Raw genomic sequence first — 69644 nt, 5'->3', positions numbered from 1 at the left:
AAGGTCACAACAGCACCAGTCTGGAGACTCTGCAGATCAATGGTACTCGAGGGAGGGGCATAAAAATCGGACAGCACGATGTTGGTGCAAGACTTGACAGCGGAAGAGAGAGAGGCGTATTCGGACACAACACAAGTAGTGCCGGATCCAGTCGAGTCCGCAGCAACGGTTGTCACGGCCTGAGTAGTCGTCGGCGCCACAGTGGTGGCCGGCACATCAACCAAAGAAGTAGTGGATAAGGCCAGGCGGGTGGTCTCGACGAGAGTAGTCGGGCTAGTAGACAAGTCGATTGAAGCAGCAGTGCTGGTAGTAACTGCGCTGGTTGCAACAGCTGTGGTCTGTGCCAATCCGGACTGGTATTTGTTAGGGGTTATAGCTGTAAGTTCAACCATAGTAAAACTTACTCCTGATACGTTAGCAGTCCAGACAGTATCGAGGCAGCTGCAGGCACTCGATAAATGCTTGGTGTTGAATTCACAAGCAGAAGCAAAGCTTGGAAGGCGGGTTGTAGCGGTCACTATGCTAACAGTGAAGGTCGCGCAGAACTCTGCGGCAGCAGAGCGGGATGCAATATAAGCTGAAGGACAGGCATAGCTTTGTGGGCTATTACATCCCAGAGCAATTGGGACAAGAGAAAGGAAGAGCGCACGGCGCATTTTGAAAGGAATGAATGAATAAAGAATGAATAAGTGAATGGCAAAGAGAGAAAAGAACGATGGGAAAGAAAGAACAGAACTTCCCTAAGTCCTGATGGGACTGAAAAAGTCTTATACTCATCTTTGTCGGCTCGGCAGTTACGGCTTGAATCGACTTGACTGAAACCTGGTCGCTATTTTCAACACACCAAGCCCACATCAGGGAACTAGCCCGAATATTTCGGATGATTTGGCTTAATTTGACCTGGAAATCCAACAATAAAATCTACGGACCCCTGACGGAAAGTACAGTGACGCAGCAAATGTTTTAACACCCCTCTGAATTTTTAGATTCTGCCGGTCAAAAATTCAATTTTTTCAACACCCTTTAACTTGTTTCTTAATGAAATGCTTGTCCTTTGTGTATTGAATTGAATTATACCTTCTATGAAAACCACCTACTGAAACAAGAATGTTTAAAAAGTAAGATATCATAAACTTGCTCTTCGGTTTACAATAGGCGGTCTCAAAAGCGGTCTGTCCAAGGGTGTTAAAACATTTGCTGTGTCACTGTACATGATATCTCCGTCGAACAGACCTAATAGTGTCGATGACATGGCTTAACCCTACAAGAACCGCGGAAAGTGTTGGGCCCACTTAGTCCAGGGAGTACACATCTTCGGCAATACTCGGTCACAAATACGGAGTAGTGGTTTCATACTAAGGTTCTCACGAACCAGGTGGGGTCTAGTTGTGCACAGTGAAACACCAGACTTGCACTAGGAGCGGCCGAGACTGTCCATGGTGATTCCATGCGGAGTGCTTAGTATTCGTAAAGCTCGCTTAGCAAGTGAGCTGACGCCTCGTCAGCATCATTCGGGGGGTTTAATGATAAGGAGATATCAAAAAGTTCTCCTCGTACATGGGACTGTTTCAAAGGTTCGGACACTAGTCGGTCCACAGTATCTAAAGCTTTTGGAAACAGGGTCTCCAATAGCTCACAAGCAGCAATAGGATCAGGTCACTCCACGGTTCTGAGCTATGTGTCTGGTTTTGGTCTAATGCATTAGATAGCAGGAAAAAGATTGTAGCACCTGTATGTGGAGGAAACTAGATCGGGTCAAAGATATTGATTGATTGATTAACCTTTAGTTAAGCATTCTAGGAAACTACTAGACCACCCACTAGCCTTAAGATAAGACATATAATGGTACGTACGAAGTAAGCAGGATAAAGTTAAGTAGAAATTGCCTCATTACGTACTCAATGCCCTGCTCACTCTCACGACATGGAAAATCTAATATAAACAAAACGAACTTTAAAGGCCCAAGTTCTTAAAGCAGAGCTCCATTCAGTGATACGTAACAGATCTCATGGGTCCCTGGATGCTACAGTTAGGGCCATAACTAAACCTTGATTACAGTAAACTTCGAAATCTCCAAGAATCTGCCAGGTTGGATCCCTGTGAACGCTCCACCCCTGCCCCACCACCGCGCCACGTGGCAAACAAGTAAGAAGTGGGGATAATGAGGCGAATATCCCGAGGTTTGAATTTCTCTTCCGCTTCTGTTGTATGTTTTTCCTTGATCGAAGTGGTAGTAAAAAAAATATTTAATACTAAAAACGGGATAGGATAAGCAGGCGGTCACTTGAAGCACACTATGCGAATTCGGAACTGATATTGGCAGATTCTCAAGGTAATAAGGTACCACTTGATCCTGCCATTGGTATTTGCATTACCCGGGCTCCCATGGTCGGCGAGCTGTTTGTCGTCGAGCTTGAAGACAGTCGGAAAACTCAAGAAGTGTCATATTATATGTATGGTCAATCCCTGGGATGAGGATAAAACGCACAATCTATTCTAACCATTGCTACACTGGCACAAATGGAGACGGATGAGATATTTTGGCCCGCACGGGGCACCTGCGGTCTGAACACTGGCGATGTAGGCCTCGTTGACGGAGGGCTACAGCGCCGTGAGGGCTGCAGGCGGGCCCGTGGCACTCCGTATATTCTAGGAGGAAAAATAGCTATGCGGGAGCATACGTGGAATATACATGAGGGGGTTCCGCGGTGGGCGGGAAGAAACCGTCGCGGAGAGAGCCCGGCTCTCCCTCGAAACGGCGATGTTCTTTTCGAGGGAGGGGAAGGCCAGGCGATATTTGTGTGCGATGTCCAGCACGGGATATCGTGGGCCCGACGCAAGGGGCTCTCACGCAACAGTCCCAAATAGAACCTATCAACTAACCAGAAACACCAAAGCGCGTATTCAATCACCATGGCCCAATCTTCCGAACATAGGAGTTCCCTTATATGCTTTTCGTCGGATTGGGACAAGGTCTCGAATACTGTTATATCGATGGAAGTCTTCAAGAGAAGCGCCCAAATTGGAAAGTAAAGCATAGCTACAGTACAAGTTATTACTACTCTCCCAACTGAAACTATAGAACAAAGTGAAGAATCGAATCACAATCTATAAATCAGCATAAATCTATCAGAACACCCATACAGTCAATTGCATTGCTGTCCACGTCTCCGTCTAATGTGCCCTCAATACATATAATGTTCAAAAAGGAAATAAAACCAGACATTGAAAAGCATAACTAATAGAAAGCCAAAAATTCCATGCACCTGCAAAGTAGTGAAGGGTATGCTTGGTATATCCCGAGAGTTGCACTTGTTCTTCATATTTCCTCAATCCGCGGAACAATCAGAATCATATCGGGCAGCGTTGGATGCGAACGCGAATCAGGAAGTCATCGATGTCTTCGTGGCACCCACAGGAACCTATCCAGAGGTCATTTTTAATGTCTACCACAACGGAAATATAGTTACCCATTACAATCCGGTGGGGCAGGCGGACACCGGTGACGTAAACTCGGGCTCGGCAGGACAGTTCGCTATGATTCCGCTTCCAGATGGCGCCCAGACGATTACAATTTATTGGCGTGTGGAGCAAGATTCGTAACTAGTGACTCCGTGTTCGGCAAGTGCGGGTCAACATGCCAATATACACCGACGAGCAACAGTAAAGGCAGAAGGGGACCACTAAGACTCGTTTCTTAGAGATTTAGAAAGAAGGTGGGGGTGGAAGAGTTAAGGAAAGACGTTTCAGCTCTCTCGGCGCGTGTGGCCACCAAGATTCCTGTCACTGGAAAGTAATAGACTTGATCCACAGGAGATAATTAGCAATACTCAATGCTGGGTTAATACGCATCCTCTCTTACCCTCCTTGTGTGGGAGTTCGCTTCTCCATGATGATGGAAACCTTGGTCCAAGGAAGTCGTAGGTGTCACAGGACGACCCCCACCTTCTCTGGTAGGGGGTTATCCCACAGCCAAAATGCAATTAACAGCCATAATGCAAAATAAATTTCTTTAATTTCTGGCTCGTTTCTTAGACGTACAAGGTTCAGGATCCATAAAATAAATCCCATCAGTAGCTTCACTAGCCAATGATGTATCGTCATCCCCATTTTCAAGCGTTTCCTCCAATTCTTTAGCTGCTAAATCAGCCGCCATTTTCATTGCGTCCCTTCGCCAAGCACGAAGCTTCGACTCATCTTCTTTCTCACGCCTACGCTGTACTAGCCTATTGCCTAAATTGATAAAATGGGGCGCCTTGTAGCTTCCTTTACCCATCTTTTGCTTGCTGGCTTTTTCCCAGGCGTTTTATAGCTAAGGGCACGCATAAGGCTCATCTCCGCGAGTTCTGTTATATAGAGACGATTCTCCAGCATCCATTGCGCGCCGTATATGCTTCCGAATTTTCCGTAAATCAATAGGTGGTGGTCCTCCAACAAGAAACCAATAAGCAAATCCACACTACTCGCCTAAGAAACCCAGATCGATCTCTGGTTCGCGCGACCGGAACAACATCTCCACTGTCGGATCGGTGATCAACTCGAACCCGTTCTCATAGTTCTTAGGCCGGCCACCCGACTGCAGCTTCCAATCATACTTCATAATCAAATGGAGCAGCAGAATTTTGGATTCGTTGGCAGCGAAGAATCGACCAGGACAAGCGTGCTTGCCAAGACCAAAAGCAAAGTGCTCAGGCGTTGTCGTGACAAGCTGGTGCCGGTGTTCACTGCCTGGTTCCTGGCGCATGTTGTAGAAGCGGTACCCATCGTAGGTACTGGCATTATCATAGATGATGCCATCTTCCATCATTGTGTGCACACTCACGGCAATCGTTGCACCCTTTGGGATTATAGTACCGTCAGAAAAGGTAATCTGCTGGGTGGCGTAGCGGTTCAAGCCAGCTGTGTCCAGTGTTAGCTATCACTCTCTTGATTCAGTAACAGTAACCCTTGGACGATCACATACTCAGACCCAATGGGTGCATCCGCTGTGACTCCTTCATCACACTGTCCATCAATTTCAACTTCAACAAGCTCGTCTTATTCAAAACCCCATCCTCAGCAGCAACAGCACAAATCTCATCACGCAGCGGCTGGATATACTCCGGATACGCCGCCAGGTCGTACATAATATTGGTAAGCAGGTTCGACGTGGTATGAATAGCCGCCAGCGACAACCCAACCTGAGCACGGGAGATATTAAAATTGGTAAAATTGTTTGCTTCAGCAGTCTCCTTGAACCAGTCCAGAGCATCGCGGATGCGGGGCGGGTCATCTTCAGGAAGCTTGCCTGCACGAATCAAATCACGTCTTTCTAGTTCATTAGCGATGATCGATCGAGCGCTCTCCATGTGCTTGCGCAATTTTTGGGTTGTGGGCATGAACCAGTGGACTAGCGGACGTAGAACGGAGGGCCACCCTCGCAGCTCTCGCCTGGCTTCGAAGGCGTCGATGACATAGTTGACTGAGACATCCACCCACTCGTCGTTGTGGCTGATTTCCTCTCCGAGGAAGATCAAGGACGAGATCCGGGCTATCATGTACGGGGTCTTTTGGAAGAAGTTATAGGGTTTCCACTCTGTAAAGCGAACACGAGTTAATAGAGGCTCGTGCTGTAATGCTGTAAGGGATGGTAGCATACCATTCGATGGAGGAAATGCGTCTTTCACTGTCGCGCCAGTCTCCTTTGAGAGCGGGATTGAGAGGGACCCTATTCAGTATATGTTAGCTTTGACGGTCTCCTGGAAATCCCAAGTATTGCATACCGAGTGCTTGGGTCAACTGGGTGCGCGCGACGCCGGCGGTGATGTTGAAAGATCCCAAATTATGAAACGGCTCAAAGCCAGCAATACGGTTGCTGAAAAAGGTCTGGTGATGTCAGTGAACATGATCCGGGTCATTTCAAGTGTAACAACCTACCTTCTTGATGGCGTCTTCGAAACTCAAGTGTGGGTGGTTCTTGATCTCGTTCATATACTTAGGGTGTACGAGGATGACTGGTTGGTTCGCTCCCATAATTTGGAAGACATTGGCTCCCTATTATTGTGAGCCTGTTGAAGAGCAACTATCATCCCCCGGTATGTTTGTTTCTCACCTTCGCGAATCCCTCGGCGATCAAAGCACGCGCCGACTGTGTGAAGCGCGACCTGGCTTCTTTGTTGGTGATTTCCCACCGGTTTTTCCCAACCAGAGGCACACGACGAAAGGGGATCTCGTCCGCTAGATCACCCCATACACTTGTGATGAACACCACCACAAGGGCAATGCAGACGCCCTGTACCACATAGGGGCTGTTGAGTAATTCGTTGAGAACACCCATAGTTAGGCCGAGAAGTAACAAAAAAAAAAAAGGCTTGGGCTACTACAGCTGATCATACCCTGAAGGTCGACCTATTTATAATAGTCCCGGGCCATGGGCCAGTCAGAAGTATTCTATTGCATTTCTTACTTGCTCGACTGATGAAGAACCGGCACAAGGCTGCACTGCACACCAGCCATCGGACCATCGGATGCTAAAACAGCCGAATCAGAGCCACCCGTCTGGGGAGTGAACTCACCAATTCACTTAGCCGGGACGTCAAAGCTCCGACAAATTGTGTGCACTGACGACGTAAGAATACGAAAACGAGAAATTATAGCGATCGTTTCCTAAAGGGGCAATTCGAGGACAGACTGCTCTGGGGATTCACTCGCAGCTTGCAGCCACCGTCAAAGCTATTAGCGTGCCAATGGCAGTAGAAGCGACCAGGACAGTGCATACCCCAGTTGGCAGGCCATATCTGACGTAGAATTTTGGTTACGAGATTGTTGTACAAGAGCCTCGACTCCACAAATGGCCGCCACAAACTACTGTATAGTTTGAAGAGAATGAACCCGACAGAAATAAGGATATACTTGTGCTTATAACTTGCGAAGGTTAGATTTGCCACTTTTTTATCGGACGATTAGGGCAAAGATCCATGGATGGCATGCGCCAAGACCCCGCATTCAGCATGTTTCCTCACTTTCCCCGCGACACCTCATCTTCCCTTTCTGACTTCTTTTTATCTTCAAGATGGGTGGTGTCATCAAGTAGCGGGAAAACTGCCTTCCCTAATTTCGCAAAATACGCGAGTAAGAATTAGGCGGAGAATTTGTTGCTGAACTTGGAAACTCGCGGCCGGGTGACAGTGACGGCTCGTCATACATGCGTAGGGTCTCTTCATCCGAATACTGCCCCAAATTATCCAAAACTTGTTTAGGATCTAGTGGCCAGATAGCAGTAGATTTAAACGAGGTTTGGATAGTTTTGGACCTTAGGGCGCGGTGTCGGACGGCATCAATTTCGTGTAAAAAATCGCGTTTTCGTTGCTTCCACCCCACGCCACAACCTCAGTATTCGCCATTTTAAAATGATGCTTTAAGCTTAAAAGTCCCAGCATCAAGTAGTTGACATAGATGAGTCGTGTGAGTTACGAAATACTAAGGAATAATCATGTTTTCCTTACAAAAATCGAGAAATTCGATAGTTGTATTAGATGCATGATTATCCATTAGCAAAAGCCTCGGTCGCCCACGTCGTACGCGGTTTTTTGTAGCTTCATGAAACGTGCAGAGCCATCGGTAAGCAGTATCACTATCTGTGCAGCCACTAGACGTTAAATGGATGATTTTGTACGCCGAAGAAGAGATTGACATATTGCTATACCAGTCATGTGGACGCTGCCTTTGACTAGAAATCATGGAAACATCACCCAGCCTTCAGCGGCAATACACTCAATGCCAGTAATAGTTTTACCTCGATCTCCAGTAGCAATGCTAGCAGTTTGACGCGTAGAGACAAACGTATTGGTTGAGTCCTTCGCGATTTTGGAAGCCGGTTTCATCCCAATTATAGAACTCATGAGGTACAAAATCATGCTCACGGTAGAGATACTCAAGCCTATCGTACCAATGGCTAATAACTCCAGGAACCTCAGCTTGAATTCGTAAGATTCCTTTGGGTTTTGGGTAATAAGCTTGGTGTGTGGAGGTAGACGCCGTATAAGTTGATACCTATACATTGGGCCGACAACTCTCTCCGACCCTGCCATTTCAATAGGCGATTTGCGGCAATTTCAATGTCTTTTGCCTTTGGAGGTGTATAGCAAACATTTAGCAATTCGATCCAGCTAATTAATGCATTTTCCTGATTCGAATTCAATGCATTGTTGGTGGTAGGGCGATCGGAGAGAGATGTCTGTCCGTTTTTGCGACCGCGAAGCTTCGAATAAGACACGCGATAATGGTCCGCAGCCTTACGTAGGGATGTAAATTCTCGTGTAGTGTAAGCGTGTAATGCCTTAGCTAGCAGATGCTCTTCATCACGAGGTTTTTTAGGCATTTTTGGTGGGTATGAATACGCGTAAAGCTGAAAAAGTAGAGAATTTGCATTATGGCTGAGAATTGCATTATGGCTGAGGGACAGCCTCGGGTAGGCGGTCTTGTGACACGGCTACATAGGTATGGGCAGGAAGTTGAGTATCCGCAGCTTTCGGGAGGGCGAAGCATACTGGCTTTGGCTCCAAAGCCATTTAAGAGGGCAAGTATCCCCTTTAAAGTTTCAATGCTCCACCACGAGGCGAATAACGCCTTTATGCAATGCCGGGGAATTTGGCTATCCAAGTGCGATCAGCTGGCGCCAATGAGACGGGAAAATAGATTCCTGGCACACGCGGAGCGACATTGAACAAGAGACCTCCATAGATACTGTCGCGGCCTCCATCGACACCCATCTTCTCTTGTGTCTTTTCCTCTTCCTAGAGCTCCCGAGGCTCCCCGAGATCCATCATCCAGCCCCACGTGAAAGAGTAAAATCGGACAAATAAATGGCAAAATTGTCCCTGTCCATGCCACAAAATGCACATAGGGAGTCGAACGTCATCCTTTTCGGCCTTTTTTTCCACCATGCTGGTTTATACGGCACCTGGTCTGAGATATTCATTAACAGAGTATTTAAGTCCGTAGAAAATACAGACGAGGATACTGTATAGATCCCATTCTTCCGCTCCTCAGTAGTCGCAGTGTAAACGATTTGTTTTCAGAAGTAAGCCTCCTTGCTCCTTGAAATTACCTTAACACTGACGGTATAAGTTAGTGCAACTCCTTTATCTACTCCTGATCCCAGCTTTAGCGGCTGCAAAAACGCATGGCCACCCCAAGTGGCTCGATTATCCTGGCCAGTGCGACAATCCAAATGACACGACTGCGTGTACTGTACAGGATGTCGCCGAGAAGCTAAGGTCACAATGTTCTGCTATGGTAGGTCAACTATACCCTACCAGCACTGAGCAAACACCGTCTGGATTCTCGTCATCAAAGTCCTATTTGTCTGTCGATGTGTCTATGGTGACACGAAGGACTTCACATACGCCGATGGAACTTTCACTGCATCTGCTACTGTTGGGGATGATTGTAACAACTAGGCTTGTGTGATGAATTGTGAGATAATATTTTACCACTAAGGACAGGCTGATTCAGCGTCCGTCCTATCCGCCCCCATATGTTGTGGTATGGCAAATCGGGTCAATCCGGAACGCCCGTGTCGTAACATGCCAATGTTAACCGCTGAGGCTATGAGACGCTCTCAACAGCGGCCTTCTGGATAGTTCTCCATTTAATAATGTCAATTGGTTTCCACAGTACTAGTGCGCAAGGATATCCCAGCTAGGTCTCGCCAAAACCCGCCCCAAACCCCAATCCACGGGTTGGGTTGGGTCTTATCTGCTAACGGCTATTGAGTCGAAACCGTATCGTGATTGCCATGGAAGGAAAGTTTTGTGTTCAACAGACACTTCGACACTGCCCGCGCTATCAATTAGTGTGAAGATGCGGAGGCTCCAGATCATCCCACGGGGTTCGATGTAGCTCCCCTGGGAATACACTACGCTGCACATCGGCACATCAACATGTCAACACACCAACTCTCACCAACTCTCAACAACTCTCATCGACACTCACCAACACTCACCAACACTCACCAACACTCACCAACACTCACCAACACTCACCAGCATCACAACAAACATCCCGTCAAAACAAGCATCCTAACACAACAGTCTCGTCTCCGTTTGCTCTACGCCAGAATGGGAGTGCCAACTCCGTTACGGCGAAGGAACTATCGGACCGCAAACTATCAATGCAGAGCAATTGGGAATACGCCCTTCGGTAACAAGGACACTTCAGTTGTAATTTATAATTTTGGGCATTAAATTTGGGATGATCTGTCTAGGGCTCATTCTATCTATCCGATACTGATCCTTGGGAATACAAAGCAGACGGGGAAGATGTTGGGCAGGTCTTTGCTTCTTCGAATACTCTTGAATACTCGAATACTGGTCCCCAGCACCACGGAGAGGGAGCACATTTTTACAGTCACAGGGGTCATTGACTGTGAGAGAGCGCAAATCTTACATCGCTGGGCTCGTGGCAGCAACAGCCGTGGTCACGGAAGGTCTGGAGTACTTGGTTTCGCAGAGCCCATCCTGCGAGGCACACTTGTTGACGCAGAGCCCATCCTGCGAGGCACACTTGTTGACGCAGAGCCCATCCTGCGGAGACTCTTGTTGTCGCAGATGTCCCTGCGGAGACTCTTGGTGTCGCAGATGTCCCTGCGAGGCGCTTTGTTGACGCAGGACCTAGGCTGCGGAGAACTTGGTAATGCAGCGGTCTCCTGCAGAGAACTTGTTAACGCAGCGGTCTCCTGCGAGGATTATTGTTGACGCAGACCTATCCTGCGGGGTAGTCTTGTTGACGCAGCACCCCCCTGCGAGGATTATTGTTGACGCAGACCTATCCTGCGGGGTAGTCTTGTTGACGCAGCACCCCCTGCGAGGATTATTGTTCACGCAGACCTATCCTGCGAAGCACCTTTTTACGCTCGCGGGGCTCATGGCAGCGAGGGAGCACATTTTTACAGTCACAGGGCTCATTGGCTGTGAGGGAGCACATTTTTACAGTCACAGGGCTCATTGGCTGTGAGGGAGCACATTTTTACATACACAGGGCTCATTGGCTGTGAGGGAGCGCAAATCTTACATCGCTGGGCTCGTGGCAGCAACAGCCGTGGTCACGGAAGGTCTGGAGTTCTTGGTTTCGCAGAGCCCATCCTGCGAGGCACACTTGTTGACGCAGAGCCCATCCTGCGAAGCACACTTGTTGACGCAGAGCCCATCCTGCGAAGCACACTTGTTCACGCAGAGCCCATCCTGCGAAGCACACTTGTTCACGCAGAGCCCATCCTGCGAGGCACACTTGTTGACGCAGAGCCCATCCTGCGAGGCACACTTGTTGACGCAGAGCCCATCCTGCGAGGCACACTTGTTGACGCAGAGCCCATCCTGCGAGGCACACTTGTTGACGCAGAGCCCATCCTGCGGAGACTCTTGTTGTCGCAGATGTCCCTGCGGAGACTCTTGGTGTCGCAGATGTCCCTGCGGAGACTCTTGGTGTCGCAGATGTCCCTGCGAGGCGCTTTGTTGACGCAGGACCTAGGCTGCGGAGAACTTGGTAATGCAGCGGTCTCCTGCAGAGAACTTGTTAACGCAGCGGTCTCCTGCGAGGATTATTGTTGACGCAGACCTATCCTGCGGGGTAGTCTTGTTGACGCAGCACCCCCCTGCGAGGATTATTGTTGACGCAGACCTATCCTGCGGGGTAGTCTTGTTGACGCAGCACCCCCTGCGAGGATTATTGTTCATGCAGACCTATCCTGCGAGGTAGTCTTGTTTTCGCAGCACCTCCCTGCGAGGATTATTGTTGACGCAGACCTATCCTGCGGGGTAGTCTTGTTTTCGCAGCACCCCCCTGCGAGGATTGTTGTTCACGCAGACCTATCCTGCGGGGTAGTCTTGTTTTCGCAGCACCCCCTGCGAGGATTGTTGTTCACGCAGACCTATCCTGCGGGGTAGTCTTGTTTTCGCAGCACCCCCCTGCGAGGATTATTGTTCACGCAGACCTATCCTGCGGGGTAGTCTTGTTTTCGCAGCACCCCCCTGCGAGGATTATTGTTCACGCAGACCTATCCTGCGAGGTAGTCTTGTTTTCGCAGCACCCCCTGCGAGGATTGTTGTTGACGCAGACCTATCCTGCGGGGTAGTCTTGTTTTCGCAGCACCCCCCTGCGAGGATTGTTGTTGACGCAGACCTATCCTGCGGGGTAGTCTTGTTTTCGCAGCACCCCCTGCGAGGATTGTTGTTCACGCAGACCTATCCTGCGAAGCACCTTTTTACGCTCGCGGGGCTCATGGCAGCGAGGGAGCACAGTCTTACATCGCTGGGCTCGTGGCAGCGACAGCCGTGGTCACGGAAACTCTCGAGCCCGCAGGCAAGAGTCCCTGGGACACTACGATGCATCAAAGTGTGAGGATCAAAGTGTGAGGACCGAAGTCCTGAGTTTTTTGGGCTGGGAATCCGGCCCCTTTTATAATTTTTCGGTCAAGTCTCTACCATGGAACCATTGCGCCGAGGGTAGAGAGATCACTATCCTTTGGTTGGCGTTGAAGCAAGTCGAACGACGTTGAAACGGTGTCTGGACACCTTGTGGCCCGCAGATTCACGTTTCGACCTGGGATCATTTCTCTCAAATCTTGCGTTGAGTATGGTGAACCGCTTTCATCAACTGTTGAAAGAAAGCAACGCCGCAAAAATGTGATTCCTACATATTGTTGAGTTTGCAAATTAAATCGCTCAAGCGGTGGCACCCTACATCTGCCCGTTTAGCCACGGTCACCGTCTCTTTCATGAGGGTTGATGTGCTTCAACAGATGCCAAAATAATAGGTTGGAAAATTTCTGGTTGACAGAAACGCTGGACTGTACCTGCGGTTGGCCGGAGGATCCTTTGGTCTCGCTCGAATCAATTCTGCTCATCCTTGGCCCCGCCCCGCTGAATGTTGTTTCTTCCCTGTCTACTCGTAGCCAGCTAATGTTGCTTTTACTAGAATCTCTACTCCCTTACCGCACAGATATTGACATACTCTCAAGCTCAGGATGAGGATTGTCCTTCTTTGGGAGGGCATAAACAAAATCCCAGAGCTTATTGGAAAGTTTCCATAGGAAACCGAGCCTGGGACAACCATGTGAAATGTGCAACCAGGCCCACGAGCTAGGTTCGCGTGATCGCCACCCCCTCGCAAGATTGCAACGCTACTATCACATTGATGAGACTCTGGATACAAATAGCGCCCGACGGACCAATCAAACACAATGCGCGAATTTAGACAGACGCAGGTACGGTTCTGCGATGCAGATCCCAGCGACGACCCACGGGACACTAGTTCAAGGAGGTTCTATTTATGGCCCGGAGAAGAAGTGAAGGATTTGCAAAGGTCCAGACCGATCCACAAGCCCAAACTTGACGGCCGTCATTGTCCGATGGAAAAGGACTTTGTTGCGTAGAAGGTACGGTCCAGGCAGGTGAGGTATTTGGAATATGACGCGGAATTCTGGCAACAGAATGGTAGGCTAAATCCCGATCCGTGGTTATGCTTTCCTGGTTCCTGTCACAGGAGAGTAATTCTCCTGTCAAGTGGCAAGCTGTTTGTCTACCTGGTCTGTAGAACGTTCTAGAAGTTATATCTCCTGTCCTGCGTAAAGCTTCCCCGTAGAAATTGTACTCTCTTTGAATCCGACACAACCCCATCATCAGCCCCATTCAATCGCCAGTCCGATATCTCTAGCAGATAGCTTGTAGAAACTATGCCAATCATGGACAGAATGAGCTTATGTAAAAATATCTCCGGGTTTTGCACTAAAACCAGAAACCGATTGGCTTCCGAAAATGGGTTGAGGTTGTGGGCCGGCCCTGCTGCGGCCCCTAAACTTTATTTCAACCACCCTCCGCATCTTGATTATGACTGTAGCGAGAGAATCTTTCTAGTACAGTGTTGGTCTTTTCCAATTTCCTATATATGGGCAGACCGAGACTTTGTCGGTTCTGCCCTAGTTCTGTTTTATTTTGGGCTGTAGGAGGCTTGATCATGAGCAACTAGAAAGCAAGTGGAGCAGAAGCCTGGGCCTGAATCCTTCATGACGACCGCATTCTCTCACCGAACAGGCGATTCCATGGGTCGTCCAAACTAAGCGGTCGAATGATTTGCGGTGCCGCTAATGATCGACAGCTGCGCTCGTGATTCCACGGTCTCCGTCAAACTAATTTCCTCCTGACTTGGGTGTAGGTCAAAACAAATCGTACGCTTCACCCCAAAGATTACCCTGCTTTCGACCATCGATCCTACCAAATCCAAGCAGACGTATTACCCTGAGCCAACAAGAATGCCGTATTTCCATTTTCCCAGAGCCCCCTTGCTACCATGTCCTGTCTCCCTACGGGAACACTCATAGTATCGTAAATCCTTTTACGCTGTCCGCAGTACTTCCCGGGCCACATAACACTTCGATGAAATCCTCCTGGTTTTGCATGACAAGGATGAAAATGTGTAGGCGGGCCTGTTCCAAGGGCACCACAATCGTGCTCGAGTCCTTTGATGTTGGGACATCCTCTATACTATTGTCATTCCAAAGAAGGGCGATTGCTACTTCCTCTACGGATACATGGAATGATATACAACTACGCTTATATTCCTCATGCTGAGGCTTCATTGCTGGTCACAGCCTTTGATGTAGGAACATGCACCAGGACTTATTTATCAAGATAGTTGGCCACTGTTCTTTGGACATCGCTATGTAGCGATCCAGCTGATAAAATGCTGCTGAAGTGCACGCTCTGTTCGCCGGTATCTTAGCTTCCTAGCAGCACAGACACGATGCACATAGTCCCACCTCCAGGATGACGACCGTGTTCTTTTAGGCCGGTACGGAAGCGGTGCTGCCGTCAAGCGGTCTGTGACAAAGGGTCATCATGTATTTCAATACCCAATCTTTCATGGTCTAGAACATGGCAACCCTTGCTCTCGTTCTAGCTGCGACTGTCGAGAAAATATGAAGCATCGATTTTTGCTATCAAGCAAAGACCACGAGACTGGAAAGAGGGAACAGCAAGGCCGTAAATACAAGAAGCCGGGGAAGCCAGTACGCAAGGCACTGCAGTCCGGTTGGAACGCATACGTTGAGGTATAAGAGAGAGAAGAAGAGAAACAAACTACCAAGGCTCCTAGATGGGTAATTTCCCACGATATAAATACTTGCCCTTTTCGCCTGTATCTTCAGCGTTGCAAAGCACTGGTACCTTGAGCCACTGCGAGAACCACCAACAATCGCAATCTGTGCTCTCTGCTGATGAAGGTAATCAAAAATGATATGGAGCCGGAGGCATCATGTCGCCTGCCCCTGAATGTCCCACCGAACACCCTCCCGGCCCTATACCAGGCACGATTTATCGATACTGACCCCTTCAGGTGTGCTCTCATCTAAAATCAATAGATTGGAAAAGCGTGCTCAAATTATGGTCAACTTTTGAGTCCCGGCCCATTTTAAGGACGTTGAAGGAGGACTGGCATTTTCCAAGGCAGTCTTGAAGACTTCTGACTGGCACTCGGAAGTACTATGCATGCTCGTCAGAAACTCAACAAGGATATTAAATCAAGTCCAAAACCCTCCGTAGTAGACAGCCTCCTAGTTAAACACCATCTCCATCAATAAAAGAAGGACCGCGTCTACTGTCCATTTTAACATGATTGGCTTTGAGCTCACAACCTTGCCTGAGGTACGTGCATTTCCCAATCTACGATCGTCCTAAGGCTACTAGACCACTTATTGCCACACTCATATCTCTTTCAGAAAACCTACCTCAATCAGCTTATCTGTTGGCAGCCGGAGGTTAGCCATTTTGTTCCTCGTGTTATCCCGGATCCACAAAAAGACGTGTAGCAAGGATTTTCGGACGAGCGCTGTGTCGGGCTTGATTTTCATCTGCTCCTTCCCCACAATATAGAGCACTTTGTGTGAATATGCCGCTTCCAGATGAGCGATTTCAGTACCGACGAAGGCGTGAGCGTCTCTGCTGCCCTCCGCCATCGAGCTGCCACGGGCCACAGAATCCTTTTCCCCGCCCTCTTCGCCTAAGGGCACGCTGGGGCTACTCGACATTAGATATTTCCGGACCTGGTCGACGATCACGCTCGCCAAGTCGGGTGTGATGATCTCGTCATTATATCCGTATCGAACAACCAGCCGGTAACAATTTGGAATGGCCAAACGCGACACGGTAAATCGATTCTCAGTGGCGACTGAAGGTTGCTCGAGGGGGCGGAGATGGAAGAACACAATCACTTCGGGCAAAGAGTTGAGCTTAAGCACAAACTGGCTGAACACGATCGGAGTCGTTTCGCCCGCTTTGTCGAAGAAGATCCCAAGACCGCGGTTGACGCTAACTGGAAGGTCGTCGTATCGCTTGGACAGGGACATTTGGCCATCTGGGCTGGATACGATGAAATGTGATGTGGGGAAGCGGTCCTCAGCTTCGGCGAACCACTGCTGTTCTTTGCCGTATCGCCACAAAAGAAACAGCATTGCAAGGATTGCAGCGAGCGTGATCGTGAACCAGGCACCTTGAGGCACCTTGGTCAGTGCCGACGAGAGATAAGTACCATCCAGGCAGACCACTGTGAGCCACGGGAGGAAGACAAGGTATGGGGTGATCCGCCAGACGAACATTGCAGCCAGAGACACCATGCAGGTGTCGAAAAAAGTCACGAACATGACGCATACGCCGTACGCATTACCCAAGGATGTTGTCTGCGGGATATAGAATAAGTTTCTGCGAAATAATGGAACAGAGAAAGGAAGATACCACGACTTACGTTGTTATAAATCGATGCGATCAAGATAGTTCCAATCATCAGCAGCCAATTCGCGACGGGAATGAAGAGCTGCCCGTGGAATATCTGGGAAGTATGGATAACTTTGATCTGAGGGAAATAGGAGAGTTTCATCACTTGCGCAAGAAGCTGCCAGCATTATCAGAGTCGGACTTTCCGCAAATAAAAGGTTACAACTCTCTTACCTGGAAGGTGGCGGTAATGATGGCCTGCGATGCAACAATAGCAGCTAAAATGGCGATGATCAAGGCGGGATAGATGGTTCCAGGTGGGACCGAGTTGAAAAAGGGATTCGAATATGCTTCTGGGTGGACGCTGATGTACGCTGCCTGGCCGATGTATGCTAACAAAAGGCACGGAAACGTATAGCACAGCCAGCTGACCTGGATCGCTCTTCGGCTGAAGGCACCTAGGTCCGCAAAGAGGGCTTCCACACCCGTGAAGGCGAGCAAAGTACCACCTAGCATCCTCCATCCGTGTGTTTTGTTACGGATCAAGAATTCGAACGCGAGGCCAGGATTAAAAGCCTGGAAAACCCCGGCGTCATACTTGGCGAGGTTGTATATACCGGTCGCCGCATTGAACCCGAGCCAGATAATCACGATCGGTGAAAACGCGAAGGATAATTTCGTGATCCCCAACGGCTGAATAAAAAACAGCACGATAAGAATGGCATCAGTAACACCGATCACTGTGCCCTTGGATATGCTCGGCTGCACAACCTCAATGCCTTGAACGGCTCCAAGAACGGACTGGGCTGGAGTGAGCAGGCCATCAGCCAGCACCATAGTGACGGCCAGCACTCCGATCACTTTCAGCAGCCCTCGCGCGAACCGACTGGACTCCAGGCGCTGGCGCACCTTCTGACCCGCGCTCTCAAGGTCACCGGACAAGTACCGTTTCATCTGGACCAACGAGGCCTCCCTCGGATCACGGTGGGTGATATTCATCTGTGAGTCAGTCAGCTTTTGCGAGGGGAGAGATCGCGAGGAGCACTTGCATAGCGGCTGAGAAGGGAATAGGTACTGAAAGTGCCACCTTCGCCGTCGTTATCGGCACGAAGGATCACAAGCACATACTTGACAGTCACCATCATGAACAGACTCCAAATAATGATGGAGAGGGCGCCTATCAGGTCTTGTCGAGAGGGAGAGGACGAAAAGGTGGACGAGAAGACGTAGAGTGGACTGGTGCCAATATCGCCATAAATCACGCCCACGGATTGATATGCCAGCCATAACAGCATCTTGCCTTTGAATACCTGTTAATGGTGAGTAACATTCGCTCTCAACGGTTCCTCATGGGCGCGTTGCCTACCTGTCTCTGCTTGAAGTCGCCCGGGTTTCGCAAACCTGGGTCGTCGTCTGGCTGCTCGGCAGCCGAGATCCTGCTACTGATCCGCTCCGGTATTCTGGAGCGGGAACGGATATTGTAAATGCTCTCGTGGATTTCCTCTTGATAAGATCGGGCCATCGATTGCGAATTGGAGAAAGCCGGGCCCATAGATGATCCATCATCGCAGGACGGTGGTTGTCCCGGCTCATCTCCCGCGTACGCGGGATCTGCGATCCTGATGGTCGCCATACTGTCAGGAAACAGATAACCAATAGTCGGAGCGACGTTGAGATCGATGGCGGGATGAGATGGAAGCACGGTCAGGGTATCTTCCTGACTGGAGGCGCGTTAACGCTGCTTAAAACCAAAATCATAGTGAACTTGCTGGGGGCTTGATCAGAGCTTATCGCAGCGATCTTACTAGATGAATCAGGTAACGAATTGATTCTCCATTGTTTTGACCTCAGCCTATACGAGGCTACGAGGCTGGGGGTCTAAATGCCATGGAACAGCAACGCCACATGGCGAACTTGCACCAAAACGGTATAGTGTGGAACAGACAGCACTAGGCATGCGAGGTTATGAAGGCTTAGCAGAAAATAGGCTCCCGCGGCTGTCCTGCTGTGATAGGACCACATAAACCCCTCATACCTAGACTAGCGCTCTTCAGGAATCTGCAATCATTTTAGCGGTCAAAATAGCGACGGCCGCCCATTCGTTCACCGACAATACTTTGCTTTGATTGTACAGTGACGCAGCATATGTTTTAACACCCCTCTGAATTTTTAGATTCTGCCAGTCAAAAATTCGATTTTTCCAACGCCCTTTAACTTGTTTCTTAATGAAACACTTGGCCTTTGTGTATATTGAATTGAATTATACCTTCTATGAAAAACACCTACTGAAACAAGAATGCTTAAAAAGTAAGATATCATAAACTTGCTCTTCGTTTTACAATAGGCGGTCTCAAAAGCGGTCTGTCCAAGGGTGTTAAAACATTTGCTGTGTCACTGTAATTGCCTCAAAGTCGAAAAAAGGTTTTCTTGACTGCAGTTTAACGACGTTCCACTTGGGACCTAAGTGTGGCCAACCGTCTACTGTAATGTGGCTGAGCTCCTCAAGTCCATTCCTGTAGTTTAGAGGCGCTGGTGGAGATCACTATCATAATGCGATGGCTTACACTGAAGAATACATGGCCCTACGTTTTATCGTTGTATGAATTCGCCTGTATGAAGGGAACACTTCATAGGGATGCAAACAAGCCAAACATGAGTAACCAGAAGGTTCTCGAGAATCTGACAATGTGTCACTTCCCTCTCCCGCTCTCCGGGCCGACGTGCTTCAAGGAGTCAACTTTATGATCGATTAGCTCTGAGGAAAAGATCGGCCGATTTTTCAGTGATAGACCGGTCGGCGCTAAATACAGTGGTGTTGCCTATGTACTTGATTTCCTCTGCCACATCTTGGCGTTCCCTTTCCGCTTTAGTGCTCAGACCTTGCCGCTTTTTGCTCACTGAGTAGATCTGAGCACGCCCCTGAGCGCCCTGATCCGCTCACTTAGTATTACATAAGCGCTCTGACATGCTCACTGAGTGTCACCTGATAGTCACCTGATGTCGGAGTTGTGGATCTACAGTGACGCAGCAAATGTTTTAACACCCTTGGACAGACCGCTTTTGAGACCGCCTATTGTAAACCGAAGAGCAAGTTTATGGTATCTTACTTTTGAACATTCTTGTTTCAGTAAGTGTTTTTCATAGAAGGTATAATATAATTCAATACACAAAGGCTAAGTGTTTCATTAAGAAACAAGTTAAAGGGCGTTGGAAAAATCGAATTTTTGACTGGCAGAATCTAAAAATTCAGAGGGGTGTTAAAACATATGCTGCGTCACTTTATGTGTCAACAAAAGAGGTTCGAAATGTTACTAGTGCGCCCGAGGAATATTCAGCACCCCCTCTGCCTGATGATCGTTAAGGCTCTCAACGACCTTATTAAGCTCATTTCCTATTTATTCTGCACTTTCTATAGTATATAAAAACACACTCTCAAGTACTCAATTGGCTATGCCCGTACTAGTCCGTACTGTAACGACCACGTGCCGACAGGGACACTCCCAGTTTTCCTGGGGACACTCCTGATTATGTAACATTCGTGGTTAGCTAATTCGAAAATGTCATGTGATTGTATCTGAATTACCACAGCAACATCATTCTAAATGCCTGCAATAATGGAGTATTAAATCCCAGCTCTACGTTCCCTCTTTTCTAAGCTCCTCAAATCTCTCGGAATTTTCCAAAATGGAGCCCCCTAGGGAGCAAATCTTTGATAGCAGAGATCTACTGATTGCTTCTGTTCGTCAGCATGCTGTCTCACAAGGCTACGCGATAACAACCATACGATCAGTCACAGAGAAGTACATCTACCTTGGTTGTGACCGTGGTGGTACATATCGTGACCGGGTGAATGCACCTGAAGGAGCGAAACGAAGAACAACAACTACACGACGGATTGGCTGTCCATTCAAGCTATATGGAAAGAAGACCATAGGTGATAAATGGGAGTTACAAGTCCAAAACCCAAACCATAATCATGCCGCTGACAATAATATGATAGGGCATCCTACTGCTCGTCGGCTTACAGAGAACCAGCTTCAGAAGATCCTAGATCTATCTGAAACTGGATCAAAGCCCCGCGATATTCTAGCTCTACTCAGGAGACAGTATCATCACGTGTAACTTTTCTCTAGATCACCCGCATCGTCCCATCAGAAAAAGATTGGCGTCGTCAATGTGACCGTTCGCTCTAGACCTGTCGGTCTCCCATTTCTGGCTTTGCTCCCAGGGTCATTTAATTGATTTGCCCCACAATGCCCATTCGGGCTTTGGACGTCTGCTAGGGCGATGGCCAGTGGGCGAATCTACTTGGTCTACGATCTTGCCCTGTAACAAGACAAACTGAAGGACCCCATGTTGCAGCAGGCAACGAAGATGGATTAGTTCATTACTTCTTTCCAATGACCGCACATAACTGAAGCCCTTCCTGAGCTTATAACGTCAAGTCTTTTTTCGCCGTTGCTGAATGGAGTTGGCGGCACGCCATGCGCTCCCAGGAGCGTGCTAGATGACATTTGTGCGGGCTTCGAAGATGGGGTCTTTGCGAACCATGATGGCGGTTGGATTGGATGTATGTGAGAGAGAGAGAAAGATGGAGTTGGAGATACAGTATGAAAGAGGGTTGGAGATAGCGCATGGCAAACGTCACTGACCGCATTCAGTGCATTTTTAGCGTCGGTTTATTTTGGTTGCAGACCAGTCTACATCGGTCGAATTGCCGGTTTACTTGATTGGAATCTAGAGTCCATTCAGTGTAGAATAAGTTGTTTATAGGTTAGGCAGCAGGTTGCTTCGGCTATCACGGCTATACCTTGTCAGCACCAAATCAGTCTACAAAATTAAGTAAAAAAATAGGCAAAGTGAACCAGTCAAAATTGCTAAAAACTAGTATACAGCCAAAAACCCTCAGCGTTTGCTCAGCAGAGATAATCTGCGAGAACTCCTGGAACTCCGTGAAACTCGATGCTTTCCGTTAATACGTCGCCGACCGGATTTCAAAGTACTACACTGTTGCGACAGACCGAGAGTATCGATTGCCCAGGCCATGGTCAACAACAACCCCCAACTCGGTTGAGCCTCCGGGGCGCCAGCCGACCAGGTCGGGGAGAAATGCTCACTAACCGCTAGCTGCAATGCTCTGCCCGTCGCATCGCGAAGTGGACGCGCCAAGGCTGGGCTGCAAGCAAGTAGTCTGGTGAGCAGTCTCATCCGAAACACCGGACGACTGGACGCCTTCGAGGACGACAGACTCGGGGTCGAAATCAACCATAAAATCAAAGGGAAATGCTGATAGATATCCGCCGTCGAGAACATCAAAGGCAAACCCGTCTTCAGGGAATGAAGAATTTGGCTCAGCGGGTGAATCATCGTTGAACAGGCGGCGGAAGTCATCGTCAGAAAGAGGAGCTGCAACGTCATTTGTAGTTGAAGGTTCTTCGGAAAGGTCGAAGAGAGGGAGGGCGCTTCCAGCTCCTTCGGGACCTCCGACGGACACTGCAGGTCACACAACACCGCTGCAGGATGTTGTGTCGCGTCGGAGGCTTCAGCAAGAGTGGAAGGCTTGAGGGTGGGGGAGTAGTCGGTCACTGAGGGGGTGGGGAATGGGATTCGTTCCATGAGGAGTTCGTCGCCTTCCTGCTTGAAGAGGGTGGGCGTGAGGGTGGGAGATTCAATGGCGGGAGAGCTGGCTTTGGGAGTGGCGCTGCAAGATCCGCGGACCTCAGCGGAGAGTTGAGCCACCTGTTGACTGAGGCGGTTGTTCTCGGTCTCCATCTGTGATAGCCGCTGAATAAGGAACTGGTTCTGTTGTTCCATGCGGATCTTCTCGGTCTCAAGCTTCTCCATCTCCAGTATCTTGCGTTCGCGTGATGTTTGAGCGGTCGCGCGGTTCCGGAGGACCCGTTCTATCCGACGCTGTTCTTTCTCATCATCTGTCTTAGCGCGTTTGCTAGTTCTGTTAGTGATGATTCGCGAGTGGGCGAATGGAGGGCACACATACCGAGGAGGTAGATTTGTCTTTGGGGTTGGGAGTTCTTGTCCCCAAGACTTTCTCTTCTTTGCTGGCTTCTTCTCGTCCTCTTCCTCATTGATGTCATCCTCTGGCTCTGGTGAGTCCAGTGATGTATCTGCGGGGGAGATTGTGTACATTTCGGGATCAGATGTTGGCAAAGTATCCAACGGGTTGATAGTGTCGGCCATGATATTGGATACCGGTGCCGGATGCAAGGTTCTGTTCAGATGAAGACACTTGAGGGGTAAGATGGGATTAACCTAGTCAAGGCCACGCTGTCATCACGGCACCGGAGATCCAGACTCCGGGGAAATTAAGTCAGAGGTGAGTCAGCAAGAAGAGAGAGAATGGAAAGGACAACTGTCTGTTTGCAGAAGGTGAAAGAGTGGCAGAGTGGCAGAGTGGCAGACTTAAGTAGAGGCCAGCGTGGTCTAAGGGGGGAGAACACAGGGGACTGTAGGTACAAGGTGGCGCATACATTACACTATGATAAGGGAAGTACCCATTTGGTGTAAATTATGCATCATTCCCCCCTGTGCAGACGAGGTACCGGTGCGAACGCTGGTAGGTTCGATGATATGCTGCACATATCGCCTGAGCCACCACAGATTGATGCGCTTGAATTTGTAGTTGATGGTGTAGTAAGTTGGTAGGTTGAGTAGAATGCTTGCCACCTGGACGCCGCTGACTTCCTGATCATGTGAGAGGGTACTGAAGCAGTGAAGCGCAAAATTGTCTAAACCTGGAAGGCTTCTAACGTAACTGTGACCGGTTTGCAGTGCTTAACAGTTGGGCGGAAATCTAGCCCCAGTTTTGCTCAGATGATTTGGGGGGACAATTCGTCCCCTTATTTTATGCCGATCTGAAAGGGTATCTACCCACCCACTAACCGGCCCCTTAGAAAAGCTATCTTTTTATCCCAGACCCTAGCGTACCACAGGCTGATTCAGTGCCTTTACACTCCATCGTATTTTTTTGTATGGTAAAAGGGGTCATTTCGGGATACCCAAGTCGTAGCATGCCAATATCTGTCCTTAAGGCTATGAGACGCTCTCAACAGCGACCTCCTGAATAGTTCTTGAACCAATCATGTCAATTGATTCCGTCGGTATTAGTGCGTACAGATATCCTGTGGTTCCACATTTAGCCTTAGGAGAGCTGTCACGGTACGCCGGAACATAACTACCCTGCTGAATACACGGGGATTCCGTGATCCTCTGTCACGGCCATTTTTTAGGCTTTCAGATATCACCCAAGACTTCAGGGCTTGCGTTCTTAAGACGCTGATAGATGAGACTTGAAGGCCTCAGCCAATGAGGAGTATCACCACCGTCACGGCCATATCTTGTAAGATCCAACATCACGCAAGACTTTAGGGCCGATATTTTCTAAGGGAATTCCACGCTTCTAGCCACCTTCCGAGCCGCAAAGTCATTGATAGCTATAGAGTACTCTAAATACGGTTTATCATTGGCACTTAGACTATTTGTTACTAAGACTAATCAAAGCTGAGAAGGGCCATCACTTCCTACTAGGCGTTATGCTTCGAGAGAAAACTCCAACCGAATCAAACCGAGAGACGTAATACGAATAGAGGCATATTCTAAGATTCAACCGAATCGAACTTCGAACAATTATTCCGCCCTGACGTTGACCTTTGGCAGGCGGGACTACCACTCTCCTATCGTTATAGCCCCTCATTGTAAACCGCGACGGCTGCTAAATAGAGTATCCACTCGGATAGCGCCCCTTAGTTGGAGGCTAAGCTCGGCACATTCGCCCAATGGCTGCGTGATTCCATTTACAAGTCGTCAGCAAGTGGGTCTAGTATGGGACCATCAAGCCAACCATTCGTCCCAGACCAGTCCACGGCCCCTCTTTCTCACCGCCTTGGAAAGCTTGCAAAAGCTTAGCATCAAGTTTATTCCAACAGGGACCCCGCGAAGATGCAAGTGCCATTTGGAAATACCCCAGAACCCAAGGTTGGAAGTGAATAAAGGGCCCGTTTTCGTTCTCCTAAGAACTATTTCATTCTCAGCTGCAAAACAGTGCTAAGGAATCGGTCTTAGTTACCGCTGTGATGCAGTACCTCCCTGTGTCCCATTGGAAGATTATATCAAGCTGAGAAGTGGTATTTTACCACTAAGGACTGGTTGATTCAGGGACTACCCACTCCTCCGTACGTTTTCGTATGGTAAACCGGGTCAACTCGGAATACACGCACTGTTCACGCTAATACTAGCATTTCAGTTTATGAGACGCCCCCAATAGCGATCTCCACTCTTCAATAGCTCGTTCAATTGGTTACCCTCAGTGCTAGCATGTACGGAAATTCTACGACCGTTAAAATCTCTGCTCGAACTATTTAGCGTAAGCAATTACGTACCAAGCGATTAGGTGGAGAAAGCCCAGATGCCAAGGGCTCGAAAATCGCGCACCGAATCCGTTTAAGCAAAATGTTTATTAACTGTATATTCTGCCCCCGATCAGATTAGATTGATTAACTGCTCATTTCATTCGTCATTTCTGTTATGGCAGCACCTAAAGAACCGTGGGTTCTCTCGTGGGCCCTCAGTGTATTGCGCAGATCTTGTAAGATTGTCGACAACAATGCCTACGCAGATATTCAGGCAATGGCCCCCATCCAATCGCCCGGCCAGCCCCAAGAGTCGTTAACATATAATGGCGCCAAACACAAAAAGCATCCGGACCTAGAGAGCAATCACAAGTGGGCTCAGCCACCTGCGTTCGTGAATGCTTTCGACAAGGTTGTTGTATTTGCGGGCACGCCTCTCGTTTTCTTCTTTATGATTGCCGGACTACTCGCCTGGCTGATTATCGGCATTGTGCTAGGACCGTCCCAGGCGTGGCAGATTGCGATGCAGAACGTTAGCCCTATCCAGTGCTACGTCTCCGATACCTTCCTTATGCGGCAGCAGCGCAACAACTCGCGCGACTTGTTGAGCTTGGTCTGTGATCTCCGCTCGCGGAATGCAGCCTGCCAACGTATACTGGAAAAACTGCACCTAACCAATCCCAACTACTTTGACTTCAAAGTGCAAAGCGCGGGTACGGAGATAGAGCTGAATATCCAACAAATTGATGATGGCGTCCATCTTCCGCGTCATAGCCTATACGATCGAATCTCTGATCCCATTGTTTGGGCATTTAGCTCTCTCTACGCGTGGGTGGCCTTCTGTATCGGGATCTTCGTCTGGCTAAGTTTCGGTAAAGAGCAACAGTGGGGCAACAATTGGCAGCTATATATCAATAGCGCAACGGCTGTTGAACTTACTTTTGTCAGTGTCTTTTTGCAAAATACCAGACAGCGTCACATGAGGTATCTCAAAGAGTGTTTTGAGTCGATCATGCACGAGGATATGTGCCTAGAGAACCGATTGCGCGAAATCACGGGTGACTTAGACCCAAACCCCACTGTGGAATTCAAGTACGATTATAATACAGAAACTACTCGAGGCCAGCGATTGATCGACTATTATGGCGCGATCATCGGCACGGGTGTTGGACTGGTTTTATCGACGATTGTCTTTGCGGTGTGGATCGGCATCGGATCGACGATGCAATGGAGTTCGAACTGGTGGCTGATCATTGGCACATACACGGGACTCGTAGGATTCGTCGACGGCTTCGTGTTGCGGAACGCCTACTTCGGCGGGTCCCGGGTGGTTGATGGGCAGTTTGACGTGCTGGCTAAGGCGGACGCCCAGCTAGGCGACTTGCTTGGGATATCGGAATTTTCCCCAGACACCGTCGAGTTAGACTCCCTGCAGACTCTCATTGCCAACAAAATCGGCGAGTGGTGCTCCTGCTCGGGTGCCGTGCTAGGTTCCTTTGTGACCGTGCTGGCGGTATTGAGCATTGCTACCGCTATGCAGTGGTCGGAAACAGGACAGCTGATCTGCAACACGCCGACCATGATTATTGAGGGTTTCCTGTTGTTAGTGTTGATGCAAGCGCATAACATGACCAACACGCACCGGCGGCTACAGCTCCGCAATGCTCTCCGGCGACGATTGGCTATAAATTCGCAGATTTATCGTTTCATTTCGGACGGGGTTGAGAATATTGGTTGTGAAAAGGATTCTCAAGAATGAAGTCTTGGCAATCAATTTTCTGAAGGCCCTATTTGACCAGCAGATTGTTGCCAAATCTTGCAAGGCACGTTTTAAAGGGCCTGGATTAGTGAAATTTACATCACCAACACCGCCCGCTTTCTCTTCCGTTGATGTTCGCGTTGAGTCTACAGTTTTAAAACGGTCCTACATGTCCCCAGGACGAAGCTGTTGATGGAGATCTCCCGTCTCCAGGCGGATGTTCCCGCAGTTTTTTCTAGGACTGCGCCATTTGCTGTTTGCCCTTTTAGACTGTTGGCCTATATGCGGCCTCATTTACGTTCTTTCTCTCGCTTTCTCCTAGAATATCGAGCCCGATGTTTCTGTCCATCTCTCTCGGCTTCCTTTGCGTAGATGTCTCCAACGTTTTCAGATGTACAATGCGACCAAATGCAGGAATATTTAAGCAAGCTAAAACAGGAATGCCTATCGTTGATAGGGCTAGATTGAACAAGCGGAATCAATTGAATTGAACAGTTGATTAATCGAAAAGAGTGGGAATCAAGGGAAATGATAATATTCCATGGAAGCTGCGACTTCCGGCTCAATCAACTGTAAAGAGCGGGGTAATGGTGCAATACTCAGAGTAAATTGGCCCAACTTGTTGTACAACATCGTGACTATGTGGATGAATTTGTAGTGTTAGATATTGCTACGGACGATGTGGCAGCTGTTGAGATTCCTGCATGAATAGTTAGATGGTGTATACCAGATATATCAGGCATGAATCAGTCAGCGTACATCCTTCCATGAAGAGTATAGTTCGGGTAAAATTCTGTCATTTAAATAGGGTCTCTTTCTCAATGAGAAAGAGATCAGACTTAAACCACCTCTCTAGAATAGGTCAAATTCATGCCGTCTTGGGTTGTACATCCTGAATTTCAACAGTAGCAATCGCCCTTCTTTGGAATGACAATAATATAGAGGATGTCCCAGAGTCAAAGGACTCGAGCACGATGGTGGTGCCCTTGGAACAGGCGCGCCTACACATTTTCGTCCTTGTCATGCAAAACCAGGAGGATTTCATCGGAGTGTTATGTGGCCCGGTAAGTACTGCGGACAGCGTATAAGGATTCACGATACTATGAGTGTTCCCGAAGGGAGACAGGACATGGTAGCAAGGGGGCTCTGGGAAAATGGAAATACAGCATTCTTGTTGGCTCAGGGTAATACGTCTGCTTGGATTTGATAGGATCGATGGTCGAAAGCAGGGTAATCTTTGGGGTGAAGCGTACGATTTGTTTTGACCTACACCCAAGCCAGGAGGTAATTAGTTTGACGGAGACCGTGGAAGCACGAGCGCAGCTGACGATCATTAGCGGAACCGCAAATCACTTCGACCGCTTAGTTTGGACGACCCATGGAATCGCCTGCTCGGTGAGAAAATGCGGTGGTCATGTAAGATTCAGGCCCGGGCTTCTGCCCCACTTGCTTTCTAGGTTGCTCGTGATTAAGCCCTACAGCCCAAAAGAGAAGCCCAGAGAATTGGGGCAGACTCACCAGTCTCGGCCTGCTCATGTACCGGGAATTGAACAGACCAGCAGTGTACTGGAAAGATTCTCTCTCGCTACAGTCGTAATCAAGATGCGGAGGGTAATTGAGATAAAGTTTTAGGGGCCGCAGGAGGGCCGGCCCACAACCTCAACCCGTTTCCGGCAGCCAATCGGTTCCTCGGTTTTAGTGCAAAAACCGGAGATATTTTTACATAAGCTCATGAGATCTGTCCATGATTGGCATAGTTTCTACGAGCTATCCGCTAGGGATATGGGACTGACGATTGAAATGGGCCGATGAGGGGGCTGTGTCGGATTCAGAGAGTACAATCTCTACGGGAAAGCTTTATGCAGGACAGAAGACAGAGCTTCTAGAACGTTCGACAGACCTGATAGACAAGGAGCAACTTGCCACTTGACAGGAGAATTATTCTCCTGTGACAGGAACCAGGAAAGCATAACCACGGATCGGGATTTAGCCTACCATTCTGTTGCCAGAATTCCGCGCGATATTCCAAATACCTCACCTGCCTGGACCGTACCTCGGCCGTACCTCCTAAGCAACAGAGTCCTTTTCGATCGGACACTGACGGCCGTCAAGTTTGGGCTTGTGGATCGGTCTGGACCTTTGCAAATCCTTCACTTCTTCTCCGGGCCATAAATAGAACCTCCTTGAACTAGTGTCCCGTGGGTCGTCGCTGGGATCTGCATCGCAGAACCGTACCTGCGTCTGTCTAAATTCGCGCATTGTGTTTGATTGGTCCGTCGGGCGCTATTTGTATCCAGAGTCTCATCAATGTGATAGTAGCGTTGCAATCTTGCGAGGGGGTGGCGATCACGCGAACCTAGCTCGTGGGCCTGGTTGCACATTTCACATGGTTGTCCCAGGCTCGGTTTCCTATGGAAACTTTCCAATAAGCTCTGGGATTTTGTTTATGCCCTCCCAAAGAAGGACAATCCTCATCCTGAGCTTGAGAGTATGTCAATATCTGTGCGGTAAGGGAGTAGAGATTCTAGTAAAAGCAACATTAGCTGGCTACGAGTAGACAGGGAAGAAACAACATTCAGCGGGGCGGGGCCAAGGATGAGCAGAATTGATTCGAGCGAGACCAAAGGATCCTCCGGCCAACCGCAGGTACAGTCCAGCGTTTCTGTCAACCAGAAATTTTCCAACCTATTATTTTGGCATCTGTTGAAGCACATCAACCCTCATGAAAGAGACGGTGACCGTGGCTAAACGGGCAGATGTAGGGTGCCACCGCTTGAGCGATTTAATTTGCAAACTCAACAATATGTAGGAATCACATTTTTGCGGCGTTGCTTTCTTTCAACAGTTGATGAAAGCGGTTCACCATACTCAACGCAAGATTTGAGAGAAATGATCCCAGGTCGAAACGTGAATCTGCGGGCCACAAGGTGTCCAGACACCGTTTCAACGTCGTTCGACTTGCTTCAACGCCAACCAAAGGATAGTGATCTCTCTACCCTCGGCGCAATGGTTCCATGGTAGAGACTTGACCGAAAAATTATAAAAGGGGCCGGATTCCCAGCCCAAAAAACTCAGGACTTCGGTCCTCACACTTTGATCCTCACACTTTGATGCATCGTAGTGTCCCAGGGACTCTTGCCTGCGGGCTCGAGAGTTTCCGTGACCACGGCTGTCGCTGCCACGAGCCCAGCGATGTAAGACTGTGCTCCCTCGCTGCCATGAGCCCCGCGAGCGTAAAAAGGTGCTTCGCAGGATAGGTCTGCGTGAACAACAATCCTCGCAGGGGGGTGCTGCGAAAACAAGACTACCCCGCAGGATAGGTCTGCGTCAACAACAATCCTCGCAGGGGGGTGCTGCGAAAACAAGACTACCCCGCAGGATAGGTCTGCGTCAACAACAATCCTCGCAGGGGGGTGCTGCGAAAACAAGACTACCTCGCAGGATAGGTCTGCGTGAACAATAATCCTCGCAGGGGGGTGCTGCGAAAACAAGACTACCCCGCAGGATAGGTCTGCGTGAACAATAATCCTCGCAGGGGGGTGCTGCGAAAACAAGACTACCCCGCAGGATAGGTCTGCGTGAACAACAATCCTCGCAGGGGGGTGCTGCGAAAACAAGACTACCCCGCAGGATAGGTCTGCGTGAACAACAATCCTCGCAGGGGGGTGCTGCGAAAACAAGACTACCCCGCAGGATAGGTCTGCGTCAACAATAATCCTCGCAGGGAGGTGCTGCGAAAACAAGACTACCTCGCAGGATAGGTCTGCATGAACAATAATCCTCGCAGGGGGGTGCTGCGTCAACAAGACTACCCCGCAGGATAGGTCTGCGTCAACAATAATCCTCGCAGGGGGGTGCTGCGTCAACAAGACTACCCCGCAGGATAGGTCTGCGTCAACAATAATCCTCGCAGGAGACCGCTGCGTTAACAAGTTCTCTGCAGGAGACCGCTGCATTACCAAGTTCTCCGCAGCCTAGGTCCTGCGTCAACAAAGCGCCTCGCAGGGACATCTGCGACACCAAGAGTCTCCGCAGGGACATCTGCGACAACAAGAGTCTCCGCAGGATGGGCTCTGCGTCAACAAGTGTGCCTCGCAGGATGGGCTCTGCGTCAACAAGTGTGCCTCGCAGGATGGGCTCTGCGTCAACAAGTGTGCCTCGCAGGATGGGCTCTGCGTGAACAAGTGTGCTTCGCAGGATGGGCTCTGCGTGAACAAGTGTGCTTCGCAGGATGGGCTCTGCGTCAACAAGTGTGCTTCGCAGGATGGGCTCTGCGTCAACAAGTGTGCCTCGCAGGATGGGCTCTGCGAAACCAAGAACTCCAGACCTTCCGTGACCACGGCTGTTGCTGCCACGAGCCCAGCGATGTAAGATTTGCGCTCCCTCACAGCCAATGAGCCCTGTGTATGTAAAAATGTGCTCCCTCACAGCCAATGAGCCCTGTGACTGTAAAAATGTGCTCCCTCACAGCCAATGAGCCCTGTGACTGTAAAAATGTGCTCCCTCACAGCCAATGAGCCCTGTGTATGTAAAAATGTGCTCCCTCACAGCCAATGAGCCCTGTGACTGTAAAAATGTGCTCCCTCACAGCCAATGAGCCCTGTGACTGTAAAAATGTGCTCCCTCACAGCCAATGAGCCCTGTGTATGTAAAAATGTGCTCCCTCACAGCCAATGAGCCCTGTGACTGTAAAAATGTGCTCCCTCACAGCCAATGAGCCCTGTGACTGTAAAAATGTGCTCCCTCACAGCCAATGAGCCCTGTGTATGTAAAAATGTGCTCCCTCACAGCCAATGAGCCCTGTGACTGTAAAAATGTGCTCCCTCACAGCCAATGAGCCCTGTGACTGTAAAAATGTGCTCCCTCACAGCCAATGAGCCCTGTGTATGTAAAAATGTGCTCCCTCACAGCCAATGAGCCCTGTGACTGTAAAAATGTGCTCCCTCACAGCCAATGAGCCCTGTGACTGTAAAAATGTGCTCCCTCACAGCCAATGAGCCCTGTGTATGTAAAAATGTGCTCCCGCGCTGCCCTGAGCCCCGCGAGTGTAAGAAGGTGCTTCGCAGGACGAGCTCTGGGGATTGCTGCGTTAACAAGCCCTCTAGCAATGTGCAGGCACCTCTTCGTGGTGTTAGAGACCAGTATTCGATATTCAACAGTATTCGAAGAAGCAAAGACCTGCCCAACCTCCTCATAGTCTGTTTCTTTTTCCGAAGGATCATCATTGGATAGGTAGAATGAGCCCTAGATAGATCGTGTTAAATCCAATGGCCAAAATTATACGATAACAACGAAACTGTCATTTTTATCAAAGGGGAGGTTGCCAAATGTTCTGCACTGATAGTTTGCGGTCCGATAGTCCTTTCGCGTAGTGAAATTGACACGCTTCATTCAGGCGTAGAGCAAACATGTTGGTGAGAATTGGTGAAAGTGGTGATGTGTTGGTGTTTTTGTTGAAATATCCCGGTTGCTGAGATAATGAGGCTGGGATCACGTGCATACATATATACCTGTTCACCAGCCTACTTGTATCTTAGACAACAAGCAACACAACACACAATCAACTCCCCTCAATAACATGAACACTGAAGCATCACTTAATAATCAACAGTTTTGATGTGTTGAGAGTTGAGAGTTGATGAGTTGATGCGTTGATCTGTTGATGCGTTGATGCGTTGATATGTTGGTGTTTTGATGTGTTGAGAGTTGAGAGTTGATGAGTTGATGTGTTGATGTTGATGTGTTGATGTTGATGTGTTGATGTTGATGTGTTGATGTTGATGTGTTGATGTTGATGTGTTGATGTTGATGTGTTGATGTTGATGTGTTGATGTTGATGTGTTGATGTTGATGTGTTGATGTTGATGTGTTGATGTTGATGTGTTGATGTTGATGTGTTGATGTTGATGTGTTGATGTTGAAGTGTTGGTGTGTTGTTGCTCAGTGTTGTAGTGATCGGTCGGGCGGTGAAGGGAGGGTGGTCAACGTCTCATGGAGGCAGCGCGGTTTCTTGCCATGTCACCCACATCATAGAAACTTCAATTGGTTTTTTTTGATTCCGCAAGGCAGTTTCCATCCCTGTTGGTCACGCTTGACGTACAGCCTCCAACTCAGTTGAGATGATTTAATCTACAAGTTGCTCAACTATGATCACGCAATATACTGTACGCTCAACAGAACTACGGAGTGTAGAGCCATGTGATGAGGTTTCGCTCGAAAACACGAATCGCGGGCAAACATTATGGTACGATAGGCTCTATTCCTTGTGTAGTCAGAGCTGTTTCTCCACATGAATATTGCGTGTCGTTCGAACGTACCTTATGATAAAATGCCTACATTCTAGAGTGAGAGTTGCTTTCGCTCGAGGTCAACATGTCATTGGGAGCTTTCGCTCGGGAATATGTGATCCGCTCCTTCTACATGTAAGAGCCGTCGCATCTTTGTGAATAATATCCCGTCAGTAGAGTAACTACGATTCATAGTTCAACCAATCTCTCGAAGAAGTCCAGTCCGGCGATTAAAGCGACGGGCATTACTATTTGTGGACGTATTCCTGAGTCATGCGACACAGCATGCTCTGCTGCTGCTGATATAGTTTAAGTGCGATCGGAGTCCAACTAGCCATCTAGAACCAGAACTGGTAAAGACACTCTCCACGATCGCCGCTCAGGACCGGGTGGTATTCGCACAAGGGTGCTCTAATCCACATCCGGCCCTAGGGCGTCTGCTGAAATTCATCCTCAAGCAAATATGGCATAAGGGTTTATTACGGGTAGAAAATAAAGTATTGGCTGTATGGGAGAGTCCAAGAGGTCCTACAATGGCTCTAGTGGTGCTGTTACAGACATCAAACCCACCTTCACGGCAAGTTGCTCGAACCGTGAGTCATATGCCAGATATTTTCCGGCGCGATGAGTGAGGAAATATCATCGTTGGTCAAAGGGCAGTGAGCTCGGGAGGTAGAGAAGTGGTGATTCCTGGCAAGACCTGCTTGCGCCGCTAATTGCGAGATGTTAGAAGACGGTCTCAATGGACAAAGGATATTGCATAGCTTGACTGACCTCCAGCTGCTGTGACCTCCAACGTGGATTGGCCTTGCATATGTGCTCGGGCTTGGATCGAAAAACTCAGGCTTAGGAATCAAATCAGCCAGCCTTCGGTCCAACAGGCAGGAGACAAACACTCCTGATAGCATGCAGCTCCGTGTATGTGCGAATGACTTGTTCCCGCTCGCTCACACATGTCGACGAGCTCAGCAACACTGAGAGGAAGAGGGATCAAGGGACTGTATCAGATGTAGTTCTCGGATCATGGGTCCTCTCAAACGTTTAGCCATCCTCGGTCTTGTCCATCGATTCGAGGCTGACATGGCTGTTGTTAGCCGATTCGGGTAGAAATGACGGGACTTTTGCCTCACCTTCTCCATGCAAGCAGTCCCGACTAACAACCTCGCCAGTACGAAAATATGGCTCTAGCTAGACAAAGCATTGGCTTCTCCCGGTTTCTTAGGGGTTTCAGGCTCGAAAGACGCTAGATGCCATCTGAGGACAACGATGGTCACCCACTGGACGCCAGGGATCCAAGCCGCAAGTAGGCCATTCTATGAGAGGGTTCAAATGCCGGGAGACAGACACTGCTATGCGCTCCATTGGGTCTACATCAGGTAGGCATACCAACGCATGATCTGATGAACCAAATCGACTGGGAGAAGGTCGAGGTAGCGACTCGTCGATGCCACCAGTAGTCATGTGGAAGAAACAAAGCATAGATGGTATTGGTGTAGGGGAGGTCGAGCAGATAAGACATTTGCTCGCTTTGCATTCGGGTGATGGGAATCTGACGGCGTCTTCCTGTGGTGAGACCCGAGTCAGCAAGTGTTGATTCAGTTGGACAAGGTGTTGTGCTTTACGCCGTTCACGAAGAATCCGAGTGTATGCTTGAGACAGATAATCAACAAGATTCGTGATCATACCTGCTTACCAACTAGATCACTGCCAAATCAGTTCTGCGATGCAGTCACCAATATACCATGTTGTATCCAGGTTCGTCACACTCTCCGGCTGTCGCTTCGAGAAGTCGCGCTGGATGAACCGACAAGTTCACAACACGGCAAAGGCGCATGACGAACTCACGTGGGACAAAAATTTGTACAGTTGTATTAGGAGACAGCTTCGTGCAAACAGCGAGAGGTTGAGGCACTCCACTGTTCATGGTGTGAAGGCGGTGAGGAAGGGGAAGACGCGATGGCGCGTCGGGCCCTGGGTCTTATCTGACTCGGCGGGAATAGGTTACTCGCCACAAGAATTGTCGCGGTTGGCGATGGGCTGGCTGCTCCTGCAATGGCATAGAGATGTCAGTGGTGTTTGTGTTTCCGGCGCAGAGTTGGCACCAATCATCGGACCCGGCGCAGCAGGAGGCGTGATATTGCACTCACCTCGTCGTGCACAACGAACGTCTGGGGCTTATGCATCCTGCTGTTTGCCCGCGGCCTTAGTTTGAAGTATTTCACATAGGACATGTTGCATGGTTTGAAGTGATAGGGCCAGAAATGGCGTGTAAGCCATGACCCTGCGCGGAGCACTGACGGAGAGCTGGTTCGGACTCGGTCTGGTGCGCTGTCAACGGTTTCCTGTCCATCGTTAGCTTGTCGATCGGCAAGGCAATGCATGACTCAGATGTTCTGAAAGACGACACGGGAAAGGGCACCGTGGCTGGTGTATATTGGATGGAATGCATGGATCTTTGTTTCGCATCGTCTTTGAAGTCAGTCTAGTCTCGGATAGGGTCGCGCTGAGACAGACTTACCTCGACCGCTCTTTTGCATCGATATATTCAGGAGCGGACAGTGGTCGGCTGCTATGGTGGACAGATGTTCGCATAGATACTTTGACTAGCTAACCCAAATCTGCTTCTTGATCGGCTGGCATGAGTGACATAATGGACCTGGTGGTCGTCGCGTCTCACAAGCACTTTCTAGCTTGTCGGTCCACGATGTAACTATAGATGTCAATACAGTGAAATTCCAGTAGGTCAAAGGGAAGAACTTATCAGGAATCGAAGACCTGCTCGACTCTGCATAGCCAAGTGATGGTAATGGAGAACAAATTGCTGGGGGAAGAGGACGTATTTATAGGTTCTCGGCTCCTGTAGCACGCGGGCTCTACTAGAGAGCAAACGTTGAACACGATGTCTATCCTAAGTGAGGCCTGTTGCAACCCATGCCTTCATTCTACCGCAACTATTAGCAGCGAAATTCATGGTGCGATCTTAGATGCTCATCGGGAAAACATGCTAAAGTCATGTTGAAAATGAGTCAAAGTGAGTCAGTCGGTTAAAAGTTGGGTCACTGTTGAATCTATGGTCTTAATATTGAGGCAACGGAAGCTGTTCATTCTTTGATCTTACAAGAGCGCTCACATTTTCATCTAAGGAAGATGGAAATTTTCTGGCCTCGCTCGAGTGTTGATTGTCTGAGCTGTGTGTGGTTCTGTCCGTCTAGGCTGCGGAAAGCGTCAGGCCGCGGTCGCACGGGCACGGGTACTCAACCCATCACCCGTTGAAGCTTGGCCGTCCTTGTTGACGGGAGTCAACTTTTGAACTTGTGATCATGGTTGAGATAGATACCTTTTCTTTTCGATTTTCTTTTTCAATCCTCTAGGTTTTACTCTATTTACTTTTTGGAATTTCTGAGCTCTCAAACGAATGTGGAAAATGCGTTGTGATTGAATATATATCTCCTGGACCGTTCATCACCAGAAGCCACTAATATGAAGCATATTCACCAACCATCAACACCGCGAGATTGATCATCAACGCCACCATTGAATGGGCTGCTAACAGAGCACTGAAATTCAAAAGCCGACTGTGTGATTTATTTTCGCTATGACAGTGAGACTGAGCATACTGTAATGGAATGAAGATGTGTCTCCCATGGAAAGGCCTTCTTTACTCGGGCCCTGCCACCGGTTTGAAGGCTTTCTATCCCGTCTACTCTTCGCATTGTTGTACCTATATGTTGCCATAAATTACTCATTCCATAAGTTTCTCTGTGACCAATTATTTTGTCGACATGGACACCAGCTGTCGCTTTTCGAAACGCCGAAGCACACTCGTGCACACCAACGGCTCTGTCGACCCGAGATTCCATTTATGTGGCAGTATCATCCTACTCTGCTTTATCTACCGTGTGTCTCAGTGCCCTTCATCCATAAGCAATACGGCCACAGCTTTGGTTTCTCTCTTAGTCAATCTCATTTGTTTTGGGACTTCTACCTTTTGTCACTACGTGCTGTATTCGAGAAAGCAGCTCCCTTCTTCCTACTTCCTGCTGGACCACCTTGGAATTATTCTTCACATATGGGCCATCCTGGCCAATAGCCTGTAGCCATCCCAGGCAGCCAGGAAGTGCCGGTGTTCTGTGTGTACGTCTAGCCCGTCATTTTGAAATTGTCTTAACCAATACACGTCTGGCAATTGTTTCTTAGCCCCACTGCTAAGGACTTAGCGCGACTCACTCACGTCCTCATCTAATGGAGTAGCTCCGAATTCACAACGGGTCGCAAGGTGTGGGGAACAATTGAACCTTCAAGCTTCTGCCTATCACATTTCTCAGTGAAGGTAGGCTTCGGGTGTATAATCGCGGGTCTTTTGTGAAGGTAGGCGACCTCCACGCCCTCAGTCCCGATGGTCGAGTTCGGGTCTTGTGTCTTTGAGCTTCGACTGTCGACACCCGAGGTGGCGCAATCCCGTCGCATCCCTGACTCAGATCGTGCACACCCAATGTGTCGAGTCTGTCGTCGCACCAGTTCAGCTTGCAATGAATCGTTACTAACAACCATCGCGGTAGATAATCTATCCTCAACCTGAATCATGGGCTGCTTAGTTTCGACACCGGCGGAGGCGGATAAGGAGGCGCTGCAGCGCAATACGCGCGTAGAACGGGGTATCAAGAATGACAAGAAGACGCTCGACCGGACCATCAAGATTCTGCTACTAGGTGAGTGAATCCATGTCGGTTTGTTTGAGTGTAGTACTGATAACTTGGCCAGGCGCGGGAGAATCTGGGAAATCGACCATTATCAAGCAGATGCGCATCATTCACAGTCGAGGATTTCCCGAGGAGGAGCGGTATACGACGCGTGCCGTTATTTACTCGAACCTTGTCATCGCCTTCAAGGTCTTGTTGGATATTATGAATGCCGAGGGTATCAATTTCGAGAATGAGGAAAAGACCAAGGTACTTGACATTCTTGTCACAAGAAGTGTGCTTTGGCTAACGAGTTTGAAAGTCATACGCGGAGTTATTAGACAACACCCACCCAGATGTAGGATCGGATGAGGCTTTCTCAGACCTGACGATTCGGGATGCTATGAGGGCGATGTGGAAGGATACAGGTGTGCAGACAGCTGTTACGCGAGGGCACGAGTTCGCTCTCCATGACAACCTGTACTAGTTAGTCAATTTCGGAACATGAGTCTTACATGGGCCCAAACTAACCATCGCAGTTTCTATGAATCCCTGGATCGCATATTTACACCAGGTTGGCTTCCGGACAACCAGGACGTGCTCCAAGCTCGACTACGGACGACCGGTATCACGGAAACTCTTTTCGAATTTGGGCAAATCAACTTTCGAATGATGGACGTCGGAGGACAACGATCAGAGCGGAGGAAATGGATCCACTGCTTCGAGGGTGTTCAGTGTCTACTGTTCATGGTCGCCTTGTCAGGATACGACCAATGTCTGGTGGAAGACCAGAACGCTGTAAGCCCAATATCTCCCATGCTCTCTCGACCAGCGCTAACCCCCACCACAGAACCAAATGCACGAAGCCATGATGTTATTCGAATCTCTAGTTAATGGTGAATGGCTCAAGCGCAAGCCAATCATCCTTTTCCTCAACAAGATCGATTTGTTCAAGGGGAAGCTTGCCATCTCTCCTATCTCGAAACACTTCCCAGACTACCATGGCTCCGACACCGATTATGATGCTGCTGCGCGGTACTTTGCGGACAGGGTCCGTGGCATCAACCGAATCCCAGACCGCGAAATCTATATCCATTACACCAATGCAACAGACACCACATTGCTCAAGGCGACTATGGATTCAGTAGAGGACATGATTATCCAGAAGAATCTGCATACCTTAAAACCATAAGGCAGCGACCTTCCATTTCCAGAGCCATCCCAGACGAGCCTCTCTGTGACGATGGTCTCTTTTCCTCTTCTCTTCGTTTTCCACTCCGAGCTCCTTAGCCTACTTTTTATTTTCCGGTTGCATTGCAGGGCGGGTCTTCTTTCACTCCTTTGTGACTTTTGCCACATGTACCTTTTCTTCTACATTGATTCTTTTTTATTGTGTTGACGAAGGCGTCTTGATTGAGAGGTTATTGTCGGCTATCTGCTCGCATCCTTGGGTCTATCACGTTGCGTCCAAAAGCCCATCCGATTTTGCCAACTAATGCCTCGCTTTGCTATAGCGACGGTGTCTTCTTCGTTTCTCATTTCACTTTTTTGTAATGCAGGATGATACCACTGTTTGTCTCTGCAGCTGTTTTATACTTGACGACTCTGCTCTGTATCATCACAATCATTCTGGATTTCCTATCTACTACTGTCTGAATGATATCAATACACTGCTCTATGAGGAGCACTCTTTGCTTCTTTTTGCTCTGTATATGCTTTACTGTCTTTTGATTTCCCTTGCACGCGCTCACTCTCGGATTCCTGGTATGTAGATCGTGCCTGGTGCATCATTCATGCACTGTCAACCACCAAGACCCTAGAAATAGGATATGGCAGATGACCTTCCAAGAACAGATTTCACGTACAGTAAATCCAGTTCTCGAGTCAAATCGCGCGAGTAGATCTCCAAGGTGTTCGGATGTCGCGATTTGTCCTGTATCCGGCCAATTGGAGAAGTAAAAGTCTCTGTATTTCCATTACCCCTATTCTCACTATTTATGGGCCCTACCGGGTTGTTCATGCTTGAACGACAATCAGATCGTCTTCAGCCGATAAGTCGTCGAGGCATACGACAACTACCGCCTAGCCTGAACATATGTCAAGGGTTTAAGTCTTGTCTGAAGGATCAAATACAATCATGGTTCTCACAAGCAATGAGAAGCGCGCCTTCTTCAGACAACGGTGCCGTGAGGCATTAGCAGCCCATTTTAGTATGCTATGGTCTTCTTTCCGTCTGATGAGCGAAACTAACTTGCGTCAGATGACTGACTTGGCCTTGTCTTTGCTCCCAGCCAAGTCCGGCTGCAGCCATAGGCTGGGGATGGATACGCTTGGTCGGTGACGGAATCCAAGAAGAGCCTGTTGCAGTGCTACTGTGGAGCTAAAGCAAGATTCGAAACTGATGCCTCACCTGATTTTCTAATGTGGCGTTTTAATATTACAGTTCCTAATAATTATCAAGCCGAAAGAGCTTCTTTAATCGTCTCTCCGCTACCTATCTCGCAGAAAATTACGCTAAACGGTCGACTTACAGGCCCTTAAAATCAAAAAAAAAATAAAAATAAATAAATAAATTTTTCGGTTCTGAAATGTGCCAAGTGAAGTCAATTCTGGATAAGCTAAATCCGGTGCAGCGGTTTAGGGGGCAAAATGTGTTTCCAAATCAGTGCAGCAGGAGTAAGCCAATACGCACTGCCGCACACATGTATTGGCTGCCATCTGGCAACTATATCCCCACTGTGCCCCATCCTTTCCTTATAACTCCAGCCTGGTATTAAGTGCGTAAATCATTAACTTTTATTAGTAGGTCATAACCAGATACCGAACAGGCTTCGAAACGGCTAGCTCGGGCACCACGACCAGAATCGCACTGCGTACTTTTGAGCCCTTGCACAGCTTGGTCTGGCCTGGGCTATCTGTGACTTAATCTACCTTGAGAGTAGTGAGAGGGTCTCCACTTGACGGAGATGAGGCTCAACTGAACAGTTACCCGCATAAATTCAGGTTCTCGCAAACTCAACAGGCTTCTCGAGGAATGATCAACGCGGGCGGCAGTCACAGTATACTGTGCTTCTGGGACACCTTGCTAACACCAGGCTGCTTCTGGGGATTTCCCTGTCAGCCCTTCACTGCGATCAAGGGGTTATACCATTTCTTATTTCGGATTATTGCAGTGGAGGATAAGGTACTCCGTTAATTAAAAATTAAGGTTGGCAGCTGTCACTAGCGGAAAGATAAGAGTCTAGCGCACCTGGCCTACAACCATAAAGTACTTTATTTTTACCGGCTTTACTGGGATCAGGCTTGAGAATAGTTAGTCTTTTTGCTGCATACCATACTATACTGGTCTAGTATCAGAATAGTATCCTCTCAAGACAAGTGGGGGGCCATAAGACCGGTAGACTAAAAATGCAGTATGGGCAAAATTTCTAGTTGTTACCGTTATTTATTCCTTTGACATATCCCCTTCGCTGTCACTTGCTTGTCAGTTTAGTGTTCTTTTTCTGCCCCAAACAACACAACCGCCCCACGTAATAAAAAGGACAAAGGAAAAGAGATTATTCAGGTGTGCGCACAATAATGCTAAAACTGATAGGGTTCACCTATATTGATACTTTCTGTGGGTTTTTATGCCTATATTTAATCTTTCTTTTACATACTCAACATAATTTCGCCAGTTAACGTTGGCTACTCCTTTGATTTACAGTACTTATGGCCACATATGCGTTAACTTTGTCCACGATATGCCTAATTATCAAGCCAACGTTGAGTATTTTCCCTCAATTCCCACCCTTGTGAGCAGGCACTAGGCCCTCTCGTGTCGATAAGCATAGCACCAGAGGTAGACGTCGCTTGATAATGTTCCCTATGATCTATTAAGGTGTTCCCGTATTCCGAGATGCCAGTTCAACCTCCAATTTGTTGATCTGTTCTTCGAGATCCCGAGCCCGTCGCTCCGCCACTTGAAGGCATTGATTTTGATATTGAATCTGGGCTTTGAATCCTATCCGTTCATCCTTCCCCATTCGTAGCATACCCCGCATCTTGTGATTCGTAACAAGCAGTTCGTGATTCATATTAAATAGCTTGGTGTATTCGGCATGGATTTAGCTCATTATCTTCTCAGCTCGTGAACTGACGTGGTGAGCTCCCTGTTCTGTAAAGCGAGGGTTCGTCGCCTCCCACGCAAGCTTTGGGGTTTGTTCGCGGGCGGGCCTGAATGAGCGTTTGGTGGAGAGACAGCGATCGAAAAGCTCAGTAATTGTTCCCTGGGGAGGCATGTTGGCCTATTGGTGTCTGTAGGACGTTTGCATGCAATGTGTACTCTGAAAAGCTTGGAGGTTGAAGACGTATAGAATAGAATAGCCTTTTTATAAGTTACGCACAACCTTTATAGCCGTGTCACAGGACCGCCCCCCACCCTCGCGGGTAGGGGGTGTCCCACAGCCATAATGCAATTAACAGCCATAATGCAAATTTTCAATTTCTTCAACTTCTAGCTCACTTTTTAGACGTATAAGGTCCAGAATCCAAGAAATAAAGCCTATCAATAGCCTCATTAGCCAATAATGTATCAACCTCCTTATTTTCAAGTGTTTCCTCTAATTCCTTAGCCGCCAAATCGGCCGCCATTTTCTCTACGTCTTTCCGCCAAGCACGAAGCTTCGACTTATCTTCTTTCTCACACCTTCGCTGTACTAGCCTATTGCCTGAAATCGATGAAAGGGGACTCTTTGTAGCACCCTTCACCTATCGCTTGCTTTTTGTAGGTTTTTTCCTAGGCGTTTTATGGCTAAGGGCGCGCGCAAGACTCATCTTAGTAAGTTCCGCATTGTATAGAGACGATTTTCCGGCATCAATTACGCGCCGTAGATACTTCCGAATTTTATGTAAATTAGGATTCGGGTTATTAAGTAGCGGGAAAACTGTCTTCTCCAATTTTTCAATACGCGTATAAGAATTAGGCGGAGAATTGGTCGCTGAACTTAGGAATTCGCGGGTAGGTAACGGCTCGTCGTATATACGTAAGGTCTCTTCGTCCGAATACTGCCCTAAATTACCCAAAACTTGTGTCGGATCTAGTGGCTAGATACTAGTAGATTTAAACGAGGTTTAGATAGTTTTGGACTTTAAGGCGTGGCGTCGGACGGCGTTAATATTGCGGAAAAAATCGCGTTTTTCGTTACTTCCACCCTACGCCACAACCTTAGTATTCGCTATTTTAAACTCATGTTTTAGGCTTAAAAAAGCCTTAGCATCAGGGGGCTGACATATATAAGTCGTGTGAGGTACAAAATACTAAGGAATAATCAGGTTTTCCTTACAAAAATCGAGAAATTCGATAGTTGTATAAGACGTATGATTATCTATTAGCAAAAGCCTCGGTCGCCCACGTCGTACGCGGTTTTTTGTGGCTTTATGAAATAAGCATAGCCATCGGTAAGCAGTCTCACTATCCGTCCAGCCACTAGACGTTAAGTGGATAATTTTGTACGCCGAAGAAGAGGTTGACATATTACTATACTAGTCTTCTATATAGACGCTACCTTTGACTAGAAACCACGGAAACATCACCTAGCCATCAGCGGCAATATATTCAATGCTAGTAATAGTTTCACCTCGATCTCTAGTAGCAATACTAGCAGTTTAGCGCGTAGAGACGACGTGTTAGTTAAGTCCTTCTCTATTTTGGAAGCCGGTTTCATCCTAATTATAGATCTCATAAGGTTCAAAACCATGCTCACGGTAGAGACACTCAAGCCTATCATACCAATAGCTAATAACTCTAGGGTCCTTAGCTTGAATTCGTAAAGACTCCTTTGATTTTTGGGTAATAAGCTTGATGTGTGGAGGTAGACGCCGTATAAGCCGATAGCTATACATTGAACTAACAACTCTCTCCGAACCCGCTATTTTTAATAGGCGATTTGCGGCAATTTCAATATCTTTTGCAGTTAGAGGTGTATAGCAAGAATTTAGCACTTCGATCCAGCTAATTAATGCATTTTCCTGATTCGAATTCAATGCATTATTAGTGGTAGGGCGATCGGAGAGAGATGTCTGTCCGTTTTTGCGACCGCGAAGCTTCGAATAAGACACGCGATAATGGTCCGCAGCCTTACGTAGAGATGAAAATTTTCGCGTAGTATAAGCATGTAATGCCTTAGCTAGCAGATCCTCTTCATCACGAGCTTTTTTAGGCATTTTTGGTGGGTAGAAATACGCGTAAAAGTTGAAAAGGTAGGAAATTTGCATTATGGAGGTTAATTGCATTATGGCTGTGGGACACCCCCTACCCGGAGGGTTGGGGGTCGTCCCGTGACACGGCTATACCCTAAATGAAGGATGCACGACAGACGCCAGAGGAGTTAGACATCTCCTCTCTAGGCATAGTGGCTCCAGGGATCAGTCCAAAGCCCCTGGGAGCAAAATAGCTGTTCCCGGTCCTTGACGATTGAGATCCGGGAGCTCAGGCGTGTCGGGGACCCATAGCTGTGCTCCTGGGGACGGTTCCTGCATTCCTGGAGAGGAGCCAGCTGGTCTCAGAAGATCTCTGATTTCGTCGGCATTAGGAAGAACACATAGTAACCAGAAAAATTACTTACTTTTTCCTTTCTCTTATTCTTGACTTTTGTTTCTGGTAAATTAAGCCTACCAATGCTTGCGCTTAGACACTAATTACTGTCTATATCGCCTACTAAAGCTAGTTCAGAGTCACCACCATTCTAAAAGGATCCATCATATGACTACTTTACTTCGGTAGAACCCTTTTTACCCGGACTCGAACTCTTCCCCCTTGCGTTACCGAAGTCTGATCACTACGAGGTAATAGTCTAGCCGAATGTTCTCCGGAGGGTCACCACGATATCTCCGACACAACCTAAGTGAGACATAGTCTACCCCATTTCGAAGTAAGTTTCGCGAAAGAATGAAATGAGAAATAGGTGACGACCCTTGCGTTTCGTCTGACCGCGGACATCGACTGGTGTCTGACTTTCTACAGTGGTATCTGGCATTGGGATTACGCCTACTTTCGCCACCTTTCACCATATCAGGCCACAGATTTCCGTACATACTAGTACTGAGAGAACCAATTGAACGAATTGATTTAAGGACCCACTGGAAGAACGCTGTTGAAGGCGTCTCATACTCTCAGGGGCTAGTGTGGCGTGTTACGACGCAGGTACGTATTCCGAACCGGCCCGGTTTTATCATACAAAAACATACGGGGGAGTGGGTAGTCGCTGAATCAGCCAGCCCTTAGTGGTAAAATACTTAATTCCATGCGGTCTCTGGGGTATTCCCAAATGGCACCTGCTTCTCCGCGGGGCCGCTTTCGGAATAACCTGATGCTAAGCTTTAGCAAGCTTTTCAAAGGGGTGAGAAAGAGGGGTTGCGGATCGGTCCGGGGCGAATGATGGCTTGACAGTCCCAAAATAGACCCCACTTGCTGACAACTTGTAAATAGAAGTATGCAGCTAGCTATTCGTTGAATGTGCCGAGCTTAGCTCCAAGTGGCCGCCTGACTTGAAGCACAGATGAAAACCAGATGGTGGTCTTAGGAGTATCCGCCAATCTGCCCAAACTACTTACATTTCACTGCTTTATGGCTCAGGCTAAGAGGCACATTATCTAGTCATTTTGTCATTGTCCCGGCCTATCCCGAAAACGCCGTGGTAGTATAAGCCAGCCGGTCAAGCTAACGTGCATATAAAGACAATAGTACAACAACTTATTGTTCCACAAATGCTACGCTAGCTGCGTTACTTCGGTGAAATATAAACTTTGTTTCGTAAGGCCGCGTTAAGGACGCCGAGGAAATTATTCGAGATCCAGAATTGAAATGCAGCCGAGACTTCCAGGCTACTCCGTAGCGTCATTACTACCGAGTCAGTATCTGTCAATGGAATGCCCAGACCTCTCGGTGCAACGGCAGATCCCACCCAATCTTTCCAACTGGCCCCTAACTACGCAGACTTGCTCTGGATGCCTGAACAAGCGACTTCATTTTTTGAAGCTCCCGCCTGCTTAGTAGCGATATTGTCTATCGAGAAACACGATCAATAGGCGAAGTAGATCCAGGGTATAACGAAAATTATGACTTCCAACTTCAACGGTAGAATAGGCTATCGTGCTGCACAAATGTCGGCCAGTCTATGCGATGCATAAATGTGGTAGAATTTGAAGTATCAGGGGCGGCGATGGTGTGCAATGTGATAACGAAAGTAATGTCAACGAAAGGAATGGCCCAGTGAAAATTAATCATTACGCCAGCCATTTGAAGGGAAAAGAGGGCGGTGAATAGCAAATTAAAGTAAGGCACTACGGCAGATCGTATGGTAGATTGGATGGTAGATTGGTTGGGGGATTTCTTACATGGTGAGGGAAGTATTATGTAGTAACACGTTGAGGAAAACATGCGTTGATGATTTAGCAGTGGAGCTTTTACATCCAACAACACATTGTAGATATTAGTCTGCTAATCTATTGGTTGATATAATACACTAATTGAAATGCGCTAACTATGCCTCCGGCGGCGGACGAGGGGATAACGGTCTTCTCATTTGACCCTGCCGAGTTAGACGCTGACCAAAGTCTATTGATATTTGCTAGCCTAAATCTCATTTGCCACGGAACTGCCCGGAAAGTTAGTTTTTTCGTATCGGTCCTAATAAATATCAACAAGTGCCATAGATTTTGTCTTTCTGGTGTTCTTCGCTACCCCAGCTCTCCCTCTCCATCTTCCAATTAACACCCAAATTTATCTTCGGTTCCTTTCCCAAGCAAAGAATATATATTACACTCGTGCTCAGTTCCTCAGTAGCCTCTCTGATCTTATCGAGGGGCCATGGACTCCTTTTCCTTATTCGGAGTTCCTGAAATGCTCAGGAGGTCCTTTACTCTAATTCATACGCAAGTGTCTCCAGTCGTCAGTGTGAAGTTGTTTCGGTACGGTATCTTCCTCTTCTCCACTATCGCAATTGCAAAGGCAGTCCAGGTTCTGCTCTGGTCTATCTGGCGATTCAAAGCGCCTGTGGACCTCCCAGTCCTCAATTTGGAAAACTCCGATCTCCAAAAAGCCACGGACAAGTGGAAATACAACTATCGAGGTATACTACAAGAGGGCTACAATAAAGTGGGTAAAGTCCCCCGTTCTTTCCGTTGACATTTCTCACGAATCTACCTAATCAGTTCAAACACGGGGCATACCAACTTTGGACCCCCGACGGTTTCGTGGTCATACTATCCCCAGAACTTCTGCCTGAAATTAGAAATTTGCCTGATACGATATGCGACTTTTACTCCGGTGTTGCAGCGGTACGTCGACCTCTTTCACGATTACGATCATGCCTAAGAAATAGCAGTCATTGTTAGGAGAACATAAATTTCTTGACTTAAGTGGTTCACTGCCAATACAAGGCCTGAAGAAAAATCTGACAGCGAATATTGGTACACCAATTTCCCTGTAAGAATGGCGTCTTGGTTGACAATTTCCTAGGGCTCTTGATCCCGGGTATTATGGATGAGCTATATGTCGCAATGGATAAGAATCTCCCCAAGAACCCGGGTGCGTAACGCTCCTAAATCAATTCTTTTGCCGAATACTGAAGAGTAATTCACCAGAGTGGACTGCTATGCCATGTGTACCGGTCGTGACACAGATAGTGACTCCGCTGATCGGTCGTCTATTTGTCGGGCAGGAAACCTGCCGCTCCGAGGAATGGATGAATACACAAATTACTTTTAATGGGGCTGTTCTCACCGCAGCGCAAAAATTGCGGCAAGTCCCTTATCTTGTCAAGCCCCTCTTTGCGCCGTTTGTTCGAGATGTTCGCATTTTGTTGCAGTGCCTTCTCATCGCACGGAGATTACTCACACCGGTCATTACGGCCCGTTCGCTTGGGAGAGCAGTTCCTACAGCACAAAGGCCAGAGGATCTTCTCCAGTTCGTTATGGAAGGCTCCGAACTTGAGAATCCCCCAACATCTATGCCACGTCAGGCGGAACAGGCTCTTATTATCTCATTCGGAGGAAACTCAGCTATCTCGTCCGCAACAGCGCACATCCTCTATGACCTTGCAACCTACCCTTCTCACATCGAACCATTGCGCGAAGAGGTCAACGCCATTTGGGATGAACTTGATGGGCATTTGACCAGGCAGTCTTTGTCAAGAATGGTGAAGTTGGATAGTTTCATGAAAGAGTCGCAACGACTGAATCCGGCAAATCAGTGTACGTCGAGTACCACCATTTTCTGCGCCTCATCGCTGACGAAGACTTAGCAACAATCAACCGCGTCATGCGCGCGGATTATACACTCTCGAATGGATTGCATCTGCCCAAGGGAGTCCGGCTTGCCGTACCTTCGTCGCCCGTATCTCTCGACCCCAATGTTTGGGAAAACCCGGAACAGTTCGACGGATTCCGATTTTCTAGACTTCGAGCCTCCCGCCCTGAGAACGCGAACAGGTTTCAGTTCCCGACGCCGTCGTCTAAATCCCTTGATTTTGGCAGCGGTAAGTGATTTATCCGATCTTCACGGTCTGTCTCAGACAACGGATAGAGCTCATTAAATCAGGACGGCACTTGTGCCCCGGACGTTTCATTGCTACCGTCGAGATCAAACTTATCATGAGCTATATTCTTCGGCATTACGATTTGAGGCTACATGAACCATCGAAGGGTCGTCCGGAAAACGTGATATTCGGCCCCAGCAACGCTCCTAACCCAAATGCGAAAATCGAGTTTCGGAGAATACGGGAATTGCCAGCAATTCCAGTGTAAAGAGGGCGAGAGAGTGCTTAAAAGCAAAGCATCACTCCGATTATGCTAGAAGCGCTGTGCGACCACCTACTCGGAAGGCCGGATTTATACCTTCAGGAGATTGAACCTTTCTTTCTTAATGAATTCGACTTATCTGTACCCAAGTCCACGATCAGCGATGGCCTGCACCGAAAAAATGATGGAAGGCAAACGAGCGTAACCCCAATTTACTTGGTAATTGCTATCATCTCATATCAAAATTTTGCTCATAGCACCTCGTCTACGTGGATGAATCTAGGTGTGATAAGCGGATAGAATTCGGCAGAACCGGCTGGTCGCCCCTTGGTACGGCTCCTGTCCAAGTCTCGAAATCCCATCACGATCGACGGTATCAGAGCAGATACTCCTGCATATCCACAAGACAGAATCTTTCTCTCCCGTGTGTTCCAGGGCTCGACAGATGCCTTATATTTTGAAGATTTTTTGTGAGGAACTTCTACAACATCGTGGGGAAATATTCTGAGCCAAAATCAGTTTTCATCATATATAATGCATCATTTCATCTCCTGGTAAACTCAGTAATAACGAATTGAAACAGACCATGATTGGACAGCGGATGGAGCAAACGAAATGTAGATAAGGGTGAGGTGAGAGTTGTGAAAGCAGGATATGGGGGCCTTTATATACTCACCTCAGCCAAATTCCGTGGTCAGCTAGGAGAGTAGTCTGTCACTCCACTGAGAGGTGCGTAGCAATCACACGGAGGTATCAAAGCCTTGACAACAAGCTCAGGCGGAGTTGGAAAATCTCTGGAGTCTAGCTCCTGGGAACGCCAAAACTGTTCCTGGTAGTTATCAAGGATATAGATGAAGCATGCGGAACGGATGGAGATATGATCCGCACGGGACCCACATGGTGTACGTGGGTTCCCCTGAACGCGAGGAAGCTACCTTTCTTTTGCTTCCTCGCGCTACGTCTTGTATCTAGAGTCAACTAAAGTTGTTCTTAATATCGATTGTTCATCTTGAGACACTATCCACCTCTATGTATACGTGAGACCCTCACATTGTTTCTAGGAGCCACGTAGCCCCAGGAAACCCGATGTAGCTTCTGGGGTCTGCTATCCCCACCACGGGGAATCAAAGCCGCGTTCCTGTTGACGACTTGTTGATTCCTGGGGCGATGATTTGGCCTCCTGGGGGATCCAATGACGCAGAATTGTGCGCAGGTCCGGTGAAGGTGTTCTGTGAGGGCTTTCGGCGATCTCGGAAGGCAAGCTATTGACTCTAGGACCCTAAAGTAAGCTCCCAGGGTCTCCACAGCTCCCAGATCTGGTCAATGTATTCCCAGAGCCAGTTTCGTACTCAGTTAGGAACGTAAAGTGAAGATCCCAGGGGTAGATCTCATTTTCCTAGAATTAGAAATAGCCCCAGGAGCTAAATTGTGGCTCCTAGGGGATAGACAGCTCCTAGAAATGCTTTGAGGTTCCCAGAGTCAATATTTTGATTCCCAGGGTCAAGCTAACAAACACAGAGATTTGTCAATGCTCCAGCCCCACGAGTTGCGTTTTCTGCCAACAATCTCCGCCTTTTGTGAGACGGTTCCACTGAGATGAATCGGTGTCTCTCTGGTCACGCCGTTAGGTATGATGAAAGAAGAAACTGAATCTACCAGCACATTTAGCGCTATGTCATTATCAAATTAAGTGAAGCAGTCAGTATCTTTTGGCTAAGGTTTAGTGGTGCCCAGCACTTGCAAAAAAGAACTGTCGCCTTGTACTCTGGGTTTTTACAATCAGGATCTCATTTCTTGCTAAGCTTGCTCCAAATTTCTGTATCAATGCTATACTCGGGCCCTTTTAATGCTTAGCTAAGCTAGTCGCCCCAAACACCTCTGGTGTTGGGGCTCCGGTTTTAGAGCATACTTTCGGGCCCGATTTTGGTGCCTAACCATACTTTTCCCCCACCTAGTAAAATGTCAATCTTCGTAGCATTTTTGTATAGCAAATTACTGCCATAAATACTGCATTCAAAAGAGCATTGCCTGAGCTATTTAATGTAAGCAAATCAGAACGCAATGCATCTAATATTGGCCTTAGCATGACGTTTTCCCGCTAATATCTCCATGAAATAGCTCATTTTTCGACCATTTCTCGCTACCATGTCCGATGAAAATGAGCTCAAAATCGCTAATGCATTGGCCGCTTACCATGACCGTAATGAGCCGAAGATCAAGCCATTGGCAAGGGAATTCGACGTCAGTTACCAGACCCTGCTAGGCTGTATACGGGGTGCCGGGTCAGCAAGTGGCCGACCTGCCACCAATAAGGCATTGGACTCGGTCCAAGACAAAGCATTGCTTGACTGGATTATCTTTATGGATAGCTGCGGCGCCCCCCCGACGGCATTATCGATACAACAGCGCGCCGATGACATTATTCATCGATCAGACCCGGACCGGAAGCCTCTTTGGCATGGCTGGGGCCTGGCATTTACTAAGCGACTGCCAAAGCTTGCACCCCACCTCCATTTTATTAAGCAGAAGCCGAAGGACCCGAAGCGAATGGGCGCCGAGGACGTAGGTCTTACGGAGATGTGGTATGACCGCCTAGAGCAGTGTATTAAGCAGTATGGGTTTCGACCGAAGGACATCTATAATATGGATGAAACCGGCTTCCGAATCGGCGAAGGAAAGGCTCAGAAAGTGGTATCTGCTTCACCTATTAGCTTCACTGCAACCGGGGGCCATAGCGAGAGTATTACCGTTATTGAATGTATTGCTGCCGATGGTTGGAAGACGCCGCCGTGGTTTCTAGTGAAAGCTCAGTATCACCAGGAATGCTGGTATATTGACGAAATGCCTGATGATTGGACGATAAAACCGACACCAAAGGGCTATTCGTCTTACACCACTGCATTAGAATGGCTAGACTCATTTATCGAGGCCACAAACCACCGAGTCTATCGCCATAAATACGCCGAAAGCGATGATGAATTAGCGGAAGCTCGTGGCCATGGCGGTCGCCGTCGATACGGCCAAGATGCAGCGATTCGACAAGAGATAAAGGCGATACGGGAAGAAGAAGACCGAGTACACTGCCGAGGGTATCGCCTTCTTCTTTTCGACGGCCATAAGTCTCACTGTACGCCTGAATTCATCCTGAAATGCTGGGGAAATCGCATTGTTCCGTACGCCTTCCGGCCGCATGTCTCTCATATATGCCAGCCCCTCGATTCGGTTCCATTTCAACGGTATAAAGCGCTGTATCGGAGAAATAACGTCGAGACCGTCCAATGGGGTGGCTCGGTATCCCGGAAGGTCGATTTTTTCGCGAAATCGTCAAGGTTCGGGAGGGGATGGATGCTCTCTCAGAGCACGTTATTAAGGAAGGTTTCCGCCTTACTGGAATTGTCCCTATTGATGCGCAATTAGCTATGGAGCAAGAGATTAGAGATGCTAATGATGAGACCAATGATATATGGCTAGACGGCTTTCCTGATAGAGATGGAGATGCAGCTCAAGACCGCGAGCTCGCTAGCTCTATCACCATGTCACCGCCGCGAGACGTACTAGACACGAAATCGACGTCTCAGAAGCTTCTCAATGACATCGCCGATGCTCGACGCCGTCTAGCTACCCTTAAGCGGACGGCCACGTCGATAAGGAAGAGGAATAATGAGAGCGCTAAGGAGAGAAATCATCGCGAGAACGGAGAGAGACGTCGCCTGAAGAGCTTCCTATCTATCGTGGAGAGAGTTTTACACCGGTCTACGCTCATTTGTAGCACTGCAGGTAGGTTTCTCGCTTTCTCGCTTTCTCGCCGTCATTTTACGTGGATCTAACCTTTAGTATAGGAAATTCGACCGAGGGTCTTGCCCAGTTCCGTGCCGACAATCAGCTTCTTCTTACCCATACCCACAATCGAACGACGAGGCCCTCTGGCCGACAGATCAGGATAGTTGGACCACTCACAAAAGGCGATGCAAATAAGGATATACGCAAGCGAGAGCTAAAGGAGATAGATCAGGCCGAGAAGAAGGCGATATCGCTAGCTAATAAAGCGGCCAAAAACCCTATGCCAGCAGAGCTTCTTGCTAGGGTGAATGCCAGCCTAAATACGCCGGCGCCGCCGCTGCCGATGTCACCGCTGCCGATGTCACCGCTGCCGATGTCACCGCTGCCGATGCCTGAATCGAGTCCATCGAGAAAGCGAGGAATGTGGAGATAAAATTGGAGAAAAAAAGCGAGAGAAATGGCTGGGTAATGCATGTACGCCAAGAGCATGAGGAATACTGCGAATATCCTACCAATATAAGGACATTGCATTCTGATTTGCTTACATTAAATAGCTCAGGCAATGCTCTTTTGAATGCAGTATTTATGGCAGTAATTTGCTATACAAAAATGCTACGAAGATTGACATTTTACTAGGTGGGGGAAAAGTATGGTTAGGCACCAAAATCGGGCCCGAAAGTATGCTCTAAAACCGGAGCCCCAACACCAGAGGTGTTTGGGGCGACTAGCTTAGCTAAGCATTAAAAGGGCCCGAGTAGTGAAATACGTTACCTGGTGCGGCATGCAAACTCTTTGGCAGGCAGGGTATCTCGACCCTGGTCCTAGCGTAGTCCGTTCCCCCCCTCGTCCCTCGTCCCCTAGCCCACCTTAGGTCTTTTCCTTTTTTTTTTAACTTAACCAATCACGTTCGTCCCTTTCCCTGAAATTCCCTCTCGCTTCACTCTTCTTTGGGCCCCTATCAACCGCAATGTCACTTCCCACGCGGATTATGCTTTGCGAGGTACATAGCTAAACCGACAGGTGTTTCCCCTTTCATTGAAAGAGTCAAGAGCCCTACCTAGCTAGCCTGAGCTAATCTGCACCTAAAATATAGGAGGGACATGAGGTTGAGATGGTTCGCGGTGATTAGTTAAAAACCGGAAAAGCAATGCGTTTCCGTCATACAGTCATGAGTAGGGGACTAGTCTTAATGAGCTATGAAAACTATCTTCTATTTCTGGTCTTACGCTTGTACTGGTCTTTGAATATTTTATTCTCTGAACAGCCGGCCATCCCGAGCCGCAGCATGACCATATGAAATTTTCTCACATCCTTCCATACTCAGCGCAGCCAAGCATAATCTCAGGAGGGGATTAGCTTGACCCAATCCCTCTTCAAGCCTGGCAATCTCTTGGTCTAGCTCGTGCTCTAGGCTCCTTAGGCACTTTAGAGTCTCGTCGAAGCCGCCAGACGCCGCAATGCACTTTATCAGATGCTCCTTGACCTCCCTGGGCAGTGGTTTAGCCTCAACGGCCGCGCTGGTTGGGCGCTGTCTGAAGACGGCGAGGATGTGACCGCACCGCTCGGGATGCCTCTCAAAGCCGCACACGACAGGGAAGGAGAACTTGCCCTCGTCCAGGTCCTCGGCGAAGCCTTTCTGGGCTGCGTAGGCACTGAAGTTCAGGTAGTCGTCGCGGATCTGGAAGAAGCGTCCCAGCAGCTGCATCAGCCTCTCCAGTTCCTCGACGACCACGCCGCCCCAGCACGGGCTCTCGGCCACCATCAGTCGCACCAGCATGACGAACATGCCGCCCGTCTTGTAGTCCACCATGCTCACGTACTCGCGCTCGCTTGGGCACTGTAGGTTGTGCTTCCAGTACAGGTCCCAGCTCTGGCCCAAGAAGAGTGTCTCGAGACCCTCCAGCAGCGCCGCCAGTGCCGCCGGGCTGAGCGCCGAGCGCACCACCGCCGTCGCCTTCACAAACATGAAGGTCGCGCTGTTGATAGACTGCGCCGCCCCGAAGACGATATGTGTGGCGGGAAGACCGCGACGCAGAGGCGAGTTGTCCTCGATGTCGTCTAGGACCAGCGACGCGTTGTGCAACATATCGATGGCCGAGCTAATGTGTGCTAAGGCTCCCGGAGGCACCTTCAACCAGATATTCAGGGCTTCGATGAGCTGGGTCCTAGTGCCCTTGGATGGCATGCTAGAGACGTGTGTAACAGGCGCAGCCACGGCCAAGTCGTCGAGTTCTTCCTTTGGATACTGACAGACGGGATGCGGCTCATTGGGGGGTTGTTGTTAAGACATTCCTGAGTTTTCAATGGCGTGTCATTATTATCAATACTCGGCTCGTCGCTCTTGGTGCCATTGGCGGTGCCATTGGTAAGACGCTTCGGCATTTTCAATAGCGTGTCGTTATTATCAGTACTCGGCTCGTCGCTCTTGGTGCCATTGGGGGTGCCATTGGTCCTCCATGCATTTTGCCTGGAACAAGCCGAGAGCCAATAGTGATTACCAGAGATCGACAGACCGATATACTCGATCCAACGTTTCAAATCCAAGGTCATGTCTGGGTGTGAACTGAGCAGATCGTCGCGGAGCCGGCAATACTTAGCCTCAGCATCCAAGATCATCCTTTTGACTTCTGCCTTGGCATCTGTACTCGAAAGTCCCTTGGTCCGGGACACCATCTCGACAAGGTTGACGATGCGTTTCGCCTTTCCGGTCTCAAGTTCCCAGACTTCACGTTCATAGCTGAAGTAGTCATTCGCCCAACAAAGAGCTTCCTCGGCGGCGGCAATGATGGGTTGGACTAAAGCATGTTGTTCCTCCGAGAGGTGAAGGTTTGTGGCGAACAGGACCATAGGCCAGAAAACACTGCCATAGTAAATGGGTTAGTTGTACTGTTGAAATGCTAACAGAACGGCGCAGAGTTTGCCTACCTCATACCACCATTTGACATTCGTACACGCCAATAGTCTTCCAGTGTCTGTGGCACTTCGCTGGTGGCGTTCTCGGCAATATCCAGCCAGAGAACACGAAAAGCCTCAAGCATGGCCATGCCAAGCTTGCGATCTGTTTTGATACACTCAAGAACACACTCGGATAAGAGCATCTTGAATTTCATTTGCGGTGACTCTGGGTCCCATTTGCGGTTATCCTGAGGGTCCAAGGCAGGCCTCAGACGTTCATGCGCCGTCACGGCATCTTGGACGCTGAGCTCCTCATTCACATCTATTTAACCAGACAAGTCAGCCACATGCCTACCAGCTGATACGCATGTCCCCATTCAGTGAACTCACCGTCGTGAATCAGACCAAGGTCCAGTAGATAAGAAACAGTACCAAGCCTTTCAGGGAGGGCCTCGGGGTAGAGGAACGAATTCCAATTTCCCACCGGGGAAGGGCAGAAGTGGGTTCTCTTCTCTCTGCCGTCATGAACGTGCTTGGCCCAGTCTGCAGTGAACTTGGCTGTTGCCCCGTCGGCAATGTCATTGCGGGGATGAATGCGGATAGGTAAGGACGTGAAGCAGCCTGTTCGCTGTGCCTCCTCTGTTGGAATGAGCCTCGACTGATAAGTCAGTTCATCCATAATGGCTGAGAAGGTCAGGTGTTGAAAATGGCCCTCGGACTAGAGAAATTCAATGATACACGACAAGAAACGTGGGGGGAAGAATGCGTTTTTCCTTTATCGCCTACTATATATAGGAATTGTGGAAGGTTACATAGACCACCACTCCGGTTATTTTGGCAGGCATATTATACATATGGTCAATACCTCTCTCATTTCTTCAACGATAAATGACGGAGCGAAGTAATCTCGTATCTGCTAGTATGCACTCTGGCGAATGGGATCAGGCCGAACCAACTAAAACGGGATGAATTGATTGATTGTAGATAAAATGAGTGACAGGCAGAGGATACGTAAAATACGCATATGCAGAATTGGTCCATAGTTGGTATGTGGATGGGACCAATTCCTCCGTGTCTTAGAGGACCCATGGGATACTCGAGAGTGACTTGAAAGTGTTGTCTCGGAACCCCGTAATTACATACAAAACACAAAGAAAGGCGGGGGACGAAGGAAACCAATAGTGAGGCAGCTGTAAGTAACTGCTCCACTTTTCTCGACAATAAAGCTAAGTAGTTTATCGAAAGTTTATCGAGAATACTACGATAACCTGCCGAGATAACATGCCGAGAGAAAATGGAAATGAAAAAAAATGAGAGGAAATGAAATGAAAGGAAAAACGAAACATTGAACCTTATCCTAAATGGGTTTACTAGAAGGAAAGATAGGAAAGTCTGTCATTGCTTGACCAGGGCCCACCGTATATAGAGACCCTTATGGTCAAGCAAATGACAGACTTTACCCCTATCTTTGACCTATAAGTTGGAGTTTGTAATCCCGATCGATTTTCTTAGCGTAAACAATATATCTATATGTTTCAGTCCGGCGGATTTCAATCTTCCGTAAAAAGTATAACAATTTATCTGCTGATGGCTAAATGGCCAACTCCTGAGCCGTGCTTGCTTCTAGACCACGTGGAGTCAAATAAACTTTCAACGGTCCCTTCTCCCGCACGAGGAAGATTTTCTGGTCAATCCAACTTCTGCTCTCATCCGAAATTCGGAGGTCAAAATTCCATAACAGTCGAGCAAATACAGTGCGTATCACTGCAGTGGCCAGACTTAGGGCAGGGTCAGCAAGCAAGAACAGGGTCTAATACAATTCAATCAGTGTGGCAAAGCTAATACGTACGCTCTGCCGAAACAGGCTCTGGGCCCGACTAGGAACGGCTGCAAGGCATGGAGATTGTCGCTCGCGTACTGGGGATCGCCGAGGAAGCGCTCCGGGTGGAAGTTGAACGGATCCCGAAAGAGGCTGTCTTGGTGGTATAGCGCCCATTGGTTGATAGTAACGGTAGTCTAGAACATTTGTCAATCAAGGAGTTCCATCGAATACGCTTTGCGTTATGACCGCGGATTCTCATTACATCTCCAGGCACATAGTGTCCACAAATCAGCACTCCTTCCCGTGGAGTCACCCTCGGCATTCCAACCGAGATAGGGGGTAGAGCCGTAGTGCCTCGTTCATGCAAGCCTGCAGAAAGTTCAGGCGGCAAACAGACGAAAAGGTAATTTCGCATTCGTCTTTAAAAGTAGATCGGACCTCCAAGGTTGCTTTCTCCAGGGCCTCCGCATTCGTCAAGAGGTAGTATGTTAATCCGGAGAGCGCCGTCGCCGTGGTCTCTGCCCCAGCACGGACCAGGATGATAGCGTTGGCCTGGAGTTCCTCCATCGATAGTCCCTGTAGGAAATGTATTAGCTGAAGACGACGGCATGATTGTGTAGATAGCACTCACCAAGTCGTCCTTTCGCTTAATTAGGTTTCCGATTAGATCGGAGCGCTCCTCCTTGCTGCCATCCATAAGCTTCAGCAATTTCGTCCTCGGCAACTCACTGTGTTCCCTAGACCGCTTCCGAGCTGACTTCCCCACCAAGAAGAACAGAAGCTTTTTCAGTCTAGGAAAGTAGTTCAGCAGCCGTAGGAACCTCCCGGCACGGCTCAGTTGGAAGGTATCCATAACCCAAGGATGATAGCCGGACTTCTCAAGGCAGCCGAAAGTCTCACCTAAGGCTAGGTCGCTATGGATGTCAAAGGTAGTGAAATCGTACCATGGAACCATATCCAGGGGCGTCGCACGTTTGCCGCACCTCTCGTGCAGTCGCCGTACCAGCAAGTCAACATAAGACATAATGGCGGGCTCCTGGTCCCGCCGGCTCCTGTCGCTGAAACCAGGCTGGAGCGCGCGCCGGACGATATTGCCTTTCTGAAGGTCAACAGAGGCAAGGTGTTTCTCGGGGACAGAGTAGAAGCGGGTATCTCTCCCCAAGTTCTGCTTTTGACTGTAGATGTCGTCCCAGGCCGCGGCGTTGGCAAAGGACAGCTCGTGAGGCGCCACTCTCACCACCTCGCCGTAGCGCCTGTGCAGGTCCAGGATATCGTCCGAAAGGGTGCCGGCCATTTCCTTGTAGAGGTAGGGGAATACCGAGGCCCGCATATGGATCGGCCCAGGGAAGTTGCGGAGCGGATGGACGCAAAGGTTGTAGACAACTCTGGTCACCGCAAACAGCACCATCTAGCTTGCTTGATCAGCGGGGGTCTCTTCGAAAAAAAAAAAAAGCACCATTACTGTCAGCTAGTATGGAGGGGATATCGTACAGTGCCAAAGGACGCCGCAAGGGCACTGCCTAAGCTGTACATGATTATGGCCATATGTCACGGCGGGGAGGCAGGTATGCAGACGGTAATATAATAGGTAATCAACACACAGTAAGCTAAGTACAGCACTGTGTCACCATAGCTCTTGTTCGTAACCAATACTTCATATGAGGACAGTTAATCAACGTCTGGAAGTCAGCATAGGTCCCTAACGTAAAGGCACCTTTTATTCCTTTTTTAAGTGGGGTTACAGTCTGTCTATATACCCCCTTGATATTGGTGGAACGCTTGCAAGCCTAACGTCTAAGATGTCCTAGCACGGCATATATTAAAGAAGGCAAAACGAAAGCGAGATAGGCCCCCCTGAAAGTGTGAATATTAACTGGTATATGGGGATCCACCGGGTGTGATATTCTGTTTTTATGTTTTACTATCTGTCCCTTCCGATTTCTCGCCTGCTGCGCCCCCACACCGCGTCCCGGCCCTCCCGACTATAACCGTGAGAGGCAAGTGGAAAATGAGTGATTTTTCACTTTAACTTTACCCTCATAGGCCAGTAAAGAGACCTCTCCAGAATACTATGGATCGAACCCCGCGTTTTGGGGCAAAGCAATGGCGTTCCTGGCTTCGTGGTTGACGGGAGGATTAAGGCAGGTGTGCCACCCCGTGACCATGGAGGAATGCCCGTGTCGGGGGAAGGCATAATTGTTGAATCAGGTTCCAGGGCATTTCATGATTTCTAGAATATTGTCCAACCAAAGGAAGTTCTCGTGATATCTAAACATGCTAAGGGGGTTGAACTTTTGCGAAGCTGAACGGGCAAAAGATAAGAATACTGGTAAGACATGCTTCATCTCCGGTACTTATTGCGCTGATTGTACCATTACGCGATCATCTAGACCATTCGTCGGGGCTCCCGTTGATAAGAGGGTTGGCTCCACACCTACGAAGGACCACCAACCGAGAATACCACGCGGCAAGCCAGACGTGGGGAACAATAGCCTGTCAAGCATCAATTGGCCCCGGGGTCCATGGGGGCAATGTGAGGCTTGAGTGTTGAATGCAACACTGGACACAAAAAGGTCAAAAAGGTAGGGGTCCACCAGTATTACGCGGCATAGGACCTTACCAGGCACCAATGGCAAAGACGAAAATTCCCTCGCTTCAATGAGCCCAAACGCGATTGAGCTTTGAGGCGTTCTAGAAGGAAATTAAAGCTGACCAGATCTATGATACTGACCGACCAATCAGCTTGCTAACTTAATTAAGCTTTTCGGTAACCTTGTTTACAGACTCTACTAAATTTGATTTTTATGGGTGGCATTTAAATTTAGGTGTAACTACCGAGGACATATCTGGCGGAGAAAACCTTTTTGAACAATCCAAACCGAAGAATAACCAACGCCGGGTGGGAATGGAAACCGGAAGGGGCAGATAACGTGCTTCACCCCTTCCTGGACGCGGGGAGGTAGGGGGGTGGGGGTGGGGGTGGGGCACGCTACCTGCCAGGATCACAAATCTTAAAAATTCCTTAGGAAAGGGACCAGCACCGGCGTCGGATCAACTGGGTGGTTTGGTCTTTACAAAAGCCTTTACGCAGTCTGCCAGACAAGAGATGTGCTAAGAGGGCTCATACTCAGCACCATCGGAACCAACTTCGACAAGACTTGTACATTTTCCTAGAATGATCACTCAACCCCTTTTCTTGCTTCAATGGCCACAACCGGCCACTGTGGCGGGTGTCGTAAGTTGCCTTGCTACCCATGCTTATCGAACTGGGCCCTTGATTAACAATACCTCACAGATTAGTGTACTAGCACTGGTGTATATATCGTACAGTTGCTTCCTTCACCCGCTTGCCCATGTTCCTGGGCCGGTTCTTGCGAAGTTCTCACCGGTATGCTGCCGAACATCTCCCTTTTCCGTAAACACTTCAACTGACTGATAAAGTTGTGGATAATGGGCTCTCTTTACCGGGGAAGTTACAACTCAGACCTACAGGAATTACACGCCAGATACGGTGAGATATCAATAACCTCTAATTCTGCTGTTTTGTTAAGGCTGACGACTGGATGCTCAGGAACGGCCGTGCGTATAGCGCCAAATGAGCTCTCATTTGCCACCCTCGAAGCCCAGAATGAGATCTACTCAAAGCAGGAAGCAGGCGGCTTTTCGAAAAAGGCCACCTTCATAGACTTCCTCACTGGCCTTCTGTTTGCGGATCCCACGCCCACACTGCTCACAGTTTCCGATCTTGATATGCATAAGAAGCTCCGTCGGACCGTGGAACAAGCCTTCACCCCTAGTAGCCTCGCTGAGCAAGAACAAATCCAGAAGTCCCACGTCGACGAAACCATCCATCAGCTTGAAGAGCATGCAGATCACGGAGACGAAGTCGATCTTCGAGCCCAGTTGGAGACGATACTGTGGGGAATCCTCGCAGAGGTGACGTTCGGTGAGCCCCTGACAATGGGGAAGAAATGTATGGCGCAAACCATCTTAGTTATTTCAAGATGGAGTATACTGATGAATATATTCACTGTGCAGCGACGTGGGAATTTCTTAAGACCGTGGGAAAGGCGTCTATGCCCATGGTAGAATTCCTCCTCTGGTCAAGCACTTTCCCTGGAGTAGCTCTGATTTTACATGTTATCTTCTGGATTCTGCCTTATCAGATTACTCCCTTCTCCAAGATTCTTCCTGCTGATAAGTTCAAAGAGTACGTCTTAGGTTTTGAATAACCCGTAGACATGGTTCCTTGCTAACTCTTTTCTCCAGGTGCTTAGAACGACAGAATGCTAGCACGCGTAAGACATTCATACAGGCCATGACGGCCACTGAAAAACTCGGTTTCTCTCTCGATAGTGACGCTATGGTTTTTAATATCATAGTCCTATTGTAAGCATATTTCATCTCTTCCCGCTAGTGCACCGGAATTGATACCTAATAACTAACACCTGTTCTGCGCGGCAGATTCACTGGCTACCAGTCAACGAGCATTGCGGTGGTGGCCCTGTTTTATAACATCCTTCGCAATCCGGGTATATACGACAAAGTGCGTAAAGAAGTCAGGGCGAGTTTCCAGAACGAGTCGGACATCACAAACGAACGTCTACTGCAGCTGCCCTTGCTCAATGGCTGCATTCGCGAGGCGTTGCGTCTCCTGCCCCCGGCCAACGGCAAAACCGCCCAGCGGACCGCCCCGGAGTGCACCATAGCCGAAACTTACGTTCCGAAGGGCACGATTGTGTCTGCTGATATTTATAGCATCCACCGGTCATCTCGGTACTTTAGGGAGCCTGATTCGTTCCAGCCCGAGAGGTGGGTATCCCACGGCAAGGATACATTATTCGAGAGCGACAACCGCCAGGCCTATCGGCCCTTCTTGATAGGATCAAGGGCATGTGTTGGAAAGAACTCAGCCCTGCAGAGTTTGCGTCTTATTACGGCAAAGTTGCTCTGGAAGCTTGATTTCGAAATGGTAAACAAAGACTTTGTCTGGGAGAGAGATGCTGTGAGCAGCTTGATCTATACCGACTATCCCCTGATAGTCCGGACGGAGAGGGCTGGCTAGACTAGGGCTGCACACGAATAAGAATTTTGCTTATTCGTATTCGTAGACAAAACCGTCTAGCTACTATTATTCAAGAAATACCTAGGTACGAACAGATTCTTCTTCCGTGTAGTATACTGCGTGAAGTCTGCGCCCAGTTTAATAAGCGGAAGGAACCTTAGTTATTAAGTGCACATAGCAACATGTCCCAATCTGCACTTGAAGAAAATTTGGACTTGTGTCACTAACGGCTCAGAGTGTCCAATACTTGGTAATGAAGAAAGTTAAGGATGAGATCTAGTGGATAAGTGATTCACGGAAGCTTACAAGGAAATTAAACCTAGAAGAGGATAGACAACTTGAAGCTCCAACAAAATGCACGAGAAACCTGTTACTAGATGATACCGATCCCCTATGTTTCAAGATCAGTAATAGTCAGCGGTATCACCGAAACGTCAATGGCCCAAGCTAATTGAATATTCCTCTGAGACATTGGGGAGCTAAATTGTGGGCCTTGTGGAGTCCCATCGCAGAATATCGTTGAGATCAACGTCAGACTTCGAAAAGCCCCAAACCTGAGTTTCGACAGTATCTCGCGCGGATCGTTTAGCCACTCAAAGAGGGCCGCATATTCCCACCCAGATAGAACTATCGCTGTCGGGGTTAATTTCATCTATCATGTTATAGGTCTTGAGATGACCTTTGTCAGCCAGGTCATCAGTAAAAGACGGAAATACTCGATAAACATTCGTTTCACCGGGGGTGTGTGGCGTAAACAGTAGTGCGTCACTGGTTAGGTCTTACGCGAAAATGCTAGCTGGGGTCCTAGCACGGAACGTAGGGACTGCGGGTTCGAATCCTGTCACTTTCACAACTTTTACCCTAGAGGCACCTACCGAAGAAAGCCTACGCCTTGGTTGACTTGGCTAGGACCTGGATGGTAGACCCGGGGTAGGGGTAGCTACTGCGGTACGCAATAAAAGGCGGGTGGGGAAAACTGTCACCGGTCTAGCCTTTCAGCTTACCTTCCGAAGTACTAGCCGTTTATCTCGGGCCGCTAGGAAAGAAGGATGTCCCCTCTGTGGTAGCTAGATTGAGAAAAGGTGTAACAGTTCTGCAAAGCTCAACAAAGTACGATCTGAGTTCCGGGGGCGCCCTGGATTGCATTGAACAAAAATACAACATACTGAACAATTGGTCACTCGGTCGCTTTAAAGCACTAGGACAGACCGTCCGGTCATTTCTATTGGGAATTCGGCGTTAGAGAAGGTTTCTTGTGGTGCCAGTCCGGGTGCACCGACCTACATAGCTTACCGCACGCTTAGGCAGGCTCCATTAGGTATAAGAAATATCATCATCATCATCATCATCATCATCATCATCATCATCATCATCATGTATACGTACTGTATGGGGATTTGACGATGGGAACAAACACGGCCGAATTGGCATGATAAGGGAAGGCGCTCTTTAGCATGGGGCATATCAAATACCATCATAGCAGATAGATTCGTCTTCCTTTGCCTCCCCAGACTTGATACCTTCGTTGAATGCACAGGATCGTTTCAATTTGCTTTTGGCTGTAACAGCTATAATACATTGTAGATATTTGCTTCTTGGTCAAGACTGTGGAAGGATAATGTACGCGCTACCATAAGGTTCAATTTTTTCCCGGCTAACATCATGCAGAGAAAATGGCCATTTCATAGAGATGAAGATGAAGGCGTTGATGTTCCATGTTGCAGCAACTCGCCCCGATATTATCAGTCTCTGCAGCTAATTAGAACATGCTATCAGATATTTCCTGATATATAATCAGTTGTCAGCGCGTCCCACTTTGGACGACGTTCGAGAAATTATCGGGATTCACAATTCAATGACAGCGATCGTAGATTGACAGGGATGGACAGGTTGAAAGATTGCGCTCTTTTCTTCGAATGCATATTCAACTCCTATGGAATGACTTGGCACATTTAGTTTCGCTTGGTCGGATTTTTGAGTTATCCGCAATAGAACATGAGTTAGTTGGCCGCTTTACCTGTGTCTCGATTTGGGCGTAATATTTGAGTCGACATTCCACTGCCAAAAGTCAGACTTGCCTCATCGCTAATATGATGCAGTGCTTACGGTACGAGCCCGGTCTAAAGTAAAATGAATTAGAGCAATACATCATACCACTCACTGCATAGTGTCTTATGAAGAATAAGGAGGTCCAGGCAACTCGGCAATTCAGAGAAAGACAAATGAAGAAAGAGTACGGTGAAGAACAAAGTATCAACATGGAAACAACTGTTTCTTGGGAATTGCCTCCGCTTTGTACGTACCGTCAGTTATAGATCTGAAACTAATGTAAATAGCTTCGAGGAATATACGTGAAAGGTGCCCCGTCCGTACTTTATCGCGGTTCGGAACTACCGATTGAATTTTGTAGTTCAGGCTGGATACTGTGCGCCCATTGGTCGGACACTTTGTTGGCGGTTCAGAATCGCGATTCTGGAAGAACTTGCTGAGCCGCGATTCCTGTTTGTATTAAACCATACGATCTCCTTCTAGGAGTTTCCATCGTCCGAGAAGGGCGGTAACTTCCCCAAGGACGGAAGCAGTGTTTCTAGTATTTTACAATTAGCTGCATCGAAACGCCAGAGAAGAGGAACAGGAATGTGAACTCGGACTTTAACCTAAAGGACGTACACGTGGTATCAGCTACCGAAAGGGTGCAACCAGCTAGCTAGTATTTCTACCGACTTTACACGGTGCGTCCATCGATGGAGCGCCCCTTTCGCGGTTTAAAACACCGACTTCGAAGAAAGCTATTTCGAACAGCCACCTGGCGAAGCTACATTTTCATGCCACCAAAACACTACTTAAAGGAGCAGGATATTCTTCGCCATCATGATTTCAAATGAGATTCAGACAATGAACTCCATTCCGAAACAGCACTCTAGAGCGAGTCTTAGGGCCGGGAAGGATCGTGAGAAGTGGGTTGATGTAAGCGCCCGGATATCCATGTTCAAGGCTCAACTATAGTGCAAGAGATGCGTCTTACTGACAAGGTAATATATACTGAGGTTTAGAACAAACTGCTCTGGATCCAGTGCATCCTAAGATGGGCTACATTTTTCCATCCTTTCAAAACATCCCACGCAGCTGCTTTACTCCGGATAGCGCGCATCCTGAGGCGGGCCACAGGTTTCTGTCTGTGTGCTCCCGATCCCAAGACTGACCACGAGTTCCCTCCTTCCATAGGGCCAAGCGCATCGTAGGACAGTCCACGATTACCTCTCTCTCCAAGCCATCGCAGGTCGGGCCGTTTCTCGCGATCGAACTCATCGTAGGACGGGCCACGATTTCCCCTTTCCCCCTCTCAAAACACGCAGCTTCGCTACTCCGGATAGCGTGCATCCTAGGACGGGCCATGGAAACCATACGCTAGTCATACACGAATCTGGCGCCTCGCTATTCGGTAGCACAGGACCTAAGCGATTTCCAAAAGATTAGCTGGGAGGAGACAAAGCTGCTAAGAAAGGAGGTCGGTCACGCCTACAGAAAATTTACACAATGCAGTCAAAAGTGGAATTTCAGGTAAGCTGATACTGAGCGTCTCAATGAAGTGGCTGCCCTGTTTACCTTCCTGGATATCGACAATCCAAGGGTGGTATGGTGGTTGTCTTACAGCAGCCCCATTCTTCACAAGATAACCCAAAAGGGGTTTTGGAGGGTAAACGCAATCGTTTGTCTGTGAAAGCAGTATCCGAACTAATTCACGCGACGAGCAATTCAAGGCTCGGCTTTGATGACATCAGCGTTTTTGACGCGATACCATTCCTAGACGAGGAGGTTGCTGAAAGGGGCATAAAATTGGAAAGGCACAGGACGTGCTCGTCGACATGATCAGAGCTAAACAGCCACAAATCGTGACATCCTGCTTCTGAACAGAGACAGATAACAATACTGTCAAGAATCTACGCCGTCACAAGATAGGGTAGCCGTGTCACGGGACGACCCCCCACCCTCTCGGGTAGGGGGTGTCCCTCAGCCATAATGCAATTCTCAGCCATAATGCAAATTCTCTACTTTTTCAACTTTACGCGTATTCCTACCCACCAAAAATGCCTAAAAAACCTCGTGATGAAGAGGATCTGCTAGCTAAGGCATTACATGCTTATACTACGCGAGAATTTTCATCCCTACGTAAGGCTGCGGACCATTATCGCGTGTCTTATTCGAAGCTTCGCGGTCGCAAAAACGGACAGACATCTCTGTCCGATCGCCCTACCACCAACAATGCATTGAATTCGAATCAGGAAAATGCATTAATTAGCTGGATCGAATTGCTAAATTCTTGCTATACACCTCCAAAGGCAAAAGACATTGAAATTGCCGCAAATCGCCTATTGAAAATGGCAGGGTCGGAGAGAGTTGTCGGCCCAATGTATAGCTATCGGCTTATACGGCGTCTACCTCCACACATTAAGCTTATTACCCAAAAACCAAAGGAATCTTTACGAATTCAAGCTGAGGATCCTGGAGTTATTAGCCATTGGTACGATAGGCTTGAGTATCTCTACCGTGAGCATGGGTTTGAACCTCATGAGATCTACAATTGGGATGAAACCGGCTTCCAAAATGGCGAAGGACTTAACCAACATGTCGTCTCTACGCGTCAAACTGCTAGCATTGCTACTGGAGATCGAGGTGAAACTATTACTGGCATTGAATGTATTGCCGCTGATGGCTGGGTGATGTTTCCATGGTTTCTAGTCAAAGGCAGCGTCCACATGGAAGACTGGTATAGCAATATGTCAACCTCTTCTTCGGCGTACAAAATCATCCATTTAACGTCTAGTGGCTGGACAGATAGTGAGACTGCCTACCGATGGCTCTGCTCGTTTCATGAAGCTACAAAAAACCGCGTACGACGCGGGCGACCGAGGCTTTTGCTAATGGATAATCATGCATACAACTATCGAATTTCTCGATTTTTGTAAAACTTCATTATTCCTTGGTATTTCGTACCTCACACGACTCATCTATGTCAGCCGCTTGATGCTGAGGCTTTTTTAAGCTTAAAGCATCATTTTAAAATGGCGAATACTGAAGTTATGGCGTGGGGTGGAAGCAATGAAAAACGCGACTTTTTCCGCGAAATTGATGCCGTCCGACACCGCGCCCTAAGGTCCAAAACTATCCAAACCTCGTTTAAATCTACTGGTATCTGGCCACTAGATCCTAAACAAGTTTTGGATAGTTTGGGGCAGTATTCGGATGAAGAGACCCTACGCATGTATGACGAGCCGTCACCGTCACCCGCCCGCGAGTTTCCAAGTTCAGCAACCAATTCCCCGCCTAATTCTTATTCGCGTATTGCGAAATTAGAGAAGGCAGTTTTTCCACAACTTGATGACACGAGTCCTGATTTACGGAAAATTCGGAAGCATATACGGCGCGCAATTGATGCCGGAAAATCGTCTCTATACAATGCGGAACTTGCGGAGATGAGCCTTACGCGCGCCCTTAGTCACAAAACGCCTGGAAAAAAGCCAAAAAGTAAGCGATGGGTAAAGGGAGCTACGAAAAGCCCCCTTTCATCAATTTCAGGTAATAAGCTAGTACAGCGGAGGTGTGAGAAAGAAGATGAATCGAAGCTTCGTGCTTGGCGGAAAGACGCAGTGAAAATGGCGGCCGATTTGGCGGCTAAGGAATTGGAGGAACCCTTGAAAATGAGGAGGATGATACATTATTGGCTAATGAGGCTATTGACGGGCTTTATTTCATGGATCCTGGACCTTATACGTCTAGAAAATAAGCTAGAAGTTGAAGAAATTGAAAATTTGCATTATGGCTGAGAATTGCATTATGGCTGAGAATTGCATTATGGCTGAGGGACACCCCCTACCCGCGAGGGTGGGGGTGGTCCTGTGACACGGCTACTCCTTTGAATCTGACCCGCAGGGATCAAGGCAACTGGCTGAATCGGGCTATTGCTTACTCGCGTAAATGCGCTCCATCCAGCTACGCAATCAACTACTATCCAGAGTTCAGCTGCTTTAAGCGTCTACTTGTCTTGGAGTTTGTGAAGGCCTTTACTCTGTGGCAGGGGAATTGGACCGATGAGAGCTGGATGGCCCAATTGAGACATGAATGTCATAAGCAAGCAGACAAGCTCAGAGAAGGTATGCATACTACTCCGGTATTTTAATAGACTATTAACAAATCTTACCTTAGCTGAGGGCATTCACAATCCTTGGAAAGCACATTTGTCAAAGGGCAATGGAAAGATCCTCTTGAAGCTTTGGAAGCAGGTTTTAAAGAGTGCTTTTTTGGTGAGCACGGCTTTAGCTTGGCCGAAATTGCTGAAAATCGCTCTAATCTACTGGTGGAATCCAAGATCACGTGGATATGTTGCGATATCGCATGGATCTTGGATAACCAGGATATTGTTGTCCTAGACATGTCGCGACAGCTACTCTTGCAGTTCGAAGGCTGGTGTCAAAAATCATGGCCGGAAACAAAGCTTCAACGCAACTTTAGTGGTTCCAATGGGTACTATGATCATTCAGCACTATTGCTTTTGAAATCGAAACAGCAAGGCGCACGCGCAAGGAGGCTTGAGAACACTCTTTATGCCTTCTTACGTGATTTGAATCTGTCTTATAAGTGGTCCCAGCATCAGACAGAATCCAACAAAGAGGCTCAGGGGGATACCTTTCAAAGGTTTGCTACGGCTTTCGAAGGCATACTAGAGGAAGCCCACGAGAAGAGCAGATCAAGGAAGCATGATCTATGCGGTAAACTGAGTTCTTTGAACTTGAACCAGTGAATACCATCATCTCAGACAACCCATGTCGCAGACTGTAGAGTGTGATCTATGTACATGTGTCCTCGCTTTCATGTACCTTTCCTCATGATTCGAATATGATTAACACGATCCTTCGTGTACAAAACTGTAGTCAGCGGGAAACACTTGGTCAACAAGGGCTGCACCACAAGTACTAGAGACCGACACCCTCCAATTGACCCCGCCTGCATACAAATCAGGGATTAATGAATTAGGTGGTATGCAGACGCTGGCAAGCACCTCAGAAGAAGAAAAATCTATATCGGTCCCCGCCTTAACAATGTCAACTTTGCAGTTTGCAGCAGCAAGTGTACAGATCGCTAGACCTGCCACTGTTGCAATAATCGGATGAGCCATGACCTAGAGGACAAAGTCAGAGAAGCCCTTAGCAATGCTTTGGTTCTTAAATAACTGTATATTATGGAGCTTCCGACCTCTTTTTTTAACCTCGTGCGCGTCGCCGTAAAATTGTCTGTCAAGCCTATCGAAACGTGAGTGGAAGAAGTAGAGTATTGAATGAACAAAAGCCAAGAACGTACGAGCTGAAGTAGTTTATTAGTTAGACTGTCGAGAGCTGATTTGATATAATTTGAAAGAAGAGATGGTTGTGTATCGAGAATGGCCTGTAGGGATGAGATGAAAAAGACTGTTGA

General features: G+C 48.3%; 10 protein-coding genes across 10 annotated transcripts in view; 3 read left to right on the top strand and 7 right to left on the bottom strand.

Annotated features, from left to right (window-relative positions):
• Positions 1 to 656, bottom strand: part of N7446_010599 (glycoside hydrolase family 28 protein) — a gene marked incomplete at both ends in the record, with an annotated part of 1725 nt that extends 1069 nt beyond the window's left edge. The window contains 2 exons of the mRNA XM_058519342.1: positions 1 to 353; positions 405 to 656. The exon at positions 1 to 353 is cut by the window's left edge and continues 13 nt beyond it. Of these exons, the coding sequence (XP_058368180.1) occupies positions 1 to 353; positions 405 to 656 (605 nt within the window). The remainder of the gene's footprint in view (positions 354 to 404) is intronic.
• A 3041-nt stretch (positions 657 to 3697) lies between these two features.
• On the bottom strand, positions 3698 to 6316 carry N7446_010598 (cytochrome P450; the record flags this gene model as incomplete). Its single annotated transcript, XM_058519341.1, has 7 exons — positions 3698 to 3780; positions 4477 to 4899; positions 4964 to 5575; positions 5639 to 5707; positions 5763 to 5865; positions 5917 to 6033; positions 6092 to 6316. 7 exons carry the CDS (start codon positions 6314 to 6316, stop codon positions 3698 to 3700), a joined length of 1632 nt encoding a protein of 543 aa, XP_058368179.1.
• A 9420-nt stretch (positions 6317 to 15736) lies between these two features.
• On the bottom strand, positions 15737 to 17741 carry N7446_010597 (uncharacterized protein; the record flags this gene model as incomplete). Its single annotated transcript, XM_058519340.1, has 3 exons — positions 15737 to 16708; positions 16774 to 16857; positions 16977 to 17741. The coding sequence occupies 3 exons, from the start codon at positions 17739 to 17741 to the stop codon at positions 15737 to 15739; spliced, it is 1821 nt and encodes a 606-aa protein (XP_058368178.1).
• Positions 17742 to 17752: 11 nt separating this feature from the next.
• N7446_010596 (uncharacterized protein) lies at positions 17753 to 18375 on the bottom strand (the record flags this gene model as incomplete). Its single annotated transcript, XM_058519339.1, has 2 exons — positions 17753 to 18052; positions 18109 to 18375. 2 exons carry the CDS (start codon positions 18373 to 18375, stop codon positions 17753 to 17755), a joined length of 567 nt encoding a protein of 188 aa, XP_058368177.1.
• Positions 18376 to 21858: 3483 nt separating this feature from the next.
• Positions 21859 to 23188, bottom strand: N7446_010595 (bZIP transcription factor; the record flags this gene model as incomplete). Its single annotated transcript, XM_058519338.1, is given in 3 exon segments — positions 21859 to 22235; positions 22247 to 22695; positions 22741 to 23188. 3 exon segments carry the CDS (start codon positions 22938 to 22940, stop codon positions 21859 to 21861), a joined length of 1026 nt encoding a protein of 341 aa, XP_058368176.1. The 5' UTR covers positions 22941 to 23188.
• A 2197-nt stretch (positions 23189 to 25385) lies between these two features.
• Positions 25386 to 26867, top strand: N7446_010594 (low affinity iron transporter-like protein; the record flags this gene model as incomplete). The annotated part of the gene is made up of 1 exon (XM_058519337.1): positions 25386 to 26867. One exon carries the CDS (start codon positions 25386 to 25388, stop codon positions 26865 to 26867), a length of 1482 nt encoding a protein of 493 aa, XP_058368175.1.
• Positions 26868 to 50757: 23890 nt separating this feature from the next.
• Positions 50758 to 52788, top strand: N7446_010593 (uncharacterized protein; the record flags this gene model as incomplete). The annotated part of the gene is made up of 4 exons (XM_058519336.1): positions 50758 to 51739; positions 51916 to 52389; positions 52452 to 52555; positions 52696 to 52788. 4 exons carry the CDS (start codon positions 50758 to 50760, stop codon positions 52786 to 52788), a joined length of 1653 nt encoding a protein of 550 aa, XP_058368174.1.
• An 853-nt stretch (positions 52789 to 53641) lies between these two features.
• On the bottom strand, positions 53642 to 55966 carry N7446_010592 (bifunctional terpene synthase/polyprenyl synthetase family protein; the record flags this gene model as incomplete). The annotated part of the gene is made up of 4 exons (XM_058519335.1): positions 53642 to 54624; positions 54720 to 55252; positions 55318 to 55609; positions 55678 to 55966. The coding sequence occupies 4 exons, from the start codon at positions 55964 to 55966 to the stop codon at positions 53642 to 53644; spliced, it is 2097 nt and encodes a 698-aa protein (XP_058368173.1).
• Positions 55967 to 56899: 933 nt separating this feature from the next.
• On the bottom strand, positions 56900 to 58726 carry N7446_010591 (cytochrome P450 ClCP1). Its single transcript, XM_058519334.1, has 5 exons — positions 58601 to 58726; positions 57741 to 58517; positions 57372 to 57685; positions 57137 to 57303; positions 56900 to 57065 (listed from the first exon to the last, which is right to left on the bottom strand). The coding sequence occupies exons 1-3, from the start codon at positions 58652 to 58654 to the stop codon at positions 57419 to 57421; spliced, it is 1098 nt and encodes a 365-aa protein (XP_058368172.1). The 5' UTR covers positions 58655 to 58726; the 3' UTR covers positions 56900 to 57065; positions 57137 to 57303; positions 57372 to 57418.
• A 1515-nt stretch (positions 58727 to 60241) lies between these two features.
• N7446_010590 (uncharacterized protein) lies at positions 60242 to 62186 on the top strand. The gene is made up of 7 exons (XM_058519333.1): positions 60242 to 60344; positions 60405 to 60497; positions 60551 to 60620; positions 60681 to 61082; positions 61148 to 61319; positions 61379 to 61498; positions 61574 to 62186. Exons 1-7 carry the CDS (start codon positions 60285 to 60287, stop codon positions 62172 to 62174), a joined length of 1518 nt encoding a protein of 505 aa, XP_058368171.1. The 5' UTR covers positions 60242 to 60284; the 3' UTR covers positions 62175 to 62186.
• The last annotated feature ends 7458 nt before the right edge of the window (positions 62187 to 69644 follow it).

The sequence above is a fragment of the Penicillium canescens genome (genome assembly GCF_028828765.1).
Source record: "Penicillium canescens strain IBT 15451 chromosome Unknown utg000007l_segment0_segment0, whole genome shotgun sequence".
Lineage (NCBI taxonomy): Eukaryota > Fungi > Ascomycota > Eurotiomycetes > Eurotiales > Aspergillaceae > Penicillium > Penicillium canescens.
Note: the sequence above shows the minus strand (reverse complement) of the source record. Positions and strands in the feature narration are given on the sequence as shown.

Excerpts from the sequence above, each read along its gene's own strand:
- N7446_010591 (XM_058519334.1), bottom strand. The coding sequence starts at position 58,654 with ATGGCCATAATCATGTACAGCTTAGGCAGTGCCCTTGCGGCGTCCTTT. Across the intron at positions 58,518-58,600 it reads TTGCGGCGTCCTTTGGCACT|ATGGTGCTGTTTGCGGTGAC; the intron begins GTACGATATCCC and ends CAAGCAAGCTAG. Across the intron at positions 57,686-57,740 it reads TTAAGCGAAAGGACGACTTG|GGACTATCGATGGAGGAACT; the intron begins GTGAGTGCTATC and ends CATTTCCTACAG.
- N7446_010590 (XM_058519333.1), top strand. The coding sequence starts at position 60,285 with ATGATCACTCAACCCCTTTTCTTGCTTCAATGGCCACAACCGGCCACT. Across the intron at positions 60,498-60,550 it reads TTCTTGCGAAGTTCTCACCG|TTGTGGATAATGGGCTCTCT; the intron begins GTATGCTGCCGA and ends TGACTGATAAAG. Across the intron at positions 61,320-61,378 it reads CCTGCTGATAAGTTCAAAGA|GTGCTTAGAACGACAGAATG; the intron begins GTACGTCTTAGG and ends TCTTTTCTCCAG.